We start from the raw sequence: 71,940 nt of genomic DNA, 5'->3' as shown, positions 1-71,940 counted from the left end.
TCCCTTGAGATTTCTTAAAGCGCCCCAAGTTGCTCTACAAACAGACCTTGGGATATCTCACTTTAAAATGAGACTCTGAATCCAAACAGCCACATCTCCACCCATGAGTCCCACAGAGTCACCCAAGACAAGAATCTGTCCCGTAGGCGTCCCGCGGGGCCCCCTCCTGATGTCTCCCACTATTCTCTAATTGGGGTTCCCCAGCTTTGTAGCTGCTGCTTAATGGCTCCAACAGGAGCTCCTGTCCCTCATTAAGTAGGCTGTAACACTCTGGCCGGCTAACCGCCTCGCCTCCCACGCACCGCACCTCCCGGCTTTGCTCTGCCTGAGAGCCCCTGCCAAAAGTCTCTGGGAACCTGTGGGCAAGCTGAGCTGTGGGGAAGGAAGCAGGAGGGAGAACTAGCCTGGGTAGCTGAGATTTGAACACACCCCACCATTATCTTAATGCATGGGAGGAAGGAACGGAGCTGTGGGGATGCCTTTGTTGAAAACCCCTGTGAAGTCCTTTAAGTTGTCACATCAAACCTTTGTGCACACAGGGCGTTTGTCCCCCACCTGTGAGCAAACAAAAGGGAGAGTCCTGACCACCAGACCCCCTCCATGGCCTTACCCTCCTATTTGGAGCTTTGAACCTGGTGGGGAGATATGAGGAACTTAGAGGAAAAGTAGGGCTGGGATTTGAACTCCCCCTCCCCACAACCAAATCCTGAAAATGGAAGCTGATGGGTTCCCTGAGTTTCGCCATCTAGGGCCCGGCTACTTCTTCCCTTGGCCGCCTAGGACACCCCGCTGGCTGCTGGTGACCTGGCTTCTCCAAAAGGGTGATCTCTGAGGGCCAGGTGCCACCTACCTCCCACACATCCACCCTTGAGCTCCTCTCATACCTTTTATCTGTTCAGGTCTCCCCTGTCTGGGAGAGAGGCACTGTACTCAGAAGGCCACAGAGGGCCAGGACCAGCGGTCCTCAACCTTCCTTATGCTGGGACCCCTTACAGTATGGTGACCCCAACCATAAAACTATTTTCGTTACTACTTTATAACTGCAATTTTGATACTGTTATGAATGATAACGTAAGGCTCTGTGTTTCCTGATGACCTAGGCGTCCTCTGTGATAAGGTCGAGAATAGCTGGCCTAGAAGCTTTGAGCTCAACCACCCAGGCTCCTAGGGGGCAAAGGATCTTCGACCTACAGTGTTTCCACCCACCACCAAGCTGCTCAGCATCCTCATTGGTTTTGTGGTTTCATTCCATGAATCTTTGCCACCTGAGGTGCCACGGCCTTTTATGGTCTTCAGGCTGTGCGAGCCTGGAAAGAGGTGCCGAGTGGATCTTTCCAGGAGCAACCTACCAGTGGGCATGGTGGAGGCAGTTTGATTTCTAGGCATCACATCAAAGGGTTCCTTGTTCTCCTGTTAAGAATTCTGGTCTCTATCACCCCCCTCCTGTTTTTGAGATGGGGTCTTATGTATCTATCTCAGGCTGTCTTTGAATTCCCTTCCCAGCTGAGGATGAATTTGAACTGATCCTCTGTTTCCTGAGCTAGGATTACAGTTGGGTTCCTGCAGTGGTAAGGCTTGAACCCAGGCTTTCCTGCATACTAGGCAAGCACCCTACCACTTGAGCTATACCTCAAGCCCTTCCTCTTAACACAGGGTATTTTAGCTGCAGGGCTCCTATTATCTGGAAGTAAATCTTATCCAGGAATTCTAATTGACATTGTCCTCAATTTAATTAAGTGCTTTGTTGACACAACACAATCGTTGTTTATCTGGCTTAGCTGGAGCTAGAGGAGAAAACTTTTGAGCCAAAAGAGAAATCTGCTCTTCCCCTAAGGAGGTCCAGCTCAGTGTTTTCCATGAGGGGGTATCTGTCTGGGCTTAAGGTGGACCCTCCCCTGGGCTTGGGTGATGGCACACCTGCTGTGAACAGGAGATGGGAAGATGGAGGGTTCCCCCTATTCTTCCTAATTCAGGGATTCCACCCCCAACTCGGTTTTGGTGGTGTGACTTTTCCAGTCTGACAATCAACAGCCAGGGAACCTCAACTTGATTCCGCTATAAAAGGATCATTTTAAATCAGTCACTAGGAAAACAAGTTACCCCTGGTGCTTAGATTCCTAGATTGGGCCATAAAAGCTTATCAACCCCATAATTTAGGCCATGAAATTGAACTGCCCCAGTAATGCTGGGACAGAGGAGGGCTGGAGGAGGACAACCAAGAATGTTCTCCTTTCTCTCCTGCCTCCTCTCCTCCACTGGGCTCTTTTTCCCCCCATAATCTCTTAATTTTCCCTAGCAGCATTTGCTGTGGGGTGGGGAGCCCATTGTGTTCCTAAGCCCCCAACTCCCTTCTTCCCTCCTACCCATAAAAGCTCCAGGTCCTGTCTGATAACAACTTTCAAGGCAGACAATGGAACAAAATAGCAGTAGTTATAGTTCCCAAGAGCCTTCTAGTGCCTGGCATTGTGCAAGTTCCTTGCCCAGGAGAAAACTGAGTCTCGGGTCAATGAACCTCAGAGCCAGGAATCAAGAAGATGGGATCTAAATGTGGTTTTATAGGATCCCCAATCTTCAGTTAGGCTTCTTTGGAGATGTAGGTCACGTGTGAATGGGGCCTGGTGGTCCTCATATCCATTTTCTTCATGTGTAAAATGGAGACCATAACTGTACCCATAACAGAACTGTTGTAAAGATTGAGGGGATAATCTGTGTCCTTCACAGAGACCCTCAAACCGTCAGCTGCTATTACCTACTATTCAGAAAAACCCTCTCAAGATAACAGGGAGATAATTGCTCAAATTTGTGGGTCAAACATGGAGGTTCACTGTGTCATCCTCATTGAAACTGTCCACCATAAAAAGGAACAGAATGAGATCTTAACGAGGCAGGTGTCATGTGTCACCAGCAACCGAGAGATCAATGATAGCCACATAATTCCAACATCTAAAACTTTGGCTTTGTAATAAAAAGTAAACCCCTCTAGGAAATCATCCTTGAATTGTCTGGGGAGTTTGGGAGTGGACAGATTCAGGCCGGAAAGAAAATTTGCTCTTGGTCTTCAGAAATCCTTTGAATCCAGTTCCACAACTGGAGAGATATTTATAAAAATGAGAGAGGAGGAGAGAGCAGGGGGAGGGGAGAGGGAGAGAGTATTCGCAGGGAAGGGAGCGCAGAACAGTTCCCTTCTCCTTTAATGAGAAATATAGAAAGTTAGTTCACATTGACACTAGAACTTGTCTCACATTCTCACAAGGATCTCTAAGAAGAGAGCCAAGTGACATCTCCAAATGTGCACATGACCAAAGCCTTTCCAGGGAGCAGAAAAACCAGGTCCAAATGGCCACTAGCATTCAGCAGCTCTGAAGACCACAGGAGGTATGGGAGAATGTCATTGTTATCACGGAGGTAAAACATGACCACCTCAGAGTCAGCCTCCTAGGACTCTGGGCTTTTTCTATGAATTATGTTTTCTATAGACTGTGAGTTTTCCATGACACAAAATTTTTCATGTCAATGAAGTATTTTGTTTGTCCATTTCTTCCAGTGGCTTTCATGTATCAGGAGTTATATTAGACACCGAATACTAAGATAAATTAGGTGACAAAAGGAAAAAAGTCTGCCTTCAAAGCTTGGAAGTGTAGCTAAAATGTTAACTGAAAGACAAGGTATGGCATGGCTTTGTAGGACCTGGTAAAAAGGTTACTTCTAAACCTTTGTACTGCTGTAGGATAATTTTGTTTGTTTTGTTTTGTTTTGTTTTTTGAGACAGGGTTTCTCAGTGTACATTGTCTGTCCTGGACTGTCAGTAGTCCTGTGGTCCAGGTTGGTCTTTAACTCACACAGATCTGCCTGCCTCTGCCTCCCAAATTCTGGGATTAAGTTGCTGCCACCAGCGCCCTGCTTGGAATATATCTCTTTGTACACTTGTACACTGAAAAGATGTGTCTTAGCCAAGGCACCTTCAGATTGGTTTTAAAAAAAGCTGAATGGCCAGTAACTGGGCAGGAGAGAATAGGAGAGACTTCCCGGCAGAGAAAGAGGAGAGGCGATGAATCTAGGAGACTGAGAGAGAGGGGAGAGAGAGAGAGAGAGAGAGAGAGAGAGAGAGAGAGAGAGGCCAGAGGACATGGAAAGGAAACGGGAGGTACAAGGTGGAAGAGAGGTAAAAAGCCATGAGACAAAACACAGATTAATATAAACGGGTTACTTTAAGTGATAATACAAGCTTAAGCTATAGGCTGAGCTTTCCTAATTAATAAGTCTCCTTTTTTTTATGAGCTGGCAGCCCAAAGAAAAATCTGTCTACATTGTACAAAACACAGTGTGTCTACAGGTGCATGTATGGGTTTATTGTCTGGATAGAGGAAGGCTGATAGGAACTTCAAACATCACTTGTAAAACAGATGAGGTCCATATAGCTTTATTCGACCTAAATCCTATCTCAGTCTGAATGTTGGGATATCCTTTGAAATCCAAAAATGATAAGCTCAAGACATGTAAGATTAAATGTGAATGTATGCTCACCAACACCTAAACTAGTTAGGATAGGTGGAAATAAATATGATGTAAGGAAAAGGGACATCATTCCAGTTTAACAGAACTTTTAGGAAATTGTCAAAGCTTTGATCTCCACAAAGCAACAAAATCCTAACACAAAACACCAAGAAGGAGCATGTTATAAAGTCTTCTTTCTAAGATGGAGTTGGTTTGAACAAAGGAAGTTGATTGATGGGAAGACAAGTGAGGCTTGCTTTATTTTATTTGTTTTTGTTGTTTTCTTGGAGGCAGGCTCTCTCTACACACCTCTGACTGTCCTGGAACTTACTACATAGACCAGGCTGGCCTTGAACTCACAGAGATCTGCCTGCTTCTGCCTACTGGGTACTGAGATTAAAGGCATGCACCACTATGCTTGGCTGCTTTATTTTAAACAAAGGGATGTGGTGATTCTTGGGAAATCTAAGATTTGAACTTGTTCTTTGATATTCTTCTGGCAATTTCTCTGGCCTCACAGTTCTGCAAACCAGAGCTTAGAGTACCTTTTGTCCCAGTTACATAGACAGAACTGAGTGGACAAGGGAAGTTCAAACTTGAGAATAAGAGATAAATTCATTGACTCTGAGTCTTAGCAGGATTAATGTTGGTAAAGAGTTGAGGTCCTTGAAAGGTAAATCCTGAGGGTCCTATTCAACAGCCCAATTATAAGTCTGATTAAGGTTAAATTTGTTAAAGAAACAGTTTTAAGAAATGATGGTGCAAGCCAGGCAGTGGAGGCTCATGCCTTTAATCCCAGCACTTGGAAGGCAGAGGCAGGAGGATCTCTGGGTTCAAGTCTAGCCTGGTCTACAGAGGGAGTTCCAGGATAGCTAGGGCTACACAGAGAAACCCTGTCTTGAAAAACAACAATAACAAAACAATTAGGGTGCTACTTAGCTTGCTGTGCATGAACTCTTGCTGTACATTGTGACTCCTGGGTAACTTTAGTTATGACTGGATGTAATGTACACTTTAAAAACTACTTATTTAGCTGGTCATAATGGTGCATGCTTCTAATCTCAGCACTTTGGAGGCAAAGGCAGGTGGATCTTTGTGCATTGGAGGTCAGCCTGATGGCCTACATAACGAGACCCTCTCAAAAAGCAAAAAACAAAACCAAACTTATTTACTTATTTTTTTTTCTTGGTTTTTGGTTTTCCAGACAGTGTGCTCAGTCTAATTTTGAAGTGGAAAGTCCTCCTGTTTCTACCTTCAGAACCCCAAGATTACAAGAGTGTGTCACCATGGCCATCTTGAAAATTAGCAAACTCTTTTTATGATCTGCCTTCCCTTTTTCATAGAGAGAATAAAAAAGAAAAAGGGAAGACAACAAAAACAACAGGAAAACGCAGTAAGGTTTGAACCTAGCACACCCTAGTTTCCAGCTAGCCTGGAAACACACTGCTTTAGTGTGTACTGTCTTTCACTTATGGATACCTAAAAACAAATAATAATAATAATAATAATAATAATAATAATACCGGTAGATGCAATCATGATTAACTTATAACTTTGATTTGTACTTTCAAAATATTCAATCAAAGTGACGTTTGAAATAAAATGGCACCCAAAGGGAGTGGCATTACTTGGAGGTGTGGCCTTGTTGGAGTAGATAGGTGTGGTCTTGCTGGAGGAAGTGTGAAATGTGTCTCTGTGGGGGGTGGGCTTTGAGGCCTCCTGTGCTTAAGCTACTCCCAGTGTCACAGTCTACTTCCTGTTGCCAGCAAAATGGAGGACTCTCAGCTACTTCTCCAGGACCATGTCTGTCTGCCTGCATGCTACCATGTTCCAGAACGATGATGATAGACTAAAACTCTGAACTGTAAGCCATCACTCCAGTTAAATGTTTTCCTTTGTAAGAGTTGCTGTGGTCATGGTGTCTCTTCACAGCAACAGAAACCCTAACTAAGACAGTGGGTGTGGTGGAATATGCCCATAATGTCAGTGAGGCAGGAAGATGGCCAGCCTGGGATAAAATAGTAAGACTTTGTCTCAAAAGGCAAACAATTATAACAACAAAAAAGAAAAGAGAAAGGAATACAAAAGAGAGAAAGAGAAAGAACTGGGTTCACTTGCTCCCCAGGGAACATTCAGCAATGTGTGGAAACATTTTGACTGTTACAATAGTGTATCTAGTGAGTGGAAGACAATAATGCTGTACAGCATTCTGCGATGCCCAGGCTGGTTCCTCCTCACAAGTGTCTGCTCCAACCTCAGGGTGGCCCAGTATTAAATAAATCACAGACTCTAAGAAAATCACCTATCTCAGCCTGCCTCAAACTTGCCATGTATGGATGAGCTTGAGCCTTTTGCCTCACTTTCCAAGTGCTGGTATTACAGGTACGCGTCACTATGCCTGGTTTTATGTGGTCTCAGGATCAGGCACAGGGCTATGTGCATTCTAAGCTAGCCCTCAATCAGCAGAACACATCTCCAGCCCCTAGCTCTGTGTGCCTGTGTGCGTGCTTGCGCTTGCGAAGCCTGTGGTGTGTGTGTGTGTGTGTGTGGCAAGCAGTCACTAGATTATACTCACATACTTGTCCACTGCTATTGTTTTTATATGAATTATGTCTTTTCCTTATGTTTCTAACTCTCAATGTTTTCCTTTTAAAAATGATATGTAACATTCACCGAGGATAGGCCACACTATCAAAGTTAATGAAATTATTGCATTTTTTTTTTTCTTCTTAGTTTTACTTTCTCCTTTCACTACACAGATGTATTAATGTCTCCTTCTGGGACTTTCATTTACAATTTTAACATTCTTTTTAGGTGTGGGTCCCCTCACCCAATCTCAAGCCTCTCCACAGAGGCCCTGGGGAAGAGGAAATCACTCCTGCGATTGAAGTCAGCGGCCCACAGTTGGAAGAGCCATACCCGGTCTCCAGAGACAAGCCGGGAACTAATTTCTCTTAATCAGTTGTAGGGCCCCAGGAGGAGCCACAAGGCAGAAGGGGAAATAAATCTGAAGGAGAAAACCAAATTCTGTGAGGAGCTGGGAAGACCTGTATTAAAAAAAGGGTACCATACCTTGAGCACTTCAGTGCTGGCTCCATCCCCATGCAGCTATTAATATGCAAAAAATGCCTTCATAAATACTTGATTCTGCTCGCAGTGGGGAGGCCGTTCATTTGAAAGGGGAAATGGGAGCTTGGAGTTGAAACACGTCTGCTTGTCTCCTTTCTCTTTTTTCATTGCTCTTTTCATCTCCACACTCCCCTTGTAGTTTTCTTCCCTCTATTTCTCTGACTTAACCCCCTCCTCTAACTCCAAGGAAGTTGCTGATGGCAGCGGCGGCGCTCATTTAACTGATGCACTTGGCGCTGTGACTGAACCTCGGGCTAGGTGTGGAAGGGGTACCTCGGGGCCTCTTCCTGGAGAAGGTGCAGGGAGACAGACGCCCCTCTCACCATTTCTGTGGGCCCTAGTGGTCAAGACTCAGAGCCGAGGTTTTCAATGCTGCCGGGAGGGGGCGCCCGAGGTAGCCTCCACACCCCGGGGACTCGGTGTCCTTGGATAGCACCTTAAGGCTTTCTGTCCTTCATACTCAGCAACTGGCTGCCCAATTCAGGACTGTGACTTCTCACAGGCGGCTCTATCCAAAAGGTTCCAGACCTTTAAAAGGTCCCTCCTTTGGCTTTAAAAAAAAAAAAAAAGTGTTTTGTTTGAGTGATCTCACGGCAGGGCCAGACCATGAAGGACGGAGGCAGGAGGTGAGTCAGTGAGGAATTAATGGGAAAGAAAGAAGGGCTTGACTGCCACGAGCCAGTTTTGTGTTTCAGAGAAAGAAAGGCCCTAGCAGAGGCAGGGAAGCCATGGCTTGGGCCACTGGCCCATCAAGGGAGGAAACTGAAGTCTGCTAGGTAGAAATTTGTTCTAAATCCTTCCCAGATGCTTTATAGTAAACATAAAATTAGTCATTTATGTGGAGTAGGTTGAGGAAGTAGTTAAAATCCGAGACCATGATTAACCTAATAAAGGGCCGCTTGCTGGCCCCACGAAGTAAGGGGGAGGGGTGAGAAGGGCAGCCTCCACCTCATTTTTCTTGGCTTGGGGGCTGGCAGGGCTCCCTAGACTTCTCCTCACATGGCTTCTCCTTCCGGGACTCCTTTTTATGACTGGTGACACCAGCAAGCCAAGTAGCTCAGAAGGGAACCCCCTCCTCTGTTTTGCAAAGGACTTTCTCAGACTTGTGAACTTGCCAAGGCCTTGCAGATGGCTGAACCAAGGTTGGCATTTCAGACCCAAGGTCTATGTTCAATCTGACTGCAAAGTTTGTACTTTAGTCTAGTTGTTAACTGGACACGGCTGGGCCACTGTTTGCAGGTGTTATCAGCCTCCTCTAGCACAGCCACAGGGCTGCATGCATGTGGACCATGCTGGAGTCCTGGGGGTATTTGGGTGGTCTTTAGAGCCTAGATATATTGTATATTCTTAGTCACAGCTCTCTATTATTGTTGTTGTTATTACTTAAGGTCTTCAGATCCCCTGTGAAGAGTGTCTTCAATGGAGTTATTAAAACACACACACACACACACACTCCAGTGGAGGCCTGACTCAAACCTGCAGTTTTAACCATGAGAGCTCAGCTGCAAACAGACTCACTTCTGCTCTGTCTGTTGGATGAGAGGAAAGGTCGGTGGCAGCAGCAGGAAGTTGGAGATAAGAGAGGAATGGAGAGCCTGCCCCTCAGGCTGTAGACAGGGAGGGGCCTGAGTCCCCTGGAGCAGTGATGGCAGAGTCTGCCTCAGGTATCCCAGTCCCTGAAATCAGCTCTAGGAATTCCCCACTTGTCTTGAGAGACTGAGGAGAGTGTCACCTGCAGAGCTTCCGGATGGAGAACTGCTTATCAATATTTCTGTACAAATTTCCTCAAATCATTAGATATCCCCAAGCCACCCAAATCAGTACCTTCCTTCTTCATAATTACCCTAGCTGTGTATGTGTGTTTATGAGTGTGTATATGTGCATATGTGTGTACATGTGTCATGTGCGTGTGCGTACATGTGTCATGTGCGTGTGCGTGCATGTGTGTGCACGCGTGCATGTTGTGTGTGCATGTGTGCGCATGTGTGCGTGTGCATGTGCGTGTGTGTGTGTGTGTGTGTGTGTGTGTGTCTGTCTGTCTGTCTGTCTGTCTGTCTGTCTGTCTGTCTGTCTGTCTGGAGTTGCCCAAGGAGCTCCAGGGATCTGCCTGTCTCTCCTCACCTCCCAGTGCTGCAACTACAGATGTAGCCACTGTGACTTCCAGGCTTTTTTGTGGAGCCTGGGGATCTGAACTCAGTCCCTCATGCTTGCATGGCAGGCACCCTTTGCCATCTCCCCAGCTCCTATCCTCGATGCTTTAAAAACGACAATAGCAACAAATGCAATCACTATTTTCTCTCCTCACTTGGAAGGAAAATGTGAACCTTCTGCTTGTTGCTGCTGTTGTTTGTGCTCTTGTTCCTGTTCTGACTTTGTAGAAGTCTGGGAAGCATCTGCCGAGCTTCTTCACACACACAAAGAACCACACAATGGAATCCAAATCCCAAGCCCGAGAGTACAGGAGCCCAGTGATGGAAGAGTTTGCTTGCTCATTTTACTGATGAGATGAATGAGGTCCCAAGAGATAAGAGTCTCAACTTAGGGTCACAGAGCAAGTTCAGACAAGAACCCCGGACAAGTCTTGGCACCCAGGGTTATGCTCATTCAGAGTCAACACTGTACCTGATTCTCTGATGCTTGAGTCAAAGGTGAGGAGGGTTCACAAAGATTTCCATGAAGATTGGTTCTGGATTCAGTGTTTGCTATGGTGAAAGTCAGAGAGAAAGGGGGAGGTCAAGGCATGAGATCTAGGTCTCAGGAACTTTCATGTGAACCATATCCATACACGCTTAGCTCATGTGTATTGAAGATTAGAAGCACACACCTATGGTATTACCGGCTATGACCCATAGTCTTAGTAGACATGGCTAAACTATGTTCAAATTTAGATTTTCTCCTTTTGATTAGTATTTAAAAGAATAAAAGTAGATTCTTTGTGCTAGTGCTAGTAGATAAAAAGTGAAATTAAAAAGGAAATGTTGATGTAAAAGAAAACGCTGATGCTGATGAATATAAATTTTGTATGATCACGCTTTACTGAAATGGGAAAATGCTTGTTGAAAGTGCCCAGGAAGAGATCAGAGATTTCCCCTGCCCCCCAGTGTGAGTGAGACAGTGCACCAAAGAGAGGCTGTGTGTTTGTCTGCTGTGATGGCACCCACCCTCCACATGAGTCAAGGTGGCATTAACTTGTAATTTCCTTCCTTCCTTCCTTCCTTCCTTCCTTCCTTCCTTCCTTCCTTTTTTCCTTCCTTTCATTCTGAGGCAGGGTTTCTCTGTATCCTTTTCTGGCTGTCCTGGAACTCACTCTGTAGACCAGGCTGGCCTCAGACTCCCAGAACTCTGCTTGTCTCGACCCCACGAGTGTTGGGATTAAAGGGGTGTGCTACCACCACCCGGCCAATCTGTTTCTTATAGGCTCATTGTTTTTTCTGTGGTTCCTTGGCTTTTTTTTTTTTTTTTTCCTCCTTCTTTTTCCTGATTTGTTTGAGGATGGCTTCTTCATAAACTTAAAACAGTTTTCTAGTTGAAATCAGATCGGGGACACTGAGGCTCAGAGAACGGGATTGTGTGGGCTCAAGCCTACACTTTAAAATAGCTGCCTCAGGGAGCAGAGCCAGGTGTCCCGAGCTGTGTCTTGCGGTCCCCTTCCACCCACACTATGTCCCATTAACTTCACTTGTACTTGCCACATCCCGGCTTCCTGGCCTGGATCCATCCTAGGCAGGACGGAGCCACCCAGCAGAATGGAGGTTCATTTCACAGTGGCTTGGAAAGAACCCCGAGTCTTTCAGAAAAGAAATGTATAGAGCCCTAATGCATAGGGGAAGTTCTTGCAACAGCAGAGAATGAGTCAGTCAGCCAGAGTTCAGGAAATGTAAACACATCTTTCGATAGGAGACTGAAAAATCACTTAGGATTTCTCATCTCTTGGGTCAAGACCTTGGTAATTTACTGAGGTCTGTGCTGTCGAGGAGGAGCTGAGGCTCCAGCAGCATTCCTGTGAGATAAAGCAATGGGGGTGGTAAAAACTCCCTTCTGGAGCAACATGGAGAGATCTACCTCTTGTACAACCCAGACCACTGGCTGTCAACCTAGGGTGGGGCCATCTTCCTGTTTTAGGAGCTGGTGTGCACAACCAAAAAAAAAAAAAAAAAAAAACTCACACAACTTCAGCATCACTTGAGGGCTGTTGAAGCCACTCGAGCGAGGCCTTTCTGTGATGAACATGTCTGCCACTATTGAGATAAACAGAAAACACATTCCCTGGCTGCCCACCAGCCAGACTGATCAGATTTTCAAATGCTCCCATTAATCTAGCCCTGGGCTTTTAGTGAGGAGATAGCGTTCCCACTAGATAACCAGGCTATTCAGAGGTAGCCTAAAGGGATTTTAGCCTCAGACCCTTCTGACTTCCTCAAATCATGGCATTCTTCACCAAACACTCAAACCTTGGAGGGTGGAGGGAGCAACTCATTCTAGCATGGAGCTCGGCTCCTTTAAATTCCCTTCTATTTAAATCTGTGTTGACAATGTTTAATTCCCAAATTGCTGTTTTAAATAAAAATGAAATACAATTATATTTGCTCCTGCTGTTTCAGAGTGCTTATTTTCCGGAGTGGGGGAAACTCTGATGGGACCCATCTGGTAGCAGACTGGAAACCTAACTCCAAGGAACTGCCTTATCGGGACAGGTGGGCCACCTGGCTCCTTCTGTGCCTGTCAGGGCTTGGTAAACATTGGCCCGGCAGGCTCTGAAATGGCCAAATGTTCTGCGGTTACCAGGGTAGGAGCTGTTGGAGGTGCTGGCAGGAGCCTCTTGAAATCTGTTCAGGGCCTTTTTCCACACATCATTTCTCAAGAGCATACCCTTTGATCGCCGGGGTGCTGTCACAGAATTTCCTTCCTAACCTGCAGTGTCATCTCAGGCAGGCGATACATCTGCTGCCACAAGACCTCAAGGGCTGTGGCTGTCTCACAGCTTTGTGCAGAGCCTCCCTGGGCCCAGCAGAAACCAGTAAGAGAAAGCTCCAACATCAGCTTGTGGTACCTTGGAGCTTTTGTGTTTTGCTCATAAATGGAAAATGCAAATGCAAATTCCAGATTATTAAAAAAAAAATTCTTCCCAGGGTAAACTTAACTATAAAAGGAAGGAGACTGCAGTGCCGATGACCTTTCCTTAAAAATATCTAAAAATGTTTTATATGATGTGACTCAAGACTCTTATGACCTATGGAGTGTTATAATAAATTTCAAGTCTGTTTGTTGAAAAGCAAGAGACCAAGACGGCCTGTTGGTGGTGCCATTATCAGATTCTTGGGATAAGATTTAAGGCTTTGTTTATGCTACACATTTTCCTTTTAAATCTTCCGGGCTCAGAAGGAGGGTGAGATAGGCATATTAAATAATTGCTAGGGACCTGAGAAGGCCTTCAGGCTAAAGACATACCCCTGGGAGGTCCAGCTAAGGAGCCTGTCTAGAAAATATGAGTCAGTCAGAATTTAAATATGGACATGCCTTGCAATGTGAGAGCAGTATTTTTCTTCCAATTTGGGATATCAGTTCTTTTATTTACGTACGTTTCTTAGACCTAGCTCAGTCTCTAGGGTCTAGCTTTTGGTTTGGGGAATATATGCTTCTTTCAAAAGTTCATAATTTTTGCTTTTAAGGAGAAGTCCAAAGGTTCATGGCAGTTTACCAAGCCTAAAATGGAAAGCAAACTGCCGAACTGTGGAATTTAAATTTCAGTTGGGTGGTAATAAATATCAACAACGACTTAAGAGACCCTCCAGTGAAGACTTGTCATGAGATTCCTAAGGGTGTTCTGGGATGCTGTCTTTGGTTGCCTTGGATGGCCCAGTTCTCACTCTGCCTTCCTCTCCCCTCCAAGTACCCTGCAGTCAAAGCATTACATGCAAGTTGCTCATACTTCTCTCATTCTGCTATGTTTCCTAACTCTCCTGAAGCCTCTTTCCCTCTAGAACCCTTTCCTTTCTTTTCTGTTTTTTTTCTTATTTAAATAACATTTTTCTTTCATTTATTTTATATACCAACCTCCTCCCTCCTCCCTCCTCTAAATGGAAAAGAATCCTTTTCCGTTTGGCTAGTTCCTACACATATCCATAGAAACCCTGTTATGGGTATTTTTCTTTCCTTCCAAAAGCAACAACCTCCACACTTCACAGTTTGTACGCAGCCCTGGGACTGCCATTGTGGTCCTCTTTGAGGCATGACTCTGCTCTCAACTGTATTATTGTGCCTGGCATGGTATTTGTTGTTAGCAGATGGTCATTTGGTGTTGGCTGAATTAACGAATAAGCAATTTCTTTGTGCATTGTAAAACAACTTTACTTCTTTCTGTTGAACATGGTCCAATGTCAGTGCTTACGTTAACTGTCAAGTGAAGAACTGTAGAGAAATCAACAGTGGCAACGGCCTCAGGCCACAGGGCAGTGTGTGAAGGAAGCAGGAGAGTCCTGAAGCAACCTCTCAAGCTTCAGCCACACAAGATTCCCAAAAGGCAACAAAACAGAAGGTGTTAGTACAGACTACTGGAAGTTATACCGTTTAGTTACTGTGACAAAAGAAAAGATAACGTTAGGAAATTCTCCTAAACCAGTGTGAGCCTTAAAAGGCCTAGTGTTGAGTCTTCCTCTGCAGGGGCCCACTTCCCTGTGCCTATAACAGCAGATCCCAGGTTCTGGGACAGACACAGCTAGGGTTTCCTTTGGCTTCTGGGTCCCAGCAAAACTGAAGCAGAAAGCTCTTCCGTCTGTCAGGGAGTCTATAAGTGAAGAGCCATGGCAATTTTCTGAACTATCCTTCTCAGTTTTTATTCTTTGCTTTTGGAAAGAAATTACTAAATTGTTATATTACTCTTTCTCATTTCCATCACCAATCCCAGCAATTTTAGGGCCAGGAATAAATATATGTATATATGTACATATATTGTACATATATGTATAATTGTACTTTCATATTTATTGTTGGGTGAGTATTCTACCAATCTAGCTATATACAGCCTATTCCTGACTTTAAAAAAAAATAGTTTGCTTTAAGAAATTGTCATTCAATGTGTCTCTGACTTGTTTTATTTTATTTCTCTCTCTCTCTCTCCCCCCATCTTTCCCTCTTTTATTTTTTTAGAGACAGGGTTTCTCTATAGCTTTGGAGCCTGTTCTGGCACTCACTCTGTAGACCAGGCTGGCCTTGAACTCACAGAGATCCGCCTGCCTCTGCCTCCCAGGTGCTGAGATTAAAGGTGTGCACCATCATGACCCAGCTGACTGGTTTTATTTTTATGCTTTTATTTTTATTGTTGCTCAATGTGTCCCTGAGTTTTGAAGACATTTTCAGAGTTGAAACTGATTTCCAGTCTATAAATACTCATAAAGTCCATCGACGATGTACTGTTTTTAGGATCTTATCGATTTAATCTAGAACATTTCATTAAAACAAAAATGTATGACAATTCTATAGATGATTCTAAGAACGGATGTTTTGCATTTTCCTGGGCACTCAGTTCCAGGAAGCATCACCCCTTCTTAGGGTAGTATTATATCTGTCTATCTCCTTAAAAACAAACAGGGGACCAGGAAAGGAAAGAACTTTTTTCTCATGGTCAGTGAGCAGCAAATCAGGGGACCAAGCAAGGCTCTCCTACTCTGAGAACAAAAAGAGGTGAGAATGAGAGTAAAAGGACGAGGAACCAGCACAATGCTTGCACATCAGAAGTGTGTAACAGTAATGGTTACCATTATCATCACCAACGCCATCGCCACTATCTCCATCATCTTAATTGTCTTCGTCATCTTCAGGACAGGGCTCTTGTTTAAGAGCGGCTGTATTGCTCAGTCCTACATACATGTGGACAGACACAGAAACTCCCCACTGAGGATGCTGGCAAAGGGCTGAAGATGGGGCTATCCTCCTGGTTGGCTTCCTGCTTACACATCTTTCCCTCACGAGGATGTGGTTGTGCCTTTTCTCCTACTTTTGCAAGCCCTCCCACTCTGCTGTAGTCCAGTGTTAATACAGCAGGTTCCTCACTCTGGACTCGCTGCTCCCTCCCCAAATGAGCAATGCGGAAGACCACACACATTTCCTCATGGTCAAAGACCATCTTTTAGGATAAGAGCCTCTATGTAATCACCCCTTCTCCCTATTCTGAAACAGGCAGCCATGTCTGTGGGTGGAGGAGGAGGTACGAAGGTTTGCATCTCTCTGCGGAGGATGGGGGGTGTTGGGGTGGGGTGGGGGTGTGTGTGAAACATAAAAGGGATCTTGGAAGAAGGAGGAATTGCCCTCAGTCCTCCATTTAAGACACGAGCCATAGAGGGTTTTCCAGACAGCTTCCTAATCTGTGTCTGTGCAGGCTGAACTGTGCCTGCCCCACTGTACAGGGCAAAAGCCACCTGATCATAGAACTGTGCAGCGTATAACCTGGACAGCTCATAAGATGTCCCTGGAGACATTTGTATTTATGGAGGTCTTCATGTGACATAGCGTGTTCACGAATTGAATGACGCTGAGAAGTCGGGGTGATTTTTTAAAGAGAAAGTAGACTTTTCTGGGGGTATTGAACCCTTCCTTTTTATGATGAAGACAAGAATGGACAGATTTGCAGACTGAAAAACAATAAAGAGTTTCAACTAAGAGTGTGAGAAACTTGAAAAAAAGATCCAGTTTCTTTACCCTTAGAAGGGGGAAAATATAAAGTCAAAGGACACCTGGATTTAAGTCTGGCGATGAGTTGGGTGGCTTTGAGGCGTCGCGAATACCTGTGGAGAGAAGGCTGATTTTCTCACAGGTTCTTAGAGGTAAGGCCCTGCAGAGCCCACCACACCGAAACCGTGAGCAGAGAATTTTTGATCAGCTGATGTTGGACATGTGCAGTGGGAGCTGCAGGTATGCTGTGTGATGACTCCTCCAGGCCCAGGCTCCATCTCCAAACAAGTAGGGTTTTGGACCAGGGCAGATGAGAAGGATGCTGGTCCCAAAGACAAACTTTTTTTTTTTTATTGCCATTTACTTTTTTCAATCTGTTAGAATCATCTGGGGTGAGAATTATTGTAGTTGTCCTTGTCAGCCAAGATGAAAATGGGTTTAAACAAAGCTGTTTTTATGGCTGAAGAGAATAAGGATGACAGACCGAGAAAGACGGAAGGGACAGAGCTGGGGGGAGAGGGAGGGAGGAAAAGGTAGGAGTAATAAGGAAGAAAAAGAAAATCACGTAGCAACTGGGAGAGACATCTCTTCCAGGTGAATTGCCCACCCAAACACATTTCCAAGTACTTCCCCTTCTAAAATTCATTTAGCTTCATTAATCTATTACTAACACCAAGAATACTAGAGTTTGCCAAAGAATGGACAGCGGAGATCTGCACAGCTGCAGGTCTCTCTCTCTCTCTCTCTCTCTCTCTCTCTCTCTCTCTCTCTCTGTGTGTGTGTGTGTGTGTGTGTGTGTACACACGCACAAGCAATCACAGGCACGCCCAGAACCCAGGCTGAGAAAACAACCTGGAATCCAGGGAGCCAACGGTGGAGGGAGAAAAAGCCATAATTAGTGTTAATTGTTGACCCTCCAGTTCAAGAATAGATGCTTTGGAGAATGGAAAATGAGAACAAACATTAATTATTGAGTAGGGACTGTGGAGACAGACACTCTGGATTAAAAGGAGAGAGATAAATTGCATAATGAATGTTAATTTTCCCTCCTAGAATTGAGCGATCCAGTGGTTGAAAGGGAAAAGGGGGCTAGAATAGTCCTGAAAGAGAAACCTCCCTGTGAGTGGGGGTGGGAGGGTGAAGGAGGGTTACGGACACGCACACACACACACACACACACACACACACTCACACACACGCACACACTCACACACATGCACGCAAAACACACGCACACATGCGCACACGCACACACACGTGTGCACACACTCACGCACACGCACGCACACACTCACACACACGCACACACACTCACACACACACACGCAGCAAAACACACGCACACGCGCGCACACGCGCGCGCACACACACTCACGCACAAGCACGCGCACACGCACGCACACACTCACACAGCACACTCACACACACGCACACACTCACACACACGCACTCACACACACTCACACACACACACTCACACACTCACACACACACACACACACTCATACACTCACTCACTTGTGCTCCCCACTGTTCCCTTTGTCTCCTGGCTCCCAAGAAGTCTGCTCTCAAGCTTTTCCTTGGGGTGGCTTTATTACTCCCACAGTGGACTGCTAGGAAACCCAAGCATTTCTCTACAGCAACACCCCCAGCCAGGCTGTGTTTCCAGGAAGCCCATGGCTGCTTTTCGCTGAACTGGTGGGAATGTGACTAGACATGAGGAAGCCACAGGAACTGTGGCCCTGACAGTGCTGCTGGGGTTGGGGGTTGGGGGCACATGTGGGCTCCAGGGCCTTAATTGTTGTTTTATCTTAATTACAATATACCAGACACACAGCACCCCTACCCCACATTGGTAATTTCTTAACTGAAAGTAAAAACAGAATAGGGTAATTGTAGCCAATTTTGTGGACACTCTGCAAACAGGATTGTCTCTGGTTGCTCTGGTTTCATCCCCACATGCAGGCAGCGGCCCCAAGGGGCCTGCGTTTTCTCTGCCTCCTGAGCTCTCTGCTTCTTTACCTCTCTTTGTCTCTGTTTATGCATGTCCTCTAGCGCGTGCCTTTTCTTCAGCTCTGTTTGCTCACTTCTACGGATGTCTCAAAGGCCTGTGTGGTGGGAATCCCTCCATAAAAGTCCTCCCTAGGCTCCTAAGCTAGAGTCAGTCATGCCTTTAGTAGCCCCGAGTCCTGTTGCTTGGGCCTCCTTGCAGCCTCCTTTCTTTCTGCTTTGCAGGAGACCACGTTGCCTGTGAATCTGTTTTCCACCTGGACTGTGATGTCCCTACACAGTAGCCACAGTGCTGGGTTCAGAGCCATGGGAAGCGAGTGAGGAAAGTGAGAAAGGCAGAGGCAGCCAGTGTGTCACAGAGGAAGAAGAGCTGTGGACAAGGTGACCTCCCAGAGAGACTCATTTATCTCTCTTGCAAATAAGAGTCCAGCGGTGAGTGAGCAGGCCAGGGTGGCTTCACCCCAGTGAAGTTATCTGGGCACTGGCGCTTTATAACATACTGCTTTGTCAACCCATAGAACATGGTTTTCTTCCACACGGATGAAACCATTTTATCATCACAATCAAGTGCAAAGGTAAACAGGGGAGAAGAATGAACAAAGAAATGTAATTTCCATTCCCATTAATCACATAGCCAGACCTAGGGGCAAGACATGCTGGGAAACACAATCTCGAGTTAGGTGTCCATGTGTTCAACTAACGTTCAAGGACAAGACTTCTGTCTAATAATGGAATTAATAATGAAGCCTCTACTATAGGGCCATCTGTTTCTTGAGATGTTCGGAAGTACATTAGAGGAATTTACCTGCAGGAATTTTAAATCTAAAAGAGGAAAGAAGACAAGGGTCTAGGGGAAAAAAAATCAAGGAAGTGAGGCAGATGTGGTATACATCTGTAATTCTAGCTCTCAGGAGGCCATCTTGGGAAATCTAGCAAGTCCTACCTCAAAATCAAAACAACAAAGCTTCGGGTGTGGTGATGGGGTGTGGCCACATGATACTTTGACCTAACAGTATAGGAACTTTCGGTTTGGATTTACTACACAGAAGTAGTATGACTGAAGAAAAAAAGTCTCACATCTCTGGCCCCAGTTCTCTTAATCTTTAAAATAAGAGGGTTTCAAATTCTGGTTTTCTGGGCTCCGGCAGCTGAGTGTGGACACTCTGCGGATAATCCAGATGACATTTTAGGAAGGGAAGAGTTAGCTGGGCTCTGGATGCTCTAGGAAGGCACAGCCTAACTCTACTTCACCCGGTCTCTGTTTTATCTGTTGGTGCCCTCAGCAGTCTCAATAAGTGCTTCCTTTGCATAAACATTGGTGATAGTAATCTACAGATTTTCCCTTGATTTCAGGGACTCCAGAATGGAAAGGGAAGGAAGACAGGGGAGACAGAATTTGTACCTTCACAGGCTCTGTAAAAGTGATGCAAGTAGTGTTATCTGCAAAAATAACAACAACAAAAACCCACAGGGAAATAAAGTATGTTTTAGCACTTAGCATGCTCTTTTCTTTAAAGAAGGAATTTCTGAACAAGGTCTGGTGATGCACACCTTTAATTCCAGCACTTGGGAAGGCCACTGTGAGTTTGAGGCCGGTTCAGGTTACACAATGAGCCTCTAAAACAACAGTAATAAAATTTCTAGCAGGTTCAGAGGAAAAAATTTTTTTAAAAAAATTTCTCTTTAGCATTTTTCTTCTTCACAGTGGGGTGATGATGGCATTTTTTTTTTTTTTTCATAAGAATCTCAAGAGGAAAGGAACGAACCAGATGTGGTGGCTCAGGCCTATAATCCCAACCAACACTGGGTAAGCTGAGGCAGGAGGATAGGATGTTCAGGGCCTGCTTTATAGTGAAACCCTGTCAAAAAAGAACAGGAGAAAGGAAAAAGAAAGAGAGAGAGGGAGGGAGGGAGGGAAGGAGGAAGGGAGAAAGGGAGAGGGAGGGAGAGAGAGAGAGAGAGAGAGAGAGAGAGAGAGAGAGAGAGAAAGGCAAGAGAGCCCTTAGTGTCTGGAGGAACTTTTGATGCTGGCCATCCAGGTGGTGCTGACTGTGGAAACCTTACTGGTTTCTTGATGGCGAGAGGAAAGAATCTGGCTTCCTTCTGAAAACTGGGACAAACTGATGCCAAGCTGCCCCTTCTGAAGCATGAGACAGATCTGGTTTAGTCCAGTGCTGAGGCTGATGGGAATTAGCAGTATCTATAAGGATTACTCTATGGCCTATGGTTAAGTGTAGGGCACAAACCACTCAGGTAGTCAGGGAAGAAACAAGGTTGCAAACTTGTTGAAACTGCAGGTGGTGGTTTGAAGAAAATGGGCCCCATAGACTCAGGGAGTGACATTATTGGAGGTGTGTCTTGTTGGAGGAAGTGTGTCACTAGGGGGTGGGCTTTGAAGTCTCAGAAGCTCAAGCCAGGCCCAGTGCCTCTCTCTCTTCCTGCTCCCTGTGGATCCAATGTTGAACTCCCAGCTACCTCTTCAGCACCATGTCTGTTTGCATGCCACTATACTTCCTGCCAGAACAATCATGAACTAAACCTCTGAACTGTAAGCCAGCCCCAATTAAATGTTTTCCTTTATAAGAGTTGCCCTGAGTTGGGTGGTGACACACACCTTTGAATCTTAGGAGGCAGAGGCAGGTGGAGCTATGTGATGGAGTCCAGCCTGGTCTACAAAGCTACACAGAGAAACCTTGTCTCAAAAAAAGAAAAGAGGAAAAAAAAAATTGCCACGGTCATGGTATCTCTTCCCAGTAACAAAACCCTAACTAATACATTGCCTTTCAGCATGTTGTCTTTATGAGCTTGGTTCCATCGTAAGTAGCCCCAAACTTATATGTCTCTGCCTCACTTCCACCCTCCAAGGTCATGTTAGCAGGGCTGACTGGCAGAGCGCAATTTTCATTCAGTCCCCTAGCTGCAAATGTCTTAGCCTTCTAGCTTCTATTCTACAGGAAGGTGGGCGGTCCAACAACCGTATCCAGCCGTTTTCCTTTATTCAAACTTTTGATCTGAGGTCAATAGAACTGATAACATCTGCCAGCATTACTTCTTATGGGGTTATTACCAAACACTGATTGGGCAAGAGGAACAATGTGAACCATTACCACATGGGCCTCTTTCTTTTCACCCTCCTTTCCTTCCTCCCACCCAGAGGTGGATGCATTGTGGACTGTATGATTCAGAACCGATGTCTGGAGAGGGAAAAGCACTCAGAACCTAGGGAATGCTGAGATCCCGGTTCAGGCTTAGAGAGCAGAATTGCCCCCCGCTGAGGGAGCCTCCTGGGGAAGGGGCTTATGTAGAAACAAACACTGCTAGAGCTGGGAGCTAGCCTAGAAACCATCAGTTTAGCATTTTCCAAAGTATGTTCCAAAATAACCGATTTAGATCCATGTGACACTTTGCTAAAAACCAAAAAGCATTTGGGGTCAACCAAGTTTGAGAAACAGTATAGCTCCGCCTCTCCAGGAGGCATGCTTCTACATCAGGAATCTGCTTAATGCTACTCTAGTCGCCCCAAACACATTCGACCTCAAAGCCCTTCCTGTTCTGCACGCTGTCCATATCTTCTCCAGCACTGGTGCACCATGGACATGCGTTAGGAGGTTTGGATGTCAAACCAACTTTCTTTTTTCCATATGAAGTAAAGTTATTTGTTCGCGATCACCAAAGCTCTTTCTTTTTCCTCACACAACCTCATCGAACGGCATTCCTTCAGTTTCTAGGCATCATCTTTACAACAGTTACTAAGAGATAAGCTATTCAAGGGACACCATACTCTGTTCCCTATCACCAACGTAAAAAGACCTTCCTCCATGACCCAGGGCTCAAGAGAGAAAATGAGTTACCTGTTATTGCAGCATGAATTACCCTCAACCTAGTGAGTTGAAACAATCAAATTTACTTATCTATCTATCAAAAATTTGGGACGGGAATCTGGGAGTGACATAGATGTGGGATTCTGGTATGGCCATCTTAAGATCACAGTCACAACAGCAGAGAACAGTTTGGTAATCTCAAGGCCAGTGAGTTAGACAGCCTCTGGGAGGCTGAGGCGGGAAGACCTTGTGAGTTCCAGACCAGCCAGAGTGGCAAAGTGAGGCCAAACCAAACTAACAACAAAAACTCTTCTTACAAAATGTCCTCCTACTCATGTTGCAACTTGATCCCCTCCCTGAGCCTTAGAGCTAAAAGGTGGTGAGACCTTCAGTAGGTGTTTGGGCTTTGCCTTCGGGGAGTAATAGGGAGTAATGCTCCCCCAGAGTGAGCTAATTTTTTGAGGGAATGAGGATATTCCATGTCCTTGAGTCTGCACCAGATACCGTAGGAGTGAGTTCTAAGAACTCAAATGCACTAACTTGTATCCCTTTGTTCTTTTCCTTCATTTTAAGCCCCACTCCTCCCAAACAGGTGCTGATGCTGATACTGCATGCTGGGAAGTTTCTATCCTTTACACATCACCCAGTCTCACATGTTCTGTTATGTCAGCCATGGTAGTTTGAATGTAATTGCCTGGTTATCTGTCTCACATTGGTCCAGTATTTTCTTGCTATGGTCCCTTCCCTGCGTTTTGGAATAGTAATGTATATCCTGTGCCATTATATTTTGTAAGTATGCATTTTGTACTATGATATTATTACAAGATTATGGGGGTCAGGGAGTGGAATGTGGCAGTTTGAATGTAATCGGCCCCCATAATCTCATAAGGATGGCACTACTAGAAGGTGTGACTTTGTTGGAGTGTCGTGGCCTTGCTGGAGGAAGCGTGACACTGTGGGGATGGGCTTTGAGGTTTCTTATGCTCAGGATACCACCCAGTGTCTCAGTTGATTTCCTGTTGCCTGAAAGATATAGGACTCTCAGCTACTACTCCAGCACCATGTCTGCTTGCAGGCCACCATGCTCCCTGCCATGATGACGATGGACTGAACCTTTAGTGAGCCATCTCAACTAAATGTCTTCTTTATAAGAGTTGCCATGGTCATGGTGTCTCTTCACAGCAAACAAAAACAAAAACAAACAAACAAACAAACAACTAAGACAGCAACAGACAGTGGGCTAAGACAGACTCTGTTTCCAAAGCCACATACCTCACGGGGAGGTTGCAGGGATAAGGATGATAATTAAATGATAGGACAAAACAGCAAGGGTAGAATGAGCAAATAGGAAACACTTTGGGTTAAAAACCCATTTGACAAGGCTGAATGTTAATTAAGAACTCTGAAAGAGATTAGGAATTGAAGTTTAAATGGAACCTGAAGTCCCAACTTGAATTCTTGGCACAGACATCTTTGAATATCTCTCACTATGAAATTAGTGAATAGAAGAACTCTTGAGAAGAAACGTGTACTGCTGGCACTGCGATGAGAGAATTATCTGAGGATTTGTATCAGGGGTAAGCAATGCAGAGAGCGTATCCGATGCTTGACTTAGGAATCTTCCAAGCCAACTTTTCCTTTTGCAAGTCTTTGAATTCTGGGAGTGTTGCAATAGCCCAACATGAGCCAGGGAGCCAAATTCCTGCTCTAGTTTTCACATCTTTCTTCCCCCTCTCCTTCTTCTAAAGGTTATATTCATCTTTCTCTGCTGTTTGAAGGCAAACTATCATGATCTAATTGCCTAAGAATTTATTTCCAAATAGTTGTTGACAGAGCCTTACAGTTTCAGGAAGATCAGACATATCAGGTTCCCTCTTTTACTTAAGATTTTTTTAAATATTAAAAAAAAAAAAACCCTAACTATGCTCCCCCCAGGAAATTTTCTTTGTGGCACCTGGGGTATTCAGTCAGTCAACACACGCATTTCTTGGATATAGGATAAAGAAAGGAGGTTCCTTAGGACTCATATATTAGGAGAGCCAAACTGAAAACAGATGCAGATAAATCCAAACTCACAAAGGTGGGGCTGAGAGAGAGAGAGAGAGAGAGAGAGAGAGAGGGAGAGAGTGCGCAGAGCAAGGGAGAGAGGGGGGAAGGGATGAGGTTACATCTAGGTTGTTGTATGGAGGGAGGTAAAATTATTCAGAAAAATGTCCTAGAAAAGATGAACTTAAAGCTTGTATAAATATTTGGGGGATGACTCAGGAAGAAGCCTGGAGAGAAAAGACTGGAAACTGCACATTTGGGTCATCAAAGGATGATGGAGGGATCACTGGAGGGCAGGCTGGAATGTGTGGGAGATGATACTGGGGGTGTGTGGAAATGGTGGCCGTGGCACATTGAGCCTAGGGATGTATCTCAGTGGGGGACCTCCTGCCTAGTATGTGGGAGGCTCTGGGTTCCATTCCTAGCACCAAAATTAATACAAGTAAGTAAAATAACATTTAAAAGATGGATCTGAGTAAAGTTGAACTTTCAGAGTCTCTTGTGGTAGAGCAAGTCTTTTGCAAAGGGGAAAATACTCTCTTCTCTGTCAGATCAAACCAAAAATCAAAAAGTCAAAACCCCCAAATCAGAACAACAAAAATACTCTCCAGGAGCTGGAGAGATGGTTCAGTAGTTAGGAGCACTGGCTGCTCTTCCAGAGGACCGAAGTTTAACTCTCAGCATCCACATGTTGCTCACAATCATCAGAAATTCTAGTTCCAGGGCATAATGCACCCTCTTTTGGCCTCTGAGGATGCTGCATGCACTGACAGGTATACAGGCAAAACACCAACATATGTAAAATAAAAGTAAGCAGTCTCAAAAACTGAGCTTCAATTAATGGGGTCTCTTAGAGAGGTAGACCTGTTCTGTGGACCATCGTAGAAAGAGGTGAGGCATTTCCTCATCTTTTGAAGCACCAAGCAGTCAACGTCAAGACCAACTATGCTGAGAAAAAACTGTACACTGCCTCGCTGATTTATTCGGCAAGAGCAAAAGGGATGCTTTTGAATTTGAGAAGTAGGTGGGATTGAGTGTGTTGTCCTTAGGGCTGGGGAGAACATGTAGCCACGTCTCCATTTATTTAGCCTAAGTTTTATTTCTCTTTCTATCTCAGAAATTGGGTGTTGAGGGGGTGGTGTTTGCTGGGACTCAAACTCAGGACCGTGTGCATGCCAGGCAAGCACTCTACCCCGAGTCCATTCCAGGACTTGCTGCGATCCTGCTTCATGTGTTAGGAACTGTGATGGAAGGGGAGGTACGGGAGATACTGAAGTGTCTGAAGTATCATGTCTACAGTGGCAACAGCAAACATAATACTTAAATGTTTCTGTTTCTGCTAGGTAGGTGCTTTTGCATTGTGAAGAGAAACTATTTCTTCTAGAACGGCATGGGCGTAAGTGGGACAGGTGAAAGTCCCACGTGCTTCCTGCCGCCCTACCAGCTGTACCACAGAGTCCTTCCAACTGCTCCAACAGGTTCAGACTCAAGATGTTTGAAAACTCATCCCTGGTATAACCAAATGGGGACAGAAGTCCTTGGATGCTGCATTCAGAAGCAAATGGATCATACTTCCCAGAAATCCCTATAACGGGTGGAACTTACAGCAATAGACACAGGCTATAAAATGCATTCAAGGGATGGCTCGCTCTCTCTCCTCTCTCTCTCTCTCTCTCTCTCTCTCTCTCTCTCTCTCTCTCTCTCTCTGTGTGTGTGTGTGTGTGTGTGTGTATGTGTGTGAGTGTGTATTTCGCCATTTTGGATGAGCAATCATGAACACAGGGGGAAAAAAAAGCCATCATCAGACTACATTGAGGACAAGCCAGGACTATGGAAACCTGGCCCTGAATCCAGGCCCTACTCATTAAGCCAGTTGTGACATAACCCACCAATGTGTGCAGCTTTTAATCTTCCTCATCAAGGGGCCTGCTGGCTGCACAGCCCATGCAAGCCCATCCCGATGGTTTCTGGGTGGCTGACACTCATTACCCTCTGACTTCATTTCTTTTTTCCTTTGCAAAATGGCTATTGCCCAGAGCCAGTGTCTCTTTTCCAAAAAGTTGCCATGCCTAAAGGGGTTTTGGAAATGGCCTTGCTTTCTGTCAGGAGCCAGGTGACTCACAGCAGTGAACCAACGCACATAACAAGGATGCCTGATTGGATCACCAATTAGCCACCTCCACCTCAGGAGCGTGGTTGGAAAGAGGAGAAGAGGCTGTGTTTAGTTTGGGCAAATACCAAAAGGGCTTTATCACCCTGATCAAGGCATCAGCATGGCACACTAGAGATCTTCCAAGCCATTCCTCTGCAATCCTGTCTCCAGATGTTGCGGCAAGAGAGAACTTGTTCCTCGAACATAGGGTTATTGTGTCTGTACCACAGAGGAACCTCTGTGTCAGGGAGTGGGAGAAGCTGGCTGCTTCACGTCTGCTGCTTTTAATGATGTCTCTGCTGCCGCTGGGAATCTTTGGAAACTGAAGGTAAAGCACTTCCCTCTGAACACAAGGCTGACCTGGAGTGTGCGATCTTACCTTGTCCCATCGGAAGCGCCTCCGTTCCCGTGAAGTCTGCAAGGGATAGGCAGACGTTTCCACCATCTGGACTCAGTAAGAAGTGTCCCAGTGTGGGATCTCTGGAATTTTCTTGAAAATAAGCATATGCATGGGCAGTGTTAGCCTCAGTGCAGGTGAGGGGGGGCCAAATCCTGGCTATGCTCCCCTACGCCCAGGTGGGCTGTGAGTGGAGATACTGGTGTGTTCTCTGCTTGCCAGTGTTCACTGAGGCACTTGGCACAGCAGACTTATTGTCTAGGTCCTGTCTTCTGGGAGGTCAGGATTCGATGGCGATAAAGGGCTTCCATGAACCACACCACACCACGCCCATGCAGTCTGGAGACAGTAGCAGCTCTGGGCATTTCAAGGTCAGGGCTAGGCCAGTGGGGCATTCTCCAATTGAGTGTGGCCTAGTCCCTGGCTACAGGATTTGGTGGTTCCTGCTTTGGCTTTTCCTCTCAGTTGATGCCTTTGTGTGACATTCCATGTGTATGATCACAGGTTAGGACCGAGTGCTGGAACACAGGAACTCAAGCCCGGGCGGCACAAAGAACTTGTCAGTCTCTTGGTTACTTGCAAAGACTCAGGTGTATATATAAAATTACTATGAAGGAAAAAAAGTATGTTCTTCCTCTGTTGTCAGTCCTGGCCCAGAAAATGCCTGGGACTAGAGGTTCCCCTCTCACTAAGCAATCCTCTAGCAGACAACAGGGGCTTCCTATACTTCTGTTCAGTGCTGACACTGCTACCTGGAGTTAACATCAGATTCCCCAGGTTAAGAGCTCAGATCCACAAGGCTGTCCCTGTTTTAACTGCTGACTGCAAGCCCCCATTTGTGGCCTGTGCTTCGAGCCCGCCAGTTATAAATAGGGCTCCCAAGATAACCTCCTCGAATTTGATACTCTTAGGACACTCACAGACACTTAGGTTTATTAATGTGTTATATGGGATACAGCCCAACAGCCAGAGAATGAGGTGCATGTGGTGGGGGCTGGGAGAGTCTGTATCCTCTCTGAGCACATGTGACCCCATTAGCATAGACTCCATCATTAGCAAAGAGGTTCCCCATGAGCCAGAAGGAATATTTCTATCTGGAAATTCCATGGTTTTTAGGTTTGTGACAAAACCAGGGACAAAGGCTAAATATTGTTCATATTGTATTACTCTTATTTTTCCTGTTTCCAGAGCAAAGGGGCAGTAGTAGTAATGTAGGCCTCCAGCTGGGTACATAATTCACTTACAAACATATAAATGTACATAAAGACATAAACAGTGCACACATATCATACTGTCAAAAGACAAATGTACATATGCATAGTCACATGCAGGCATGCAAGCTTATACACATATCACATATAAATTGGCCCAATGCCCTGAAACATGCACTCTGTCACAGCTTGAATGCACCTTAGACATGTGCTATCACCTGCTTAGACACATATAGGTATGCACCATGCACACAGCACACACATGTACTCACATGGACAGATAAGCATATGTATACCACCACACATTCTGAGACCCATGAGTATACATACACTCACACACATGCACACACACCCAACATATACACTTGGGATTTCTTGTCTCAGTCATGGTTGTGTCAGTCCAGTCTAATAATCATATTCTGCCTTTGAAATTACCCGAGACTAGGTGTGAGCATCTTGTCTAGAGCTATTGACCCCCAGGATGGCCCTTGGTGAAAAAGAGACACTGGTCAAGCTTGGGCCATTTGTATCTGGTTAAGGTGATGAAGTTGAGAGTTAAAAAAAAAAAAAAAAAAAAAAAAAAAAAAAAAAGATTCCAAGGCATTTGTGTAGAAAGAGAGGGGAGGGAGGGTTTTGATTGTGACTACCTCAACCCTAAACAGAGAAACCGCAAACACAGGACAGAGTTATTGACTTACATATTTAATTTATGCTTACAAGAATCCAACATGCTTTGGGGACAGAATGAGAGATGGAAGAGGAGACAGATGGGGGGCAGGGAGATGGTGATTGATTTAAATAGAGTCAGCCTGTTTCCAAGTAGCATGAAAGGATAGGAGTCTAACTGTTGTCTCCCTGCGGCTCTCTCAGTGTGAGCTGTGCTGTGAACAGAGATGCCTCTTCCACACTTGCTAACTCCTTCATCTGGTGCTCCCCAGAGGAGGACGTGGCCCAAAGCTCTGAGGGAGGAGGAACAGTGCATGGGTTGCATTTTAAAAATATATTAAGATTTATTATTTATTGGTTTTATTTTATGTGTATGAGTGTTTTGCCTACATGTATGCATCTATGTATGCCTATGTGCATGCATGCTATGTGCATGCCTGGTGCCTGAGGAGGCCAGCAGAGGGCTTTTGATCCCCTGGAACTGGAGTTACAGTCACTTGGGTACTGGGAACAGGCCAGGAGTCCTCTGAAAAGGCAAAAACTCTTAACCACTGAGCTGGCTCTTCAGGCCGTCAGAGCTGCATCTCTTTGACAACCACCTGTCGGTTTCCAGCATGGCACTTCTCTGGAGATTTTTAGGGGTAATTCAGACTCTCAGAAACTTTTGCTTTCTGTAGTTCAAAGCCCTGCAAGAGCTGTTACTGCACTGCCATGCCGTGTGGCTTTTGGTCTTGGTCACCCTTGGCTGCCAGCGTCTATGTGGGGCTCTGTCACAGAGGATGTGGCTTGCCCTGCCTCACCCTGCAATAGGAGTGCAGCATCTTTTCCCTCCTGTGGGCAGGCCTCAGGTCTGCCCTGGGCTGGAGGGTGATGTCCCTCTGGAAGCTTTATCCACAGCAAGGTCCACAGGTTCCTGTGCCCAGGGAGGGTCCTGGATCGCAGTGTGTTAAGTATGTCTACTGAACCCAGTGGCATGCAACATAGGAGTTCAGGGAGCCTTGTTGGCTGCTGGAAGGAGGAAACAGCTTGTCGGTGTGTATTGGTGCAGCAAGCCAGACTCTTTAGGGGTATGGCCGAACATTAATTTCACTAATATAGTTGGAAATACTGCCATGTGCCCTTTCTGGTGGGAAATCTAGAGAGGAACGATGGGTAGGGTTTCCATGCTCCCCATGCTTACCTGGTCTTGCTGGCAGTGCCTTCTCATTTGGGCCCCCTGTGGGACTGTTGCAGCCTGATGTCTTGTTACTGCCTGTGGCCTTCTGGATCTCTGGACTTTTCCTTCCTTTAATCTGGGGTGGGAGACCCAGTGGTTGGTCTTTGCTCTGGGCCAGGGTATCACCGTCTCCTAAAGCAAGATGGGAACTCATGAGTGGAAAAACTGTCAGCCATGTCTTTTCTGGCTTAGCTGACAGCTGTTCAGAATAATGGCTCTGTTTGTCCTCCGCTTTGTCCCCCCCTTTCCAGGCCTGCTAAGGGACAGTGAAATTGCTCTTGGCTAGAACAGGGATCCTTCTTTGAGGAACTGCCCAGAGTGAGGAGGAATGGAGAAGTGGTAACCATAACTGTTGTCACCTCATAGAAGGGAGCCAGAGATGGGAACAAGCCTGATTGTGCAGTCCAGTCTGAACTCAAAGTGGTCTCTCTGCTTCAGTTTCCCAAATGCTAGGATCTCAGGCCTATGCTGGATACCCAGCTGGATACAGATTTCTGATGACAAAGCATTTTTCTAGACAAAGGGATCATGTTCCCTTCTCAAGGTGTGTTGGGTACAAAGTACAGCTGCCTATTGATTCAGGATAGCCTGGATACTCACATCCTCAGATGCACTTAGTCACTTATGTAAAACTAGCATTTACTTATAACCTACATGCATCCCCTCGTATACTGTCTCTAGGTTCCTTATAATAGCGGATACAATGTAAATGATATGCAAATAGCTGTTATATTGTACTGTTTAGGGGAGAATAACAAAAAAAGTAAATGAAGGGGGGTGTTTAGTACACTTGATTCTCCCCCCCCCAATATTTTGATTTGTAGGTGGTTGAATCTGTGGATGTAGAGTGAGCACATTGATTTGGAGGGCCAACCATACCACCCTCCAGATGGTAGACAGAGGGCCACAGAACTGATAAGAAAAACCTCCAGAAAGCAGTTCTGAGCCCTTCATTCCCCATTCTCTCTTCTCAAATGCAGCAGGGACTGTTCTAGGAAGACAGAACCTGGGGGCTTCACCTAAAAAAAGTCTGGTTTGTCTTTTAGAGATAATGGCCTTTATTTCATATTTGTCACAATTGTTGCATTAAAAGCTGGCTTCATGTGGAATCTCGAAATTTTCACAGGGTGTTTATTTATTACAAAAGGAAGTAATACTGACCATCTCCTTAGAGTTCTGGCTGTCCTGGAACTCACTATGTAGACCAGGGGGGGCCTTGAACTCACAGGGATGCACCTACCTGCCTCTGCCACCCCAGTGCTGGGTTTAAAGGTATGAGCCACCACCACCATGCTTGATGGAAGAAGTATTTTCACAGTGGAGAAATCTGGCAGACACTACCTTTGATCCAATACAGGTTAGTGTCACTTCCTATGGAATACATTATCATTGATGTCATAAGAAACTGACTTGGAAACCTGATGTACCCGGGAGCAACTGTCATTCTAGCACTTGGGAAGTAAAAACAGGAGGATCAGGAGTTCTAGCTCATCCTCAGATACACAGTGAGTGTGGAGGCAGTTTGGGCTATATTTCTATGTGCAATTCCATCTCAAAACAAAACAAAACAAAACAAACAAACAAACAAACAAACAAAAAAACCCAAACCAAGCTGGGCAGTGGTGGTGCACACTTTTAATCTCAGTACTCAGGAGGCAGAGGCAGGTATAGCTCTATGAGTTTGAGGACATCCTGATCTACAGCGGGAGTTCCAGGACAGCCAGGGCTATTACACAGAGAAGCCCTACCTCAAGAAACGAAACCAAAACCAAGCCAAACAAACAAACAGTGCCAAAAACCAAAACAACAACAACAAAACTCAAACTACATCAAACCTAAACTATAGCAGCAACAACAACCCATAGGACAAGATCATCGCTGGAGAATTCTTACAAGTTAAAAGACTCTGAAGAAAGGTGACAACTAAATACTATGCATGGTCCTGAACTGAATTTTGATTTGGGGAAACAAGCAAGCAAAAACCCATAGAGAACATTGTTGGTTTAACTAACAAGTTTTGATTATAGATTTTATATTGGAAACCATTTCTGCACTAATGTAAACTTTCTTGATTGTGGCTGAGAGAATATTTTGCTGCTAGACTGTATAAGGTCTGCAACTTCTGCCCACATAGTGTGAGAATAAAATAAAACGTGTAAAGACATAGAAGCTGGCTTCACTTCTGGGGCATTAAAGGGGCAATGTTCTAAGGCTGAGCAAAGAAAATGGGACTGTTCAGCCTTTTTGGTCATGGGACAATCCCATCATCAGCTGTCAAAACCCTGCACCAGGTCTGTGGGGGAAATAGTGGAAAAGCTTGCCTCTTTGACACCTCCTTTTTTTCTGAGTTGGGCTATCAATGTCTTGGGGGCTGGCCTTGAACTTATGACCCTCCTTTGGGTCACACACTGAACTAAGTCACTCTGATTAATCAACGACTTCTTAGGCCAGCTTCTACCTGGTACAGTAGCCAAAGATGGGCTAGCTCTTGACTCAGCCCCTGGTGGGTGAATACAGTAGGTCAAAAGGAACGGAGGGCAGAACAGGGTGAGCAATGCATAGGTGCCCACCGGCCACTCCTGAGCCTGTCATCTTGCACGTCAGGAAGGCTCAGGAACTTTCTACATATGGCTCACCACATCCAATCTATTGACTGTATTAAAGTATACACTTTGACACACCCATGTGTATAACTTCTTTATTGTTTTTAAATATTTCTTAGTTTTTATTTTTTTGAGACAAGGTCTCTCTGTGTAGTTCTAGCTGTCCTGGAACTAGCTCTGTGCACCAGGCTGGTCTCAAACTCAGAGATCCTCCTGCCTCTGCCTCCCGAGAGCTGGGTGTGCCTTACAACACCTGACCCTATGGGCATAACTTCTAAATCATGACTTTCATGACTTTCTAAATCAATATAACAAGCTTAATGAATAAATACATATCCATAAAAGATTTGAAATGGGATTTCATTGCTTAAAAACAGGATTAGTAACAGGGCATGCAGCAAATTTTCAGTAAGTTTAGTGCTATTTTACATCTGTAACCAGAAAATATTATGGAGGGCTGAGTCAGTGAGTAAGTCATTTGTGAACTAGACACTGTTAGTTGTATTGAAGCATGTGGGTTAAGGCAGTTGCTGCCTGAACAACAGCCACCTTCAAGATGCTGGGGATGAACTAACCTCCCTGGAAGCCTCCTTTCTCTCCTCGGAGGACCCTTCTGTGTCTCGCCTTGTTTCCATTTAGAGTGAAGTTCCCTTGGGAGGCTGGAGGGAGAAAGGAACTACCTTGAGGTGAGAGTGTGTCCTGGCCACTGGCCACCGGGAGATGCACCGTTATCCCCCTTGTCCTTTCTAAGTACGGACGCTTCAGGGGAGGCCGCCATAAAGGCATGGCTTCTTCTGGTTCTGGATCTGATTCTGGGTGCTGAGCCCCTAGAAGGCAAAGAGAAAGCTAAGACATGATGCATCTAGTCTTCATGGCCACCCATCTCTTTCTTGCTTGCACAATGGGGTTTGGGTAAATCTGTGTCCATTCTGTGACTCCAGGGTGGGCCATGTGACTGAGCTTGGATTATAAGAGGACCTCGTTATCTTAGCCACAGTGGTAGGGCAGGGACATGACCCGAGCTAGACTGTCTGTCTTTCTCTTCCTCGCTTTCTCCCTCCCTCCCTCCCTCCCTCCCTCCCTCCCTCTCCTTCTTCCCTCCTTCTCCTCCTCTCTTCTTCTCTCCTTGGGTGATGCTGAGGAGGGAAGCACTTATCCTTGCAAGAATTCCAACAGAACAACCTCTTATAAAATTTCAGAAGTCGAAACTCTATGAGAAATCAGAGGCAGTTTCTGTTGATGTTTCTAGAAAACTCTAATTCCCTTAAATGGGGGTTATCTTTTGTCCCAGACTAACCAGTGAAGTCCCAGGAGTCCCAGGATCAAGAATCCCTGTTAAGCAAGGGCCCAGGAAAACAACTTAGTTAGGGCATTTCTCCTGTGACACAGGGTGAGGTGGGGGGTGGGGTGGCCACTCTCAAGCCTCGTCTAAGAGCTCTCTTGGGTCCAGTTGGATCTGTTCTCCTAGGTCATGCTTCCGTAGAAGTCTTCTTAGACAGAACAGATCTTTTTCCTGACAAGGATTGTTGAGATCATCTTTTATATAATGAAATGAAAATCAAAAAGACTCTCTTGGGCAAAACTTTTCTTTTTATAAAACAGAGGTCCAAATAGCCAAGCTTTTAGCTTGGCTGCTAGGAAATCAATTAAATAAATCGAATGTTTACCTAAAGTACTAACCTCACCCAAGTTGTGTTATAATATCAATTTCTCTGATCTTTTTAATCAAGGTTTTTGTCCTGGGTTGTTTTATGTCATCTTGACACAAGCTAGAGTCATCTAAAAGGAGGGAATCTTAATTGAGAAAATTCCTCCGTAAGATTCAGTAGTAAGGCATTTTCTTAATTAGTGATTGATGGGGAGGGCCCAGTCCATTGTGGGTGGTGCCATCCCTAGGCTGGTGGTCCTGGGATCTAGTTCCAGGTTGAGCAAGCCAGGGAGAGCAAGCCAGTAAGAAGTACCCCTCCATGGCCGCTGAATCCGCTTTGCCTCCAGGTTCCTGCTCTGTTTCAGTTGCTGCCTTGGCTGTATTCCCTCAATGAACTGTGACTCTGGGTATGTAAGCCTTATACTATCTATCTTTATACTATCGATGCTACACTGGAGTTATTTATGTACCCGACTGTCTACCTATGGATTTTGCTGCCTTTCCTTCGTTTGGAAAGACCTTCTTTTGACCCTGGGGATGACCTCAGATGACCTCAGCCATCACTTCTGGAGGGGTTGAACCGGCAGGGATCCCAACTTTTAACCCTTTCTGGCTTGACCGAGTTCCTCAGAAGTGGCAACAGCAGGGGACCTACCACTTCTGCAGGCCTTTTCTTTTGGGGGCTGTGGGGCATGGAAATGAATCTCCATTGGGATAATGAAGAGCTCCACTGGGGGTTCATGGGGTTTAAGCCGGCTCCTCAGGGGGTTGAAGGCTCTGGGTGGTTCTTCTGAAATAGGAGGTAACTTCAGAGCCTTTGGTGCCTGGAGAAAGTTTAAACAGGTATCAGAACTCTGCTGCCTGCGGAGGGCAAATGATGCCACATCTTACCACATTTCTCGTACAAATAGCCGCTAGGAGAAGCGAAGGTCCGGCTGGGAGCTGGGGCTGATTGGTCTGGTGTGTGTGGGTGTGCTGCTCTGATGTCCCCAGGGAGCTCCGTGTATGTCCCTCCTGTCTGATTCTTCTGAGTTTTATCAACATGATACATTTGAGAATCTTTGAGAGAGCCAGGCATGGAGGTCCACACCTGTAGTCCTAGCACTTGGGAAGTGGAGGCAGGAGGACCAGGAGTTCTAGAACACGTACAGGGAAACAGAAATTTCAAAGCCAGCCTGGGCTACATGAGACGCTGTCCCAAACACTCTCCTCTCTAACCGTCTCTATGGTGACTGGAGGAAATGTCAGGGATTGAAGAGACGTGCCAGGGATTTCTGTGTACTGAGAAAGGAGGACTCTTCAAACATGTTCAGAGGACAGCAAAGGAAACAAGGTACATAACATTGTTCGGCTTCAGATGAGAGGTGACAGGGGGCAGAGAATGGGACCGGTCATCTGTGTCTGCTCCCCTTTGGTAACTTCACTCTGTAGACCAGGCTGGCCTTGATCTCACAGAGATCCGCCTGCCTCTGCCTCTCGAGTGCTGGGATCAAAGGTGTGCAACACAAGGTCCGGCTGGCATCTCCTTTCCTATTAAGGCTGGATGCAGCAAACCAGTAGAAGGAACGGGTCCCAAAAGCAGTCCCTGCTCCCATGGTTAGGAGTCCCACAAGAGGACCAAGCTACACCACTGTAACAGAGATCAGTCCCATGCAGACTCCCTGATTGTCGATTCAGTCTCTGTGAGCTCTTATGAGCCAGGTTAGTTGGTTCTGTGGGTTTTCTTGTGGTGCCTTTGACCTCCCCCCCCCCCCGGCTCCTACACTTCCTTTCCCCCATCCTTCACAGGAGTACTAGGAGCTCCCTTTGGTAATTTTTAAGCCTCAATTTCTTCCTTACAAGAAGAGTGGTCATACCAACAATGATGCAAAGTTGGGAGATGTAAATGAATTAGTATGTGTAAAAACAATAGTGTTTGGAATATGGATTGCTTTTATGACTTGCAGTGTGTGTGTGTGTGTGTGTGTGTGTGTGTGTGTGGTCTGTCTGCATGTAGTGTGGTGTGTTTGTGTGTGGTGTATGGTATGTCTGTATGTATGGTGCATCTGTGTCTATGGTGTTGGTGGTGTGTGTGTTGATGAGGGTGAAGCCTGGGTGCATGTTAGACAAACACTTTACTACCGAGTTGCCTTCCCAGCCTCTGTTTCTTGAGATTAGGTTTCACTGTTTAATCCAGGCTGGCTTTGAACTCACAACTCTCCTGCCTTTGCCTTGTGGGTGAGTGCTGAGGTAACAGGCATGCACCATTACACTTGGAATCTAACATATGTGTTAGAGAATAGATTTCTTCCTGTTAGCATTTAACACCCAGTTGGCCCCAGCAGAAAAATATCTCAGCTTCTGATCATGCTGTCACATGACCATAACTGAAGAGTCACGTGTCAGCTTCAAACTCCTTTGGCTTGGTTTCTACTTCCTGTCCTCAAGCATACACACACACACACACACACACACACACACAGCCACATGTATAATATCGTGTGTGTGTGTGTGTGTGTGTGTGTGTCTTTGGGGGGAGAGATGCCCATAGGGGTAATACTCAAGCCTCCAGTTTCCAGTCATTCAGAAATTGCACAGCACATCGCTTTTTGCTTGTAACATTTAGAATTTAGTGCTAGGTTTCAGAGAATCTGATTCCAGAGGAAGAAAAATAGAAAAAAAAAAAATTTGCTGTTTTTCCCCAGTGCTCAAAGGAAGAAAAATCAGAAATCAGAAACACACATAAGCGTCCTAGATGCTTGGGGCTGATTGAATAAGGAAATTCTACACCATTTATGCAAAGTAATATTTATAATTCTGAGACATTAAGAGCATGATTAGCCAAACACACGCACATAAGATCTCTGTTCCTGGAGACCCTCCCTGTGCAGGTGCTGCCCACCAACAGCCCTGCTTTGAATACGGACCTTGTGGGTTCTGCTTCACAAGGGTCACATTGAGAGAGGTGGGTGGAACTCAGGCTTCTTGTGTGAGGGATGGCTGACAAGCCAAGCCTTAGTTTCTTTATTCTAATTAGAGATTGACACAGAGTTTTAACACAGTGGAAAATATTGCTTTCCTGTGTTAAATGAATGCACAGAATTCAAAGGAGTCCCTTTCTTCTGAGCCTGGCTTGGGTTGGGCCTGACTGGTGTGAGAGCTCAGGCCATGTATTCCTGTGGTGATGCTGGAGTTCAGGTCTCTCTTTACTCCTGGCCCAAAGGAATCTGGGAATACGGCTCAGACTCAGGACCACCCAGACAGTCCTGAACAGAATGAAAACAACGTCCCTTACTGGTACCAGCATTGCCTGGGCTACCTGTTCTCCTTCAGAGCCACCTCAGATGGCAGTGGCCTATCTATTCACATAGCGCCTACAGGGCAGAGCATTCTGGAGTTTCTATATGTCTTATCTATCATCAATGCTTCCCAAATGCCAAAGTCCCATACAGAATTGTGAGGCAGGGCCAGGCCAGAGATGGCCAGAATAATTTTTATTATTGAAATTATTTATTTATTTTTATTTCTTGTGCATTGATGTTTTATTTTCATGTATGTCTGTGTGAGGGTGTCAGATCTCCTGAAACTGGAATTAGAGATGGTTGTGAGCTGCCATGTAGGTGCTGGGAATTGAACTTGGGTCCTCTGGAAGTACAGCCAGTGCTCTTAATCACTGAGCCATCTCTTCAGGCCCTGGTCAGAGTTATTTTAAGGAAGAAGGTGTTCTTCACTTCTAAAATTTTCATCACATTTATTTATTTAATATATGAGTGAGCATCTGCCACTGTGTGCACGTGGACATCAGAGGACAATTTATGGGAGTTAGCATCCTAATTCTAATGCATGAGTCCCAGGAATGGAGTCAGGTTGTCATGTTTGGTGGCAAGAATTTTCAGGATGCCCATCTTTCTGGCCCTCTTCTTGACTTTTTCTTTTTTGGTTTTTTGAGATAGGGTTTCTCTGTATTGCTTTGGAGCCTGTTCTGGAATTTGCTTTGTAGATCAGGCTGGCCTCAAACTCACAGAAATCCACCTGCCTCTGCCTCCCGAGTGCTGGGATTAAAGGCGTGCACCACCAACACCTGGCTAACTTTTTCTTTCTTTCTCTTTAAGATTTACTTATTTATTATACAGTGTTCTGACTACATGTGTGCCTGCAGGCCAGAAGAGGGCATCAGATCTCATTACAGATAGTTGTGAGCCACCATGTGATTGCTGGGAATTGAATGCTTTCTGGAGGAACAGTCTGTGCACTTAACCTCTGAGCCATCTCTCATAATCTTGACAAATTACCCTCTGTTTGCAAAGGTGTCAGAGCCTCAACTGAACGAACATTGCTAGAGTTGGTTTCCCTAGCATTTTTAATTGGTAGTGAACCAGTCGCTTACAGGCTCAAGTTCTGTCCTTACTTGTTTAGAGAAATTCCCTGTCCCCTAACAGAACAGTGTTCTGCTCTGAGGAATGATGAGGGGGCTGCCAAAACTCTATGATTTCCAACAGTAAATTGCTACAGCACTTCATTCCAACTCTGCCTCATGAGCTCAGAGACATCCTTGTGAGTCACTTAATTTCTAGAATGGGATTAAACACACATACACACACACACACACACTCACATGCATGAACACATACAGACATCACACACAGACATACATACACATATGCACACACATACACTTGCACACACACGCACACAGAGACCACATTCAGATTCAGACACATGCACATACACAGATACATACATGTGTGCGCACACATGCACATACATATTCTCTCTCTCCTACCTTCTTTTTCTTTGTTTCTGCAAGGGTTCTTTGTTCTGAGCCAGTGGCAGATGCTATGGGAGGGAAAAGGCATCTTTCAACAGGAGGCTCCTGTGACAAGCAGCGGCCTCTGGCCCTGTGGTGTTTTATGTTCCCTTGTTTATCTGTAGAAACAGGTAGGAATGAAAACTTATCAGTTGCAGGTATAGGGTGAACTACTGAGCTTTAACTCTTGTTATTTTTTCTTTCTTTTCTTAGAAACTTATTTTTAACTGGGTATTGGTGGCACACACCTTCAGACCCAGTACTTGGGAGGCAGAGGCAGGCAGATCTCTGTGAGTTTGAGGCCAGCCTGGTCTACAGAGTGAGTTCCAGGACAGGTTCCAAAGCAATACAGAGAAACCTTGTCTGGAAAAATCAAACAAAACACCCCCCCCCGCAAAACAAAACAAACAAACAAACTTGTTTTTAACTGTGTGTGTGTGTGTGTGTGTATGTGTGTGTGTACACAATATATGCCTGCAGAGGCTGGAGGTATTAGATCCCTTGGAGCCAGTTATAGCAGTTGAGATTTTTGTGAATAATCCAGTGTGGGTGGGAACTGAACTGGGGTCCTCTGGAAGAACAGCAAGTACTTTTAACCATCGAGCCACCTCCCTAGTCCTCTGTTTTATTTTTTGGGCAGCTTTTCATACTGTAGCCCAGGGATCCATAACCTGAGTGCTCAGATCACAGTATCCACCACCATCCCTAACCTGAGTGCTCAGATGGCAGAATACACCGCCATCCCTAACCTGAGTGCCTTTCTGGGTATAGAATAAATATATAATCAAATGCATATACATGAATAGAAAATAGAAGTTTTATGCTAATTTGGCTGATGAGAAGGAAACCAGGGAGAGTGTGGGATACTGAGTGGCAATGGCTCTGCCATGGCAGGCAGGGGGCCCTCAGTCTCACAATCTAGTATCTTGCTGGCTGGGTCAGGTGGTGTTGAGAATAACTGCAATAATAATAACACAAGTGTATTGAGAACTACATGTGGGGAGGAGATTGTGCACCGTGTTTTACATGTATTAACCCATGCAATCCCCAGGGTAGTCTCAAAGTGGTGTCGTTCTCATTCCACAGAGTGGGAAAAGGCCTCAGCAAAATTAAACAAGCCTAAGATCATAACTAGTAAGTGGGGGACAATTGAAACTCTTCATGTGCTTCAGCACTAGGCAAAGAGCAGTCCCCAGAGTCTCATTCCCACATTAACTGGCCTCTGCTTGCTATCTTCCAAGGTGAGAGGCAAGAAGGGGCATTTGCTGAGCCTGTGTTCTCAGGCGAACTCTACATCAGATCAACATAGACCTCCTGCTTCTGACACTGAGACCTGCATTTCTACCTGGGAAGGTACCACCGTAGAATGTGAGGAGGGTTTTGTCACTAGGAAGCTGAGGATGACCGATGCGGGCGCACCCAAGGGCCTTCCTGGAGGCTTGCTGTGTCTTTTCATTGTGACTTTTCTCTGAAGCGTGGACACCAAGGTGGCTCTCTGTCAATGCGTCCTAGGGAACGACAGACACACAGTCTTGTAAACATGAAGGAATTAAGCGGCTCTCTGTAAGTCAGGCCTTGTGGACCCATGGGTGAAATCCCTGCAGCACAGGAAAACAAACATTGTCATAGCAGCATGCCCTCTAACACTGTTATTACTATGAAACGTGTAACTACTGACCAAAGAGGGAATGACACACAGCTATGTCTGACACACAATGCTTTACAGAAAGAAGAAAAAAAAAATCAGGGTGAAGTGCTTAAATCATGGTCTTACATCACAAAATCTCTTCCCCTCTGCAGTGTGGTTCTTTTCCTTGCCTCTGCTCTCCTTGACATGTGACCTTGTGAAGCCAAACAAGAGCATCCAAGATAGGAACAGATACTGTCTCTGTTGCCCTGAGCAACTGCTAACACACACCACACACACACACATCTCTCTCACATCCCCCACATCCCCACCCTATACACCACACACACACACACACACACACACACACACACACATGCATCTTTCTCACACTCCTGATCCTTTACACTACAGATACACTCTCTCACACCCTCCCACTCCTACACAGCATACATACATCTCTGTCTCGTATACACACCCCATCCCCACTCCAACACATACACACCACATATATCTCTCTCACACATCCCACATCCCCACACTACAGACACACATCTTTCTCATACCCCCATTCCCACACATCACAGACACACATACACACACACCATACACAGCACACATCTCTCTCTCTCTCTCTCTCACACACACACACACACGCACACACACACACACACAGTCTCAGCATTTAGAAAGTTCTTCTACATTTTAATTTACAACTCCATCCTGTAGAGAGTTCATTTCAGAGGCTGGAAACTAAGTTCTTAGTCTGTTACAACTAGTAAGAAACATAGGCCAAGTCTAAAGCCACAAGCCTAGGTCAGGGAGGATTTGTCTTAGCACTGTGATGAGCCAGGAGATGGACAGAGTGGAACTGGCCACTTCACCCCAGAGCCTCTGAAAGCACTCCCTGTCCAAAGCATACTGTGACTTCCCAGATGGGGTACCTGTGGGCAGCATTTCCCAGGTGTGTTAACCTGCAGAAGATCCCTTTAAAAGAAGCATCTGGCAATGTCAGGGTTCCTTGGGTGACAGTGTAGGAAACTGTATCCAGAGTCAAAGTTCTCTTCTCTGGAGTCTCAAGAAACAGAGAAGGGAGGGAGACTCCTCTCTGAAGTCAAGAGGAACAGAGAGAACCCTGAGAAACGGTACCTCGGCCTGGCTTTCATCTTCCTGCCATGGCTGCTTCCTGAGTGGCGGCAGGTGAGTCCACTGACTGCTGTGGTGCTGGGTGGCAGGGCCCTGGTCCACACAGGCATCAGTCCAAGCTTCCCCTTCATCCAGGTCCTGTTGATCTGCAGAGGTGACAGGTGGGTCAGCTGGGAACCTCAAACATACCCCAGCGGCTCCATGGAAACGGCAGCCTGATGGTAGACACAGGGTCGCCCTGAGTGTCAGGGAAACAAGGGTGAAAGCTTTGCTTCTGGGAAATTGGGGACCCCAATTTCTTGCCCTCACTTCCTTATAGAGGTGGCTGGACCTCAGGTCAGAAAAAAAACGACAGTGGCCATTTCTGTGTCAAGTTCAAGGGATCCTGGGTGGTGACGGTGTGACAGTGTGAGCTGACCTGTACATAGCCTGGACTTGTAGCCACTGGATGCCAAATTGGAAACCTGGCCTTGGGGTTCCTGGGTGACTCCTGGTGGTTTGCTTGGGGAAGACCAGGCAGGACTGCTTAGGATTCACCCTGTCTGCAGCCTGCGGGGAGGATCCGAGTCAACAGATGACTGCAGCATAGTTAGCAAATCTTTCACCGATGGTTTAAAGGGTCCTGCAGCTATTTTCATCACCTAATCAAGGTAGATTTATTGCTGAAAGAGTCTGGCAAGCCTTCCTTGTTTGGAGCCAAGCTGTGGCAATACCTCCACTCCCAGCATGGAGCTCTGTGGAACAATATGATGCTTTTCTTTCAACCAGGGGCACTGGAAACCTTCAAGTGCCCTGCGTGAGATGGAGAGCTAGGTGTCTGGGACTCCTGAGCTTTCCCCAGAGCCTCACCTGCCTTTATCGTTCTCATCCTTGGTGTCATGGGTTCTAGAGTCAAGAGCCTGGGGTTGAGGGACAGGTCTCCCCTCCCCCTTCCTCTGCCTGAAAGGGGCTCTGGTTTAAAGTGATGCTGGATAAGACACAAGCTCAGATTCAAGTTCAGAAGTCTCTCTAGGTTTTATGGCTCAGGGAACTTAATGGATAGTCCAGGCCCATGTTGGTTTGTTTGCAATTCCATACCTAGTATATAGTGCTAAAGACCGTTTGAGGAATTGTGGAATGATCTTTTGATGCAAGCCAGACTGTAGATCCATTCTTCCTGATCAGATTCATGTAGAGTCAGATATACTTCTGAGGACAGAGGAAGCAAAACCCCAGCCAAAGGGGTACTCACTCAACAGCTGTGTACATCCGAGTGCGTAAGGTGGGTCAAGGGTAGACACAGGTCGCTTCTCTTGGGCTGTGTCACAGTGAGGTTGAATATGTGACTCATCCTCTGTGAGAGCAACAATTCTCAATATGGCATCACCTGGCTCAGTAGTTGATGCTTGACAGAACCAGACTTGCAAGAAAAGCACCTGACATCTTAACTGTTGAAAGGAGACCAAAGCCATGTACGTCCCTTTGTGTATCAAACATGGACTCGGACTATCCCAATCACATGCTTCAGGCTAGCAAGTTAGAATTGTCAGAGAGCTTTTACCCCATCACCTCACCCCCCATGATTTTTCTTGATTTTTCTTGATTACACACACATTCTCTCTCTCTCTCTCTCTCTCTCTCTCTCTCTCTCTCTCTCTCTCTGTCTGTCTGGATACCAAGCGTCTTCTTTTACTCCTCTTTTCCTGTCTCCCTCCCTCCCTCTATCTTTCCTTTTCTTTTCCTTCCTTCCTTCCTTCCTTCCTTCCTTCCTTCCTTCCTTCCTTCCTTCCTTCCTTTCTTTCCAGACAGAATATCTCTACACAGCCCTGGATGCCCTGGAGCTTACTATGTAGACCAAGCTGGCCTTGAACTCAGCACTGAGATTAAAGGTGTGCACTGTAATGCCTGGCCCTCTATCACTCTTCATCTTGGTTTTTGAACAGGTCCATCACTGACCGCAAAGTTCACCATCTCAGCTAACTGGTTAGCAAGCACTAGGCTTTTGTTGACATCCTTCCCTAACTGCTGGAGTTTCAGGTGCTCATGGCCAAACTTAGCCTTTAGATGGGTGCTGGGGATTTGAATTCAGGTTCTTTTGTTGACCAGCAAGTGGTTCTTACTGAGTCATCTTCCCAGCCCTCCTGTAATCTTTCACAAAAGCCCACAGGGAAAGGAGTGCAGACCCCACTGCTCCCTTTATACAGATGAACAAACTAAGGAAGTAGGGAGCATAGTTTGGCTCATTGTTGGGGATCTGAGCCTTATAACCAGGGCTTTTTCTACTTCTTCAGAAAAAAAAAAAAAGACAGAGGGAAGCTAAAACTAATGAAGTTAACAGTGGGGTCCAAGTTTCAGCCTCTAAATGCCATATAATTCTTTAAAATTTATATATATATATATATATATATATATATATATATATATATGCTTTTTGCCCGCCCCTGTGATCACAGACAATTGGGCATTGCGATTAGTAATTATACTGGAAAAAAAATCTAGGGAGGTCTGTAATTAACATTTATTGAGCACTTACTATGTGCCAAGGACTGCACTATCCTCTTGAACTCCCACATATGGTCCTATGAAGTATACATGGTGTGGTCACTCAGTTTTGTAAATGAGGAAACTGCTTCCCAGAGAGGTCATATGGCTTAGAATCCTGTGCTATCACCACCATCTCTCTGTTTTCTGCCTAATGATGACAGCTCCTTGGTAAATGGTGTCAGTGAAGTCATTGACCCCACAATTGTGAAGTCTTGATACCCCTCCCCAGGGAAAGTACTGCAAATCACAGCCCAATAAAACTGGAGACAGGGGGCCTGTGAGAGAGATGGCATAAAGCACAAATGCAATAGCTGTCCTCCCAGGGAAGGACAGAAGAGCAGGAGTCCCCACGTGGGGGCATTACCTAGGACATGGATTGTCCAGAAGCATGATTTCTTCAATGTTCTAAAGTCTAGTGGTTTAAGGAATTCCAACCCATGTTAACAAAGCACATAGAGACTTACACTATAAACAAAAGTATAAACGGATAAAGAGAAAGACAATCGCCAGACCAATTTGTTTTGTGGAGACAAGACAGAACCTGTGGACCAGGTTCTGACCAGAGTCTAGGGTGAAGTGAGCTGCATAGTGGGAGTGCTTGATAGCAGCAGCCTCTGAGGACTGGCCACATGCCACACTTCCTCTACTACCCCGAAAAGATCCCTTTCCCAAGAGAGAGCTTGTTCTGACATTGCCATTGTTTCTGGAAACTTTTGGATTTCAGACAATACCCTTATATGATGACAGGCACCTAGATTTTTCTCAAGAAAAATCTAGCTGAAGATGGATCATAATTTTCTGCGTAGTACTGAGTAGTGTTAGCGTGCTCATTACACAGATGAGCAAATGGAAACTCAGAGGGGTTAACTGACTTGCTCAAGAGTTTCCGTCTCATACATTAAGGGAGAACAAAGCAAAATGGATTCATGGCTCCCAAGTTTACATATTTATAAATTATTGTCACGAAAAAATGCACTCACACACATGTGCCCATGTAAAATCAAACATGCATGTACATGTGCACATCCCACTACACTACACAAAAAATAATGAAAACAACAGTGAACAGGTACCTTGTTCATAAGACGGTCTCTGTTGCATCCAAAATGAAGGGAAGACAGGCAGCAGATGGTATTTGGGGGGAACACCTGAAAGGTCCTGCCGGGGCCTGAGATGCTTGGGGACGCCAAACTGACTGTCCTGGAGCAGCACAGAGTCCTTGATGTGTCCTGAGGGGCAAGGCAGGAGTCACTGATGCAAAGTATGAAAACCAACCTAGAGTCCTGCGGAAAACTACACCTTCCCCACTTGCAGTGGTGTCGGCTTTGAACAGACATTAAGGAGGACATCGGAGGATGAGCAGGGTTAGAAAACTCAGGCGGAATGCATGGAAGCCTCCCTGTCAAGTGTCTCGGACGCTCTGGTTCTGAACCACACGAGCACTTTGTCCCACTTTACCGTTCCCAAGAACCAGGCCCTTGTTGGGAAACAAACAAAAGCACTGCTGCCTCCTGGGTGTTGACTAGGAGGCTTGCTCTGCTTTAGGAAGAGGGATCTAATCATAGTGGGCATGCCTTGTTTTCTTCTGTCATCATGCCACGACCATCAGCCTTCTGAACCTAATCCCGTCATTCTGTAGTATTTCTTGAAGTTTTGCGGATCGCCCACCCACCCTTAGGCCGCAGGGTAAACACAGAGAACCCGGCATAGATTTCTCGTAGCCGGTTGGAGAGATGGCTCTCTCTGTCCTCAACTCTAGCTCTAAGGATCAGTGTGATGTGAGACCAGAAGCTCAGCATTGGCAGGAATTGTTAGAAAAGCCTGTGTAGAAGATTCCAGCTTGCATATGCAGTCCAGATTTAAATCTTTGGATCTGTTTGTTTACATAAATGTGTGCACACACATGTGCATGTAGGTATGAAGCTAGAACGGGCATCATGAGAGGGCAGGAAAAAGTCTCGAGGGAGGTGGGAGACAGAGAAGGAAGGCAATGACGTAGTCAGGCAGAAGAGGGACCAACTGTGAAGGAAGATGGTTAAGGAGCAGCACTCTAGTGATGTGTGTACGAAGGTGCCCTGACGAAACACATTACTTTGTGTACTAATGCAGACATTAGCTGAAACAACTTTTAAAGCTGGGCATGGTGGCTCATGCCTTTAATTCTGATACTCAGACTGAAGCAGGAGGCTGTCTGTGAGTTTGATGCCAAACATCAATTTCCCAGGCCAGCCAGGGATATATGGTAAGACATTGTCGCAAAACAAACAAATAAAACAAACACACAAGCAAAAAGCTTTTAGAAAGGATGAAAAAGAAAGGAAACAGGCTGGAAGGGTGGAGTCGATTCATCACAGGGGCAGGCTGGAGTCGATTGAGAACTCGATAACATCACAAGGTGAGTGAGGGGAGAGAACTATGATGGAGGTGTTGGGATCTGGCTTCTCACTGGCCTCTCTTCCAGCCTGAGGGTCTACTTAAATAGAGACTTTAGCAAGGAGCTGTGGTCCCTGCACTTTTTCTTAGACCACACGTGCTAGCTAGATGATGCCATGGGTGGATCTGAGCTCTTTTTGCTGTTGTTTAAAAGCTGTTACCTGCAGGGTGTTGGTAGTGCAAGCCTTTGATCCCAGCACTCGGGAGGCAGAGGCAGGCAGATCTCTGTGAGTTCGAGGCCAGCCTGGTCTACAGAGTGAGTGCCAGTACAGGCTCCAAAACAATACAGAGAAACCCTGTCTTGAAAAACCAAAAGAAAAGCTGTTACCTTCCTTGAGAACACTGGGCCCAGGCTGTGTTTGGCACCATCCAGTAACAACACTTTTTGGTTAAGAAGCTCTTTCTCACAAGTGGTAAGTAAATAGAACAGCCAGTAACCATGGCACTACCTTGAAAGTAAAATCAACTGCCAGACAAGCCCACATCTCTCATTTGGTTTCAAGCCACCACTTACTGGGGCAGGGAACTGTTTTTTCTCCTTCCCCAGGTAAACCTATAAAACAGAAAGCAAGCCAGAATTTTCTGGTCCTGCATGTTGATACTGAAGGTACGGCAAGCAACAGAATGAGGTCTGGCACATCTTACCATCCATCTCTCATCCCCAGTGGTTTGCCAAATAAAATACAGGATGTCCAATTAAGTTTAAGTTTCAGATAAACAACGAATACTTTTTTACTAGAAATATGTCCCAAATATTGTGAGTTTCACTGTTTGTGTGGGTGTAGTGTGCCGAATCTGGCAATTCCAATTCCCACTTCAGGCTTTCATAAGTCCACAGGGTGCATTTGGGGTTTCTGTCAGGCGGAGGGAGTGACCGTCTCTCTCCTGAGGGGATTGTGCCAGAGGACCTGAGATGACCTCAGACAGGGAACTGGGGAATGCTGGGAAGAATGTGGAGCTGTGGGTACAGGAAGTATCTGCCTTCCGCGTCCTGCTCTGCTTCTGGCTAGCTGACCTTGGACGAATAAATACTTAGACCCCCTTTTTGTCTTATCTTGGGAACAGTGGGGTTTAAGTTAGAAGATCTCTGAGGGGTAGGTGGGGAACAGGTTCTGGATCGGGCTACGGATTGTGACGAGCTGAGATTGAAGAGTGTGTGAGCAGGGAGGGCCAAGTACTCTGGTGATGCAGATGTCAGCGAAGACGAAAGACAACAGCTGGGCTAGAGCCTGGACCACAGAGCCTGGAGACTGTGCCGTAGCGCGGAATTGGACTTTAAATTCTGATGTTTCCGGAATCAATGGAAAACACACCTTTACACCAAAGGGGGACTGGAGTTCACTCCCTCCCACTTTGCCACTGACCTGCACACTGGAGTCTGTACTTTGTATCAAGGGGCCATGTCTGTAAGAGGCCTCGGAGGTATCTCTTGGCCGAATACCCAGGCTGGATCTGCCGTTGACTCTGGCTCTCTGGCTTGCTTCGGAAGTAGAGGTAAGGTTGCCAGGCTCTGTCCTGCTCTCTCTGTGGGGACACCAATCGGGAAGTAGCACAGCGGCTGAGCCCTGAATCTCCTATTGATGTAGGATGGTTAGCCCAATCCTCATCAGCAATCCAGAGACTCCCAGAAGGTGCCAGAGGGCAGCAATGATAGATGTCTTGCCTAATAAACACAACCCAAGAGCCCAGAAGGCAAAACCCTGAAAGGTCCCTGAAGATAAGCAGTCAGAGGGGAAGGAAAAATGACAGATGCCAGACACCATCTTGGTATAGAGCTTTGGGAAAGAACAAAGCATCAGAAGAATTACTTCAGCTGGGGAAATCATGTCAGTCCCTTCAAAACAGCCCACATGCAATGGAAACAGTGTGCAAGGGGGTCTCAGCACTCAATGTTTTTCATGTGAAGACAGACAGACAGAGCCTATCCATGTTCACAGGGAACCTGCATTTTAAAAATATTTGATGCTGTAGTATTTCATTTCCTCTAGGGAGAATTTTCTGATTTTTTTCCCTCCCAAACCAGCTCCTCTGGGCAAGGCACATGGGGAACAAACAGATATCTACTGCTTGACCAGGGATTTATATTATATGGACAGTCTTTATTTCGTTGTAATCCTGTAAGTGGTGGGCATAGTTCAAATGACGTGGAAACCCTGAATAGCCACGTGGTAGGGGCACATGCCTTTAATCCCAGCACTCTGGAGGCAAAGGCAAGTTGGCTTTTGTGAGTTCTAGGCCAGCCTGGTCTACAGAGTGAGTTCCAGGATAGGCTACACAGAGAATAAATTTCGCCCATGGGAACTTTGGTTATATTTAAACCACAACAGATCATGGAAAGCACAACCAGCTGCCTGTGGAGTCAGACAGAACTCAGAGCTTCAAATTTCTCATCAGCACAAAGCCTCCTGCTCCCCAAGAACATTTGATCTCATCAATGGAGCAGGACTTAGCTCCATGCACCACCTAGAAAACAGAAGAATAAAAGATGGTTTGAAGCAGGTGCTTCATCCAATGTCCTGGAGAGTAAGAGCTATGAGACTAGAGTCCAGCATGTTCATGCTTGTTAGGATTCAGTAAAACCTGACTCCATGGCTAACACAAGGAGAAAGAAAGTGTGATAGCTCACATATCAAAAGGACCAACGTTTGGAGAGTAATGGGGCTGGTTAAATCAGAGGCTCGATGTCTCCTGAGTTGCACAGGCAGCAAGACCCTGTGTGCCTCTGAGAAGGCTTTCTCTTCAGTCTTACCAACATGCTGAGCCTGAACAATGGATGCCAGAGACAGAACACCCTGCAGAATCAGACTGAAGCTTAAGACTGCCTGTGGCAGTCTGCACCTGGAATTATGGTCAGGGTATCAGCATTCAAAGTTCATTCTGCCTCAGGACTTTATGACCACAGACAAGTCTCCGGAGCCTTTGTGGACCTCCCCAAAGTGGCACTAACAACTTGTTAGAAAGTTGATGATGTTTAGAATCACATGGCCTAAGAGATTTAGATTTCACAGGTCCCAGAAAGGCATTCTTCGGAAATTAGTAACTAAGTGAATACACAGTTCTACTCCCTGCTACACCACATCTCAGTCACCTAGCTTAAATAATTGCATCAACAAGATGAACACACTTCCTGTCTTTTAGGGCTGCCCACGGTCCATACTGTAGATTGAACCTAGTGCTTCCCACATGCTAGGCAAGTGCTCCATTACCAGCACATATCCCTAGCTTCCCCTTATCGCTCCTTTCTGTCTTGGGATTTCATTAAGTTGCCCAGGAAGGCTTTGAACTTGGGATCTTCCTGCTTCAGGCTCCCGAGTAAAGCAGGATTTCAGGCCTATGCTACCAGGCTCTTTCAGGAAGGCGTGTGTGTGTGTGTGTGTGTGTGTGTGTGTATGTGTGTGTGTGTGTGTGTTAGTCAAAGGACAACTTTGCTTTTTGCTTCCACCAAGCAGGCTTTCAGGTACTGTAAATAAAATCATGTGAGATGTGCCTTCCTAAGCCTAGTTCTGGCAAGGTGAGAGTTTGCTTCCTCTCAGTCCTCCTTCCTGATCTCCTGCCTGCCTGCCTTGCACGTGGGAACACGTTTCGGTTCTCCTAGCTCTGAGTGGGAATGAGAACACACTGAATGAAGGGGACTGCAAAGCAGCTTTGCCGGCGGCTCCTGCTGAGCACGTGTCCTTAGGCAAATTAATTACTTCCCAACTAATTTTGTTCAGTGTCCTCAGTGGAAAGGGTAAGGAGCTGAGGTGCTTAAAGTGTTCTAGACTTCTTTCTAGTAGGGGTCAACAATATTGCCTTTCTTTCTGCGCCTTGCCCAGGGTGCGGGGATCTCCGGAAAATTGTGAAATACTTCTTCCTCTGGCTGCCGCTCATTAACAGACTCCCAATTCATTTAGATTTCTTTGTTAACTGAACTCTTTTCCCAGAATCCCTTGCCTTTTGAAGTGACTGCATGGCCCAGTTCCGGACAGAGACATGGTACAGGAAGCTCTTGAGAGCTCCTGGAAATCCTGTCTTCCTCAAAGAAGGGATAGATATTCTGGCCAGCGTGTTGATGACTTTCTTTTTGTTTTGAGCCAAGGTGTGCTCTCCAGTTTCTTTAAGCTCTTATTTAGTTTCTCTTGGTAACTTCTTGAGTGACACCTGTGAAGTTAGTTAACAAAGCTACCTCATTGGATGAACAGAGGCATTGTGGGAGACCGCCCAGGGCGAGAGCTATTCCAATATGCATAATGTGAGTGGAAACAAGGCAAAAATCCAGAGGAATGGTCAGAATAATTACAACCTCTTAAAAGTGCATCTTACTAATGTATAATGATGGTGGAAAACAGAAAGACAAATATTAAAATGATGGAAGTAGCAATATTAGTCTGCTGGGCACAAGAATACACATCATTCTTTATATATATATAAAATCAAATTCCTAGCGATGTGGTTAGATTGTGTCTATAAAGAAGAAAAGTTAAGATTGAACTAACTTTATTGAAGCAACTCTCTTCTCTTCCATGTTTTCTGAGTCCTGTTTCCCTAAGAGCGGCTTACATGTAACCACCACTCAGAGGTTGCTTGAAAATAGAGAGGGAGACAGAAGGGAGCCTGGGAGGGAGTTTCTGGAAGAGGGAAATAAACATGGCAGCAGGAGGCTGGCTGTGGTGGGTTCAGACTGCTCCTCAGCCTGCCCTGGCTTTGCCCGTCAACCCTCTGCTGGCTTCTTGGGAGACAAGTAATTAGTATGCACAGAGCAGCCTGTTAGCCACTCCACCTTTAATGAGAGGCTTGCTGTGACAGGCTGCCTTTTCCATGTCTACCAGCCTATGAAGACAGAGGGGTGAAGGGGACTCCCAGGCTCCTGTGCCTAGCTTTGCATCTGCATCTGCTTTTCCCAGGATAGAAGGAGGCTGCTTAGGGCTTCTATGCCTGCTCAGGATGGCAGGGCACCAGGGAGGTCAGAATGGCCAGGCCAGCCAGCTGCTGCCATCCTGCAGAGTGGCCCAGGTTCTGTGTGTAGAGTCCACAGGGGGTGAAGAGAGATGCCTGGAAATGCCAGGGCTGGCAGGCAAAGTCCTCCACAATTCAGCCTTCACCAGACTCTTCAGATAGATTTTGCAGCCAAGAGTCCATGTCTATCTGATTCCCTTGTTTCTCTCTGCTTGCTCTGGGCTCCTGCTCTGGGTCTCTACTTATTTTTACCACAAGACCCTATTAAATTCATTCAAGAAGTCCCTTTCCTGGTCGGAGTGGGAAGATGCCACAAACATGGACAGCAAAGGCCCAGTTAGACAAATGAGTTTACTCCAAAGTCACATTCTCTGGCACAGCACCTCAACAGAGTGAAAAAGCCTCCAAATGGAGTGTTTATAGTATAAAGCATTTCTTCTGACAAAGGATTACAATCCAGAATGTAGTAGGAATTCAAACAAGTTAATAAGAATCCAGTTTAAAAATGGGCAGTTTAGCTGGGCGGTGGTGATCCATATCTTTAATCCTAGCACTCTTGAGGCAGAGGCAGGATGATCTCTGAGTTCCAGGCCAGCCTGCAGAGTGAGTGCCAAGACAGCCAGAGCTACACAGAGAAACCATGTCTCAAGGAGTGTGTGTGTATGTGTGTGTGTGTGTGGGGGGGCAATTTATGCAGACACTTCTCAAAAGAAAACTATTTAATGCCATTAGCATCAGAGACATGCAAATCAAAACTTCAATGAGAGATCACCTCACCCCAATTAGAAAAGCTATTAATACAAAGAAAAAAAGAGGGCCAGGAAGAGAGTTCAGGGGCTAGAAGGGGCTAGAAGAGTTTGATGCTAAGCTTGATGAGCTGGGTTCAATCCTTGGGATCTACATGGTAGGAGGAGGGAACCCACTCCCAAAAGCTGTCCTCTGAATTACTCATACACACAAACAAACACAAAATAGTACACACAATTTTTAAAAAGACAAAAAACATAGGGTCTGGGGATGTAGCTTCATTATTAGAGTGTTTGCTAGTATTCTGGGGCCTTAGGTTCTATCTCCGGCTGCACAAACCAGACATAGTGTGTTTATCTGTAAGCCTAGTCCCCTAGAGATAGGAGCTAGAGGGTCAGAAGTTCAAGGTCATTCTTAGCTACACGGTGAGTTTGAGAACAGATACAAGATCTGGTCTTTAAAAAATGACAAAAATGACCCAATAACAAATACTGGTGAGGTATGGAACAAAGAAAAATGTTGTCTCTGCTGATGGGAGTGTAAATCAGTATAGCCACTGAGAACAGAGTGGCTATCCCCGCAAACACTGGAAACAGATGCACTACATAATCCAATCCACTACTCAGCAGTGCCTGAAGAAAACAAAATCACATACCTGTATTCTCATGTTTATTTGGGCATCAATGGTTAAGACAGAGAATTGTCCTAGATGCCCATCAACAGATGAATGGACATCTTTCTCCTATGTGTTTTGGGAGCCTGTAGGAAAGTCCTTGCACCCACAGATCTCCAGAAAAACCAGGAATGTTAAGCACACAGGATTGTCCTCTCAAAGAAATGGATGCAGAACCGGTTTTTCATTCAGAGAGCTGGGCGTTGGAGGTGATTAACAGCCTGGTGAGTGCGTTATCTGTTGGGCCAGGCCATATCAAGCTCCTACAACCAGGACCGGAGATACCTAATAATCCAAATGACCCTTACATTATCTGTATAGCCAGGGGCTTACCTGGCTCCCAAACCAGGACCAGAGGTGGCTAATAGCCCAAATGACCTCTAGATATCTTTATGACCAGGCCAGACCCTTCTTCCTTAGGCCCTTAAGCTAGTACAGGTAGCCTATCTCTAGAACCCATCTTCTTGGAAGAAATGACATGTCCCCTGAGTTGAGTTTCTATGTAATTATACTTCTTGTGCCCTGGGGATTGTATTACACCAGGAAACTTTTTCCCTCCTAAATTATACCTAGTTTAAATATACTGGCAATGCACTGCCTGGCATTAGACTTCTCTAGAAGGTTGGATGGAGGTTGACCACGTCAATTTGAACCAAATTTTCATTCTCACCCAATTCACAGTTCATTTCCCTGCCTGACATCTGCAGAAAGCCCCTCACTTGTGGATGCTGTACGTAGACCAGAATGTAGAATAGTGAGATTAGATGTAGAAGTGCATGTTGGGAGGAGGTAGGAAGGATACAGAAAGAGAAAGTTCTGGTGTTCTACCTATTTCATCAATAACTCAAAGGCTCCAAACAGAAAGTGATGCTAAGCCATGTCAAATGCCAGCTATCCTATTTGCACACATACATCTGTAAGCAGACATTACCACACCATACCTCACAAATCTGTATTGTGTGTTAGTCAAAAATTAATGTGTGCATGATTATTTGTTGTTGTTTCTAGTTTTGAATTTTAGGAGACTTACTGTACTGTCCAGGTTGGTCTTGAACTTTTGGGTTTAAAAGATTTTCTTGCCTCAGCCAGCTGGGTATGTGGGACTATAGATGCAGGACACTGTGCTGGCTTTATAAGAGGTTTAAGACAGGGACTAGAGCAGAGTGGTGATGGCACACACCTTTAATCTCAGCACTCGGGAGGCAGAGACAAGAGGATCTCTGTGAGTTCAAGTCTTGCCTGGTCTACAGGGTGAATTCCACAATAGGCTCCAAAACTATAGAGAAACTCTGCCTCAAAAAACAAACAAACAAACAAAAAGACAGAGATTAGAAAGATGGCTCAATGGTTAAGATCATTGACTGTTCTTCCAAAAGATCTCAGATCAGTTCCCAGCACCCACATGGCAGCGTACAACTATCTGTAACAGTTTCAGGGGATCTGGTCCTCTTCTGGCCTGGAAGGGTCTGCATGCAAGTGATACACATATACACATGCCGGGAAAAATCCCATACTAAGAAAATAATTATATATATATAATTTATATATATATAAAGAGGTTTAGGACAATGTTTAAGGGAAACTAGATGAAATGGTAAGTCCAGGATGTCTGAATGTCAGAGGGGATGCTAATTCTCCTGATTTGATCACTACACAGTTATTTTGGTTAATTTTGTTTCTTCAAGACAGCGTTTCTCTATAGCTTTGGAGCCTGTCCTGCAACTCGCTCTGTAGACCGAGGCGTGTGCTACCACCATCCCAGTCTAGTCCCTGTCTTAAACCTCTGGCTAATCACAACATTTTATATGTGTATTGAAGCATCACACTGTGCCCATAAATATATAATAATAATTAAATACTAATACAACAATCACAAAGCTCACCCTCTTTAATTGTTCTACAGCATTAAGTTATACTGCAGCATTAAGTTATGCCTGTCAAGTGTCACTGAGACATAAAGTAGCTTTCTTCACCGGGCTGTGCATTCCTGTTGGTGAAGGGTGTGGCTCCCCACAACAACACTGGCAATGAATATGCTCCCTCAGCCGCTATCTGTTGGTTATCTGCTATGTATTAGGCATTGTCCTGGGTGCTGCTTGGTTGTTTCTTAGCCCAGCTGAATGGGCGAGACCTGGTCTCTTTGAAGCTGACTCCCTAAGCCCCAGTTTTGTAAATGTTTTAAGTGTGAAAATAGATGGTAGTAATGATTGCACAATAATGTGAATGGATTTAATGCCAGTATATCATGAACATAAAAAGGGTAAAATGTGTGTGTGCTTAAACATGACAGAAAAATAGTATAAGCCTTATAAAGTTGTGAGAATTAAATAAGGCCAAAACACAATTAAAATGATAACAGGTATAGCAGTTCTCGGTATTAGTCATTGCTATAAACATTCTCCAGAGCCAGGGAGATGGCTCAGCAGGTAAAGGTGTTAGCTGTGCAAGCCTTCTGACCTGAGTGTGATCCCTGAAACCCGTATAAAATATCTGAACACCATGGTATGAATCTGCAATCCTGGCATTCCTGTAGTGAGATGGGAGGTAGAGACAGGAAGCGAGACTGGAGAACAGAGCTAAAGGGGACATGTTAAAAGTACCAATAGATCCACAAAATTCTGAAAACATTAAGAATGAGAGAGAAGTAAGGAAACAATCTGAAAATTAATTTATCTGACAATTTTAGAATTTTTTTAGGATTCAGTTGTGCTTCAAGAGCATAGCCGTGATTTTCACTTAAAAATGGACCCCAATTATGACTATCTGGGTTTACAGCAAAGTGACTTCTAAATATGGAGACATTGAATCCATGAAAGTCATCAGGAGTGGTTTTAACTTGCCGTTGGTTTAAAACAAAATAAAAACCAAGAGAAAGCCTATAGAGGCCTGGGAACGCTGAAGTCCAGTCTTTTGAGGACATTGACCTTTAGGAAACTGAATCATCAGAAAAACTGCCAAGTGGACCCAGCGATGTCACTACATGTGTGCCCCCAGACTGGCACACACAGCTGGAGGCACTGTGCATTTGACACACAATCCTATCTCCCTGTGCTATGCTCTTTCTAGATCTGTGTGGGCCTTGGATATTTGGTTCTAACCCTTGGCGCAGCCAGAACATTCGGCAAGCGTCACTGTCATGTGCTCTCCCTTCAGCCTTGTTTGCCTCCACATCCGGGCTCCTTTACCTGTGAGTGTAGTCTTTCTAAATATTGGTCTCCCTTATTTAGACAAAGACAGAGTGGCCCAGCGGAAGATAATGTGGCTAATGGTGGCTCAGTTTACATCATCGTTTGCTGAGCGGGGTTCAACCACTGCCCCGAGGCCCCAGCACCGTGCTTGGTTCCCCTCCACCTACAGCAGATTCAGGGTCATGGCAAACACTCAAGAATGTTTCAACATTAGTATTTTAAATTTATTTTGTTTTGTTTCTCAAGACAGGGTAGCCCTGGCTGTTCTGGAACTCACTGTAGACCAGGCTGGTCTCGAACTCACAGAGATCTGCCTGCCTCTGCCTCCTGAGTGCTATACCGCTACTGCCAGCAATTGTGCTGAGCCGCGTAGGGTATCAACCCTTTTTAAGCTTCCCCCAAAATGTCCCTTAGAAAAATCATGTGACTTTTCAGTTAGAATGACTATGACAATTTCTCCATAGCCTTTGGAAGTGGGTGTTAGGCTCCTGAGTTTCTAGAGTCTACAGCTTCCCTTTCCAAAGCTGGCCTCTGTTAAGTATTCATCTTCCTGAATCCCAGGTTCCTTGAATTGTTTCCCTTTTAAAATTTACAATACTATGTTTCCTAACATCATCCTAACATTTCTGCCTGTTATATTCCAAAGCCTTCTGTATACCATTTTCCTTCCAGGGATTGGGAATTGGACTGTATTGCTGTTTCCTACAAATTTGAGTCATGCCTGGAAGATAGGTCCAAGAGGGAAAGAATTTCTCTTCTCTGTGGAGCCCAAATTTCACCAAAGACAGAGAGAACTGTCTCTAGGGGAACAACCAATTTTATAAATTAATAAATTCCCTGTTTCCCTGAAAATAAATAAATAAATAACACGTAGCCATAAGGATAGGTAATTCAAGGCTGCTGAAAGTGCTCTCTGTCTAGGAAGTGAGTTATTCTAGTCAGGGAAAGCAAAAACTATATAAGTATTTAAATATAGAAGGGGTCTGGCAGATGGCTCAGGGTAAAAAGAGGTGGTTGCCACCAAGCCGGGTAACCTTTGATGGCCTGAATTTGGTCCCTGGAGCTTATATGGTGGGAGGAATTTATTCTCTGACCTTCACACTCATGCCGTGGCATATGTACCCTCACAAACAAACAAACGTTAAACACAAACGAAATTTAGGGTATTTTCTACACAGGTGATTGGAGTGTGCAGAACTCAAACAGATATTGAGACAACATTGAGATCTGCAACCTCAGGAGTTGATTCCACCCTATTCTAGAAGGACAAAGAGAAGGGCAGGGTAAGGATTACCCACAAGAGCTTGGAACTGGTGTGGGCCTGTTTGCTGGATGCTGGATGCTGGACTACAGAGGACTGCAGGTGTTTCTTGTCTTCTGTGTTTTCCTTTTTCTCCCTCCCCACTCTTCTCCCAATGTACACTATTGGCAAAGAGCAGTAACACAGATGTTTCTGGAATTATATGGAGCCTGTGTTTGACCATATGAACAGAGCAGAGCAAGAGAAGGGTGTGGAGAACTAATGGGCCCTGCCCAGTGATCTCTGGAGTCCCTTCAAGTCCATAGACAGTAGGATATCCACGCTAGCCATGGAGAGGTCAGAAGACCTGAGTTTGAGTCCTGACTCTCACTCACTGACCTCAGGAAGTCACACCCCTTAGAGCTTCAGCTTCCTTATCTGCAAGAGCCGGTAGGGAGCTGAAGCAGGAAGATGAAGTGTTGGTGGCCAGCCTGGGCTACACAGTGAGACCCCATCTTTAAAAGATGGAGATGTGGGGGCAAGGAAGTTTGCTGAGAAGAACCATGTCTCACAGGGGAATTGGGAGGGTCAAATTAAACAATAGCTTGAAGAAACAGTAAACATTTAACTAACATTTCCTTTTCATTCAAGGATTTATGATTTCATGGTAAGGAGCAGTGTGGTGTTTGGTCAAGGCCATTACATCCTTTTGGAGGGTCTGCCTGCAGTTGGATATGTGATGAAGGTGCCTGTAATCAAAGTGGGAGACGAGCTAAGTAACACTGAAAGCATGTACAACCAGCTCACACTGTGCTTGCCCTATAGGAGAGGTACCCACTGGATGCTCTAAGAGACTAGCTTCCAATGTACACTGGGATGGGGGGTGAACGTCTCTTAGGGAAATAGAAGGAGACTGTGAGGGACACGTGTTTTGAAGGATGTGTAAGACTTATGTAGAGGTTTGCCTAAAAGTTTAGTTGAGAGAGGTTGTTGGGGTGAGCTAGTCTGCATCAGGAGGGGTCTTGAGGGGTCCATCATTGAGGTGGTGGGATGAAGAAGTGGAGTGTAGGGCTAGACCTGGAAGAGTGAACCAGTGTGTGAAGGGCCTGGTGTCAAAGGCTAAATAAAGTTTTATTAGGGCTGAGAGACTTTGAAAGTAGGGAGTAACCCACCATCTCCAAGCTAGAACTTCTGAGTGACACATCACAGACTGTCTCAGGGGCCATGCGTGCATCTCAACACATCAGATAATGAGAGTCAGAGGAAAACAGAGATTCCCCTTAATAGTAAACGCAGAATGGGAAAAGTAGTTAATTTCTGCTGATGCCAAAAGGCTCAAGGTAAATATTCAAAGCATTATCATTTCCACAAGTAGGAACACCAGAGGTCGAATAATAATGTTCCTGGCTGTGAGGCAGGGTTTCGTGGGTTCTGATTACAGTCTGGGCAAATGCTTCTCACTTTTGAAGTTCCCCCATATATGATCTGTGAGCCTTATGACAGTTCTTGGCATATGGGTCAAGATAACAAACCTGGGGTCTGAATTTTGTACCTTTCCTCCCTCGGAACCAAGAAGTTACGTTCAAAGCTGCAAGCGTATTTATGTACAAGCCACCAGCACCTTTCCCAAACCCACCTGTCTCCTTCCATATGCCAAAATGGCTTCTTTGAGGTCTTGCAGCGTGTGCAGTTCAAGGCCTGGCTTCTTCCTGTGACCTCTTCTCCTCTCTTTGGGTGTCCATGCTGATACAGCTAGCCCCTCCGAGTACAGGATCAGCGCCCCCTTCCTTGTGCTGAAGGTCTTAGGAAGAAAGAGGCTCCAGGAGTGCTGGCTGCCACTGTCCCCATCCTGGGATTTGCTAACCAGGACATAGTCTTCCGGAGACTTCCAGTTCAAATAGTCCTTTAAGGAAAGGAAAATGCCTTGATCAAGGCCCTGCAGAAGACCCTTCAGCAATTATTGTCTGTGCAGTTTTTGGCTTTCTAAACTATATATCATTTATGTGTGCACATGCATACAAATGGGCCATGGCATGTACAGAGGTGAGAGGACAGTGTGTGGGCATCAATTTTTGCTTTCCACTTCATGGGCTAAAGTCCTATCCATACCTACATTTAATTAAAAATAATAAACGAAATCTTAAAATACACACACACACACACACACGGGGGGGGGGGGAGCCCAATACAACAACAAAAGTTAGTAGAACCTACTATACAAATTCATTTTATTACATAAGAACTGTACCTGCCTACAGGCTTTCAGCAGAGCACAGTGTAGGCTACAGGCTAGTTATATTTCCTGGTATGCAAACCAGTAGTCAGAATAATCAAGGACAGTAAATAACTTGGCAATTAGACTTGAACTAGTGACCAGTTTAACTATGAGAAACTACTTCAACCCACTACCATTCCAGCTATGCACAGAGAAGCTATCTATATATTCCAGCCTGTGGAATGTTGCCTAATTTGGCGACATATACATACATACATACATACATACATACATACATATATATATATGAACCTATAAGGTAGCTATGTATTTATAAATGTATGCCATTGAAGTCCTTTGGAACTTTATTCATCTTTTAACACAGTAAAGGTCAAGTATCATGGCAAACTACCACAACGACGGAGATCTCTGACCCAGGAATTTACAAAGTTCCCCCAATGTGTTTATTGTTCCTGGCAGTCTTCAGGAATAAAAGCTCCAGCACAACAAGGGGCTTTTTGCCACCTCTTTAAAATCTTCTAAAATGAGATTTGTTTTGGCCTCCATTAAATATGAATCCTATGGGTTGAATTCCACAAAGTTCAAAAAAGCCATTGAAAGGCACAAATACAGTATTTTAACCACTGAGCATGGCTCCTAAAAGCCAACAGTAGTCGGCTCTCCAAATTTCTCCTGCAGACCAGGTGGGAATTCTGATCTTGAACCAAATGTCCAGGCTCCGGACAATCTAGATTCTCCTTCAGGCTCAAGCAAAGGCATCAGGGAGTGAGAACAAGGAAGGCAGGCTGTTTCCGTGGCAATTACGGGGGTCAAACAAAAAGAGGGAAGATCTACCCATGACCACCTCCCCAAACTCAAAATGTGCTCCTCCTCCCCCAAGCTCTCAGACTCACCTCTGGTTCAAAATAGACTTCCAACTTCTGTCTGTTCTGGACCAACTTCCCATGTCCCCGGCTCAGGAGAGAGAGCGTGAGCATGCTTCGTCCCTGACTACTCCCTCTCAAGGGTGGTCCATCTCAGTTTTGAAGGCTGAAAACTGGCCACAGCTCAGGGTTTCCAAAACTCAAGAGCAAACCAAAGGAGACCATGAACATTGGGCCTTTTATGAAATATGTTTCCCCTCTTACAGAGACCCAGTAACATCCAGCCACAGTTTAGACAGAGTGCATCTTTGTGGAGAGAATAAGTATATGGCTCCTCAGACAGCAGGCTGTGTACTCTCTGCTGCTCTGAGCCCTTGTTGTCCCTGAGACCTGGTTGCTCTGCTACAGGCTGCAAATCTGGGCTAAGGCACCATCCTTCTCATTGTGAATGGAGGTTGTTTCCTGGTTGCTATGGCAGCATAGGGAAATGAAGTCCTTTAACCCAGGCAAAGGCACTGCTAGTTCACTGGCTGGGGTGGGGGGTGGGGAGCTAGCTGTCCACTGGACACTGAAGGGACCAGACTCACATACCAAGTCCTGGGGGTAAGCAGGTGGGGTGGGAAGCCGTGTTGGGGTGTTTTTCTTTCTGGTGTGTGTTCCTCTTGTTTTTAACAAGTGTCTTCCCTTTCCCCTGACATGTGAGGTTGTCACTGTGAGTCTGTCACTGACAGACTCAGAACTCTAGGTCACCATAAGCCATCTGTGAAGTGTCCTTTGGCTGTGCCCCAGGATCCCCTGAACCAGACAGGAGGACTCATTTTACTAATGGCTGAACATTTTAGTTACACACACACACACACACACACACACACACACACACACACACACACACCCTGGGGACCATACTACACCACTCTTGGATGTTAAATGTCCGGCAAGGTGTGACTGTCTTGCATATCACTTGGCAACCTGTTAGGTACTTAGCCACTTGCTTCTCTTTGATGCTGACACAGCACAAAGCAAGCAGGAGGGGGCCAGGAAGTCAGAGGGCTCTGTTGCTGGTTAGGACCCAGTTTTGGTCAGGGAAAGTAAACTGCTTGTGGAGGCGCCCCTGCTGGTTGGTATTCAGAAGTGCAACAACCTGTGGCCCTACCTACCCATCAGTTCCCTCCCTGAGGAGCCTTCCTAGGGCTCCACCCCAACTCCCCACCCCCCAAGGCAGGCTCAGATTTCCTAGTGTAAGACCTCATGCTGTGAAATGAGATTGAGTTTATCGGGAGGAATTCAGATGATGAGGTTCAAAACTGAGTTTAGTCAAATCAACAGTGAGGTAACACTTCAGCACCTGTGAATCTGTAAACAGAACAAAGCAACATAAAATAGCCAGTGTTGGTGAGGGATGGAGAACTCAAAAATCCTTGTACCTCAATGTACATTTAAAATGTTGCATCCTTGTGGAGCAGTGGTGGCACATACTGTAATCCCAGCCCTCGGGAGGCAGAGGCAGGTGGATCTCTGAGTTCAAGGCCAGCCTGGTCTATAGAACCAGGACAGCCAGGGCTACACAAATAAACCCTGTCTCAAAAACAAGAACAAGCAAGCAAACAATAGTAATTAAAATAAAATGGTGCATCCTCCGTGGAAAGTGGCATGACAGTTCCAAAACACCAAGCATGTAATCAACACTTTTGTTCAGGAAATCCACTTTTGGGTACGTTCCTCAAAGGCGTTTCTGGAAGCAGACTCTTGTGAGATTTGTCTTCCTTGTGTTCATAGCAACCAACTGAAGCAGTTAAAATGTGAAATCAATCCAGTTATCCATCGGCACATTGAACAAAAGGCGACATATGTATACAACAACACATTATTCAGCCATAAAAAGAGAAAGACATTCAGATATGTGCTACAACGCTGACAATCCCTGAAGACATTGTGCTAAATGAAATAAGCTTGTGACAATATTGGTCAAATATAGGAGGGTGCTACTTATACGACATATCTAGAGTAGTCAGACTCAATGAGCCAGGAAGGGGAATGGTGGTGGCCAGGGGCTGGGGAGGAGGGCAAGGAAATGCAGTTAGTGTTCTATGGAAACTGTGTTTGGGAAAATGAAAGCGTCTGCGAATGGCCTCACCATTGTTCCAAGGAACCCTTAACTTTAATATGGTAAAAATGGTAAGCTTCTGGCCAGGCGTTGGTGGCCAGCACTCAGGAGGCAGAGGCAGGCAGATCTCTGTGAGTTCAAAGCCAGCCCTGTCTACAGAACTAGTTCTAGGACAGCTAGGGCTGTTACACAGAGAACAAACAAACAAACAAAAAGATAAACTTCTGTGTCTTTGATCACAATTGATTTTTTATTTTCAAGTACATAGCAAACATTTGAAAACTGACTCAAGCACTTCCCGACTTAGGTGGTCAGCATATCCTGAAATGACTTCCTCATAACAAGTAGGACAAAATCCTTTAAAACCAGGGCTCTAAGTAGTTTCTGGCATCTTAGGCTACAGTCATTCTATCTTCTCCTTCAGTACCTCTTCAAAACATAAGACCCTTGACAAAAGCTTCCCAAGTGGTAACTACAGCTGAGATGAAGTTCTAGTCTAGAAAAGTACCCCATCCCCGAAAGACGGGACAACTGTGTTCCCAGAGGTGGAGGAAGAGGTGATTTTGTGTGTGTGTGTGTGTGTGTGTGTGTGTGTGTGTGTGTGTGTGTGTGGGGTGGAGGGAGGGCATGGATGGTGGGGGCCTGTGGAAGTCTTCAGACAGGAAGGGTTAGGGTGGGACATGAAAGGGCAGAAGTTCAACGGGAAGATGTGAGGCTAATGAGAGGAGAAGATGAAAGAAGACATTATAGGAGGCATGCACATGGCCAACGGGTGACCTCTCTGGTGGCCATGGCCACGAAGGTCATATAGACACAGGCTTTTAGTCCTCTGCCCTTTCCTTTACCCTCTTTCCTTTCAAGACAGGGTCTCATATATCCCAGGCTGGCCTTGAAATTGCCGTGTAGTCATGGCGATCTGGGATTCCTGGCCCTCCTGCCCACTCAGCTGGGGTTTTCAAAGTAGGGAGGTGATGTGATTCCATTTGGGGCTTTTGTAGAGAAAAGTCTGAGAAGCTTGTAAAAGAAGGAAGGAGGGTGCTTATCTTGTGAACCTTTGGGCGAACACTCAGGACGGTAACCCAGGCCAGTCTTCCCTTGGACTTGAATGAACTTGTCAAGCAGGTCAGGAATGACTTGTCAGTTGCTATCTGACTGGTGAGTGAAATATAGAAAGGGAAACGCCATAACCTGCAAGAAAATAGAAATCTTAACATTGTGGAAATGGCATTGCTCAACAGAGAGTGAGACAGGTCAGAGGAGCCTGGTGAGTGATCAGAGGAAGCTGAATGAAAGCCACAGCTGCCAGCTGAGGGGCGACTGTTTCTCTGGTAAATGATTGTGTGTGTGTGTGTGTGTGTGTGTGTGTGTGTGTGTGTGTGTGTGTGAGCCCTGCAGACTCGGAAATGCTGGTTTGCCCACAGATAGTGAACAGGGCATGAGAAATTGACAACTGTTCCAGTCTAGTGTCTCAAGTATCTCATTTGAGAAAACACCCAGGTGTCCGTGTGTCCCTCTCAAAGCCAGGGCAAGGCAGCTAGGCCTCCCTGGGGTTGTCATCCATGAGCAGACAGCCCCCAACCCACAGCAGGCCTCTCCTAAATCATCGTGTTTACATGCATGCTGTTTAGTATGGACAGCGAGCAGATCCATGGATCAGTTAATAGGCATTTAAAAGCATTTACTCAGTCCCCACAACAGTTTATGGAAAGTGCGTTTAGAAAGCCATCTAGGTTATTGCTATTCTAAAGTGCTCAGGGATCCCAGATGAAAGGCCCTCGTAACTGGGAAGTATTTATAACTCAAGAAGGAACCCTCCACACCCGTGTTATACAACACCGCCACTACCCCCTGGCACGCTGGACCTGTCAGCCCATGCAGCATGTATGTTTAAATTACACTGTAAGTTCTATAGGGTGGAGACCTTGTTTTTACGGTTTGTAAAGCTTCATGAATAACCATGGTACTCTGTAAATAAATAAAAACCACATGAAACGATGGAAATAGATGCCTCCTCTCTTGTGTGTTTGGGAATTTGTCCCTTGTTTCAAAGTCCTTGGGTTCAATGGACCACTCTGCAAAAGTGGTCTGGGGAATTACAGCAGGACAATTTTTGTCTCCCCGCCCCCACACACACTCCCTCTATAGAAGGGTGATCGTGTAGTTTTATTTATCTTCAGTCTACAGATCCACTGGTGATGTCTTAACTTCCTGAAGAGTACAGAGAGAATAGTTTCACAAAGCCATGCTGCAAAGCAGAGGTGACATGGGACTGTCCTTGATCTGATTCTAACCTGCTGTTTATCCCAGAGTAGTGGCAACTATTCCTAAGAAACGCCAGCAAGAAGCTACAACTGCAGCTACCGCGTCCCCATCAGTCATGGGATGTTGCTATGGAGATGGAGGTGGGACTCCCTCCACCCTCCTATCACCTGCCTGGCTTCTCTATGCTTTACCTTTGCAAGTGGGCTTGCAGATTTGTCTGGGTCAGCTCTTAACTTCTTGAACTACAGGAAAGGTCAAAGGAGGGCCACAGTGATCTGCCACAAACACCAAACACAGGTTACAGGAAAAAGTCAAAATGCAAGACCCTTGAAAAGACAGCCTCTGCATTTGACGCACGATGTTGCCTCTACAGTGAGGGCTCTTCCACAGTAGATCTTATTCTACACAGCACCCAATACCACCCCTTGCACATAGTAGCTGCTCACTAAACATTTAGCGGTTTGCTTTGTAAGTTGCTCAAAGAGATGGGTAATTACCTTTGAGTCATTAAGAGATATAAGGGAAGAACACTAAGAGCATTGGGTCAAAGCCTGTTTTAGCAGCTGGTAGTTTGCCTGGCTATAGTACAAAGCTTAGACAACTTACAGATTAAAAGTGCCAACCAACCCAAGACTCAGTAAACAAAGACAGAAAGAGTGCTAACATTAGTTGGGAGAGTCAACCCTCTTGACCTGTTGGAAGAAGCACAGGCTTGCTAAGGATGAGTCTGTGGCTTGTTCAGATAGGAGCTGCTTTCTCATGTGGCTAGGGCCAGGTAGGAAGGAACACAAGGCAGAAAGTAACTCGGAATGCTCTGGAGTCATAGTAAGGGAGAAGGTGTCTTGGCCCCATAGCCTTTCTATTCTTAGGTATAAATCAAGGTCACATTCCCCGGGCTGGTCCAGTCTGGACATTACTCAGGGTCTGTTTGAGGAGTTTGCTTTGGGAGTTGAAAACTTGGTTCTCCTAAAAACCTTTGCTCCAGGCTTTGTTTTCTTAGTAGGGACATTCATAACAAGTGCATGGGAACAAAAGTAGCAATTTGTAGGCATTGATCAGGGAGGAGGAGGGGAACAGACATGACACATCATTCCCAGAGACCCCACAGGTTCTGCTGGCCTACAGCCACAAAATAGCAGTAGGAAAGAATGTTCTATGGGTGTCACTGGCCTGGAACTCAAGTAGACCAGGCTGATCCCAAACTCAAGAGACTCACCTGCCTCTAACTCTCAAATGCTGAGATTAGAGGCAGAGACAGGAGGATCTCTGTGAGTTCCAGGCCAGCCAGGGCTACATAGAGAGACCCTGTCTTAACAAAACAAAACAAAGTTTCATTGCCTATTGTTATCATGATGCTTATTTAAAGGATAGAATGCCCAATACAAGGCAGGGACTGCTGCATAGTATGCAGTCAATAAATAGTGTTTAAGAAATAATTATGTCTTGTAACACAGGCTTTATAGGGACAGCTCCCTACTGTCAGGTCACAGAAGTAAGTTTGGCTATACAAACCATTGCTCTGAAGGTCACTGCCTCACAGAGGGGCTCTCACATGTAGAGACAGCAAGTGACTAGACTACACCAGCAGACAGTCTCTGTCAGCTGCCTTTCAGCCACTGTGTAACTCAGATAAAAATAATTTCTGTGTTTTCTGACTGTCGAGGAGTCCGTCTATGAACTAGTCACTGATCCATTTGAGAAATACTAACTCAATACAGAAAATGCATCTCTTTCTCTTTATAAAGATTTATTTATTATGTATACAGTGTTTTGTCTGCACATCAGAAAAGGGTGCAGATCTCATTACAGAATGTTGTGAGCCATGATGTGTTGCTGGGAACTGAACTCAAGACCTTTGGAAGAGCAAGCAGCCAGTGCTCTTAACCTCTGAGCCATCTCTCCAGCCCCAGAAAATGAATCTCTTTGTGAACAAATCATATGAGTTAAGACACACATTTGCTTGCATTAGTAAGATTTTGTTTTTGAATGTTCAAATTGCATCCCCATCCGTGGCCCCAGTAGAGCCAGAACTGCTAGTGTGAGGCAAAAGGTATGTGGTATCAGGAAGCCTGGGTGCTCTCAGAACACTCCTGTCAAAGCCTAAGTGTTGTTAGAGTTCATGCTGTGAACCAAGAAGGCCCTAATCTCCCAGGGACCTTCACTGCCCATATTCTGCTTGCTTGGATTCCTTTAGGGGAACACTCAGGTTCTCTTGTGAACTAATTTGCATGTTCCTCTGTAGGGGTTGCTTAGCCAGACAGTGCAGAAACTGGCCCCAGAGTGAAGGCCTTCTCCAGAGCCTAGCTTGTGTCTGTGTCCCTCCAGACAACATTCTTAAAATGAGGGTAGGCTGCCAGTCTCTGGCTGGTCCAGGAAGTTCTGGGATACAGGGAGGGAGGAAGCTGCTCCTCCTCATCACACACGTGCCAGTAGGGTCTGTCCTCCCGAGGCCAATGGCCAGAAGAAGCCAGGCCACAAGCTGGGAGGGATTAGTGTAGTAACATGAGCAGTGCCCTTTGCGATCATGTGATCGCTGGCCCTACCTAGCTCACCTCCCCTGGGGATGCCTACCCATCCTAACTCGGGTCCAGGGTGGGGAGAGGGGGGAGTTGTCACTCAAGTAGGAAGTCATTTCGGTGGGAGGTTCTGGCAGCTCAGGTGACTTGGCTCTTTGGATTTTACCATCCTCTTTCTCCTGACAGCCTGCTCCTGCTTAGGTGCACAAAGGGTTAACCGGCTGTGTAGGACTCAGCTGCCAAGCCTGCTTAATGCTCACTCCAGCACTCTGGGCTTGTATGCTCATATTCTTACGCTGTTGGAGTGGCCTGTTCATGGCATCTGGTTCCCTGGCAACAGCTTTCATTGGCTCATTCAAAGAGCTTTCTTCTTAAGAAAGCTCCGACCGAGCCGCCCACCACCACTACTAATCACTATCTCCACTCCTCGCTCAGGATGCAGCTGGTATGAAAAATAGCATCTGCGGACGCGGGGCCGTACCGCCATGATTGGGCTGACTACTCTTGCTTTGCACTGGTTTTCTCCAGGACTAGGTGGACGTGGTTTGCCTTTCCACTAGGACTGAGGGAGAGACCCTCGGCCAGAAAGTTTTCCCAGCGCTAGAGTTCTTTGTTCAGCAGAAATCATGTCCTTGTGATTCACTGGTTGCTTTCTGAGCGCTCTGACGAGGGGCGTGGCAGAGCTGAGTGAACCCAGACAAGAAATCCAGATTGTGGATGGCTGTCCCGGGCCAGCAGCAAGCCAGGACAAAGTCTGTCTCCCTTAGAACCTGGGGAGACTGACAGCTGCTCCACCCTCCCCCGAGATGTCAGCAGCTCCAGATTTGCCGAGAATGGCAGCAAAAAGGAGCTCTTGATACAGTATTTTTGGGGAAAAAAACTTGGCTAGTGTCTCTAATAAAGAAGAGAACTCCTTTGGGAGTCTCAGACTCACTGAGAGTCACTTGGGGTTGTTTTGTCTGGAACTTGAATAAAATGAAAATTTACAAAGCAGAGTTGAGGGAGAAGGCAAGCTATTTTTGTTCACCTGTGTCAATCTGCCTGATTCATTCTGGCTTTAAATATATATAAAATTTCATCTAATTCACTTCGATTGTCAGAAATATAAACCCCGAGCATGATCAGGAAATAAAAGTATTAGAAATCTATAGTCATGATGATCAAAGATGTTGACTTCTGGCCTGGCTACCCATTGTAGTGTGTGCATCCTTGTCTATGTGGAGATGCAATGGGAAAGTCAAGAGAGCTGAGGCTTCAAGGATACAGGACTTGTGTTTACATTGCCTGGAAGAGATGGGATAGGGGTCTTTCTTGCTGCTTCAAGGATGGTCTGATCCTTGGGTCTTTGTGGGGGTGAATGTTAAGGAGGACACACAACAATAAGCATTTGAGAGGTATTTGGGGCCCAAGTCAATTCTAGTCCCTACTAGAGTGCAATAGGGAGATCTCCACAGTCTATTTCAGCTCCTTCATCTGAAGTAGGGATGACAGGACCTACCACGAAGGCCTGCTACAAAGACAGTTGTCGGCAATGAAGTGTCTGCTCCCTTCTCCTGCCAGACACTAACAAGCTTCGGAAGCTCCCCAGGTGATTCTGATGTTCAGCCACTTTAAAGAACCAGGGATGATATCAGGCAGTAGTGTCATACACCTTTAATCCCGGCACTCTGCAGGCAGAGATAAGTGGATCTCTGTGAGTTCGAAGCCATCCAGGTCTACAGAGTAAGTTGCAGGACAGCCAGGGCTGTTACACAGAGAAACCCTGTCTCAAACAAACCATGGATGAGGGCTGGGTCTATAGCTCACTGTTGGGTGCTTGCCTAGCATGTATGAGGACCTAAACCTAAAGTTAAATTGTCAGACTCTGAGGAAAACAAGAGCTGTGAAGAAGATGAGGGATATAGTGTATCCAGTATGCATAGGGCCCTGAGCTCAGCCCCCAGTCCCAGCAGAACAAACAAAACTCATCCAGAGATGCACAATTTAGAAGGCTTTTTATAGGTTTCTGGTTGTTTGTTTGTTTTCTTTTAGGTTAAAGAGTTCCTTGAAAAGCAGAGCATCTTAAGCCTAGAGATGACAAGAAGGTATTATTTATAGAAATAAAATTAATTTTCCCCTTCCTCAGAGTAAAGAGTTAGGCTGGAAGGAAAGCATAGTTCACTCACTGCCCGGAAACACACTCCTCTTTTGATCAGGAAGTGATTGTTATCCACAATGGAAATCTTAAGGTTCCAATAGAAGACCCAGAGAATGGAGATGTGGAATTTAGTAAGAACAATAAATTTTATAAAATACCTCACATTTTCATTACTTAAGTTACAGGGTCCTGGAGAGATGGCTCAGTGGTTAAATGCACTGGCTGCTCTTCCAGAAGACCCAGGTTTAATTCTTAGCACCCACATGGCAGCTCACAGCTGTAACTCCAGTTTCCCAGGGATTCAAGGTCCTTTTCTGACTTCTGACAGAATCAGGATACACATGATGCATGTATATATATGCAGACAAAATAGTATACACATAAAATAAAAAATAAATGAAAATAAAATACTTTAAAAATTGCAAGCTAGGCATTGGTGGCACACACCTTTGATCCCAGCACTTGGGAGGCAGAGGAAGACGGATCTCTGTGAGTTCAACATCAGTCTGGATCTCTGTGAGTTCAACATCAGTCTGGTCTACAGAGTGAATTGCAGGACAGGCTCCAAAGCTACAGTGTTAGCCCCTTCACAAGGACCTTTACTTGCTAAGCCATCTTTGCCAGGTGCTGCAGGCAAATTTGAAGGAAGAAAATAATTTTAATATATTAGTGGAAAGATGGTGACTTAGTATCTAACTACAGAATATATACAGTTATATTATACAGACTGTCATACTCCTCTTGTTGCTGTGACAAACACCTGACCTTTTTAGGTAACCTAAAAAGGGAGCATTTGAGTGCTGTGCTGACTTGTCATGTCCTGTCAAGTTGACAGAAGCTAGAGCCATCTGAGAGGAGGGAATCTCAACTGAGAAGATGCTTCCATGAGATCCAGCTGTAAGGCATTTTCTCAATTAGTGATTGATACAGGAGGACCGAGCCCATTGTGGGTGGTTCCATCTCTGGGCTGGTGGTTCTGAGATCTGTAAGAAAGTAGGTTGAGCAAGCCATGAGGAGCAAGCCAGTAAGCAGCACTCCTCCATGGCCTCTGCATCAGCTCCTCCCTCCAGGATCCTGCCCAGTTTGAGTTCTTGTTCTGACTTCTTTGAAGATACACAGTGATGGATGTGTAAGCTAAATAAACCTTTTCCTTCAAGTAGCTTTTTGGTCACGGTGTTTTGTTGCAGCAGTAGAAATCCTAACTAAGACATGCTCACAGTTCTGGGTTATGGTCCATCATGGTGGGGGAACTATGGCGGCAGGAGACAGCTGATCACACATAATCAGGAGGCCAGGAGCAATGGGTGCCGGCACTCAGCTCATTTCCTCTTTTTATTTAATTCAGGACCCCCTAGCCCATAGGCTGGTGCTGCTGGTGTGCAAAGTGAGGCTTCCCACCTTTCCGGAGATACTCTCACAGACGCACCCTGAGGTGTGTTTCCATGGTGATTCCAAATCCCATCAAATTAGCTATCAAGACAATCACACACAGTGGCTAAGTCACCAAACACAGGGCTCTTTGTGGTCATTACAATATAGGCCAAAGCAAATGGGAGACTGTGTTTAGAAATCCCAGAGTCTGCAAGACGATTCCAAGCCAACCCCAGACTGTTCTTTTTGCTATTCTATTGAGAGTTCTACTAGTAATTTAGGGTAGAGCCAGAAAAACTGATGTTAGAGCCCCCTGTATTTTCTTTGGAGCTTAATTCCACATAAGAACATAACATAGGAGTGGCATGCTGGCTCCCTATGGTATACTGTCTTAGTTAGTGTTTCTACTGCTGTGAAGAGACACCATGACCACAGCAACTTTTATTAAAGAAAACATTCAATGGGTGGCTTACAGTTTCAGAGGTTTAGTCCATTATCATCATGGTGGGAGGTGGTGGCATGCAGGCAGACATAGTTTTAGAGCTGAGAGTCCTACATCTTGATCAGCAGGTAACAGGAAGTTGTCTGATACACTGGGTGTGGCTTGAGCATATGTGAGACCTCAAAGCCCACCTTCATAATGACACACTTCCTTCAACAAAGCCACACCTATGCCACTCCCTATGTGGGCCACCACACATACCAAAGTCAATCTTTTGGTGGTAACTGTCTAGAACTCTAGCCTAATTTTTAAAAAAAAAAAATCTCATGGATAATGATGAGTGATGTCTTCCATAGGCAAGGGAGGAGGAGAACTCTTATTCTCACTCCAGGGTGTGGAGTGGATTTAATCATTCTCATTAATTTCTTTCAGCATCAAACAATGGGGAAAGTTAAAGTAATCTAACTTATTATTGTATTAACCCTAGTTCTTCAGTCTCAAGATGCCATTTAAGTACACTACTTGTTTAATGATGAGATTTAAGGGGAATAAACATGCTAATTGTCAAGTTAAAAATATCCAGGTATTCTTTAGTGGTTTTTGTTTGTTTGTTTTGTTCTTCAAGACAGGGTTTTTCTGTGTAGCTCTGAC

The 71,940-nt window shown here is 45.5% G+C and overlaps 1 protein-coding gene across 1 annotated transcript; it reads right to left on the bottom strand.

Moving 5' to 3' along the window:
• Positions 1–47,651: 47,651 nt before the first annotated feature.
• Kiaa2012 (KIAA2012 ortholog) lies at positions 47,652–60,774 on the bottom strand. The gene is made up of 4 exons (XM_051190637.1): positions 60,488–60,774; positions 58,995–59,261; positions 47,940–48,099; positions 47,652–47,857 (listed from the first exon to the last, which is right to left on the bottom strand). Exons 1-4 carry the CDS (start codon positions 60,569–60,571, stop codon positions 47,652–47,654), a joined length of 717 nt encoding a protein of 238 aa, XP_051046594.1. The 5' UTR covers positions 60,572–60,774.
• Between the last annotated feature and the right edge of the window lie 11,166 nt (positions 60,775–71,940).

The sequence above is a fragment of the Phodopus roborovskii genome, unplaced genomic scaffold (genome assembly GCF_943737965.1).
Source record: "Phodopus roborovskii unplaced genomic scaffold, PHOROB, whole genome shotgun sequence".
In the NCBI taxonomy this organism is placed as follows: domain Eukaryota; kingdom Metazoa; phylum Chordata; class Mammalia; order Rodentia; family Cricetidae; genus Phodopus; species Phodopus roborovskii.
Note: the sequence above shows the minus strand (reverse complement) of the source record. Positions and strands in the feature narration are given on the sequence as shown.

Bases quoted from the DNA above. Each gene is read 5' to 3' on its own strand.
- Kiaa2012 (XM_051190637.1), bottom strand. From the start codon at position 60,571: ATGCTCACGCTCTCTCTCCTGAGCCGGGGACATGGGAAGTTGGTCCAG. The intron at 59,262-60,487 runs GTGAGTCTGAGA...CTTTCCTTAAAG, and splicing joins AAGTCTATTTTGAACCAGAG to GACTATTTGAACTGGAAGTC. The intron at 48,100-58,994 runs GTGGGTTTGGGA...GTGTCCCCACAG, and splicing joins TGGCATATGGAAGGAGACAG to AGAGAGCAGGACAGAGCCTG.